A 71,142-nucleotide genomic window follows, 5' to 3' on the forward strand; every position below is an offset into this window, starting at 1 on the left:
TAGTAAAAAACAAAAAAATATATGAAAAAAAGGATAGCCCTGCCCTGCACCTAGGCTGCCCAAGTTCCGAGCGATGGGGTGTGCGTTACCTCGTTTTCCATCGCACGGGGTCCGGGATTAGGAGGTCCCGAGCTCCGGCCGCATTTGTATACGCGAGAGCTATGTCTCGCTTATAGCGAGACAAAAGCTTCTTTGCGTCTACAGTGACGGGCCGGCCCATGAGCGCACTTAAAAGAATAGAGTAGAGAGAAAAGGGATGGAATGAGATTCGATCATATGGCCTCCTGCTTATAGCGTACTGCTTTTTTTTTAGGGGTGCTTATAGCGTACTGCTGCTAGTGACTAAATAGTCGACAAGTCCATGTTATACTACTAGGACTGGAACAACTAAAGGAGAAGGCTCGGATTTCCACATGCTTTCTGTTTCTTTTAAAGAAAATCTTTTTCTTGTTTCACCGGGTTTTCTTCTTCTCTTTCTCTGTTTTTACTGAGTTTTTTCTTTTCTTTCCTATTCATTGTTTTCTTCGGTTTTCCTTGTTTCTTGCTCGAGTTTTAGTAACTTTTCTCTTTTCTTTCCTTTCTCTGTATTTTTCTTCGATATTGTTTCTTTCTTTCTCATTTCTCATCTGATTTCCTTTCGTTTCCCCTTGGATTTTCATTTTCTTATACATATTATATATAATACATTTTTCTATTACGCTTTTATCATTTTTTGTATACATGGTCAACATTTTTTATACACTTTTAACATTTATATTAATATTTAATATGGTTATGCCATGTTTAATATTTTTATGCAATGCTAAAAATATGTTCATGCAACTTTTCGAAAAATTGTACAACTAAAAAAATGTATGTGAGATTCAAAAAATGTTCACGCCCTTCAGGCAAATGTACATGAAATTTTAGAGAATGTTCCAAAAGAAACTAACCGTGTAATTGAAAAGAAACGTTTCTTACCATTCAGTTTTGTTTTTTAAAATGTTCATGCATTTCACCAAAAATGTTTGTGACATTAAAAAAATGTTTGTCCAATATAAAATATATTAACACAAACATTTATTTCAAATATATTAATCATGTATTTAGAATGTTAAATGTTTATAAAAATGTGTTAGGTGTATACGGAAAATGCACAATGTGTATGATAAAAATAGACATATAATCATCTATTTGAAAAAAATGGTTATCTTGTATTTGAAATTTATTAATCATATATAAAAAAATGTCCCAGTGTATATACGTATACAAATGTAGACATGCATTAAAAAAAGAAAAGAAAAGAAACAAAGCAAATCGAGTAGGAAAAAGAAACAAAAAAAGGGGAAGAAAGCCGAAGAAAAGACAGAAGAAAATGAAAGAAAAAAAATGAAGGTAAACTTTGCTTTGGGTCATAGTTTTAACTAATCTGTCGTTTCAGTGTGAGCACAAAAGATAGCAGATATATCAAGCAAACAAGGAAGGGGATCTTCGCCGTGTCTCATCTAATCAAGATACCTACATGTATCCGATTCATTTGCTTTCCTTTCACAGGACTATTTCACATATATTTTTGCTGTGAGTGAGCATCAAGACTTAATTTGATCAACTAATCATCCTACTGCCTTTTTGTTTTTGAAAAGTTCTGCAGTTAACCGACAACATAGTCAATGCGCCTACATATGTTTCAACTGCACAGAATTAATATCTGAAGAGACAGGTTGTTTGATATTTTCTTCTCTTACAAATTGCTTCGATGATACTCCCTCTGTTCTGAAATATATGATGTTCTAACTTTTCTATGAATTAGATGTATATAGACATGTTTTAGTATGTCTTAGTCTACATATGCAGTCCATATTGAAATATCCAAAACATCTTATAGTTTGGAACGGAGGGAGTATTACTTTGACCTATGTCCACACTTCTATGCTTACTTTTACAACTGACTTTCCACCGTGGAGCAAACCGAGCTCCTGTTTCTCTGCCATTTTGCCGTCCCTCCCAATGCAATGCACATGCATTAGCCAATAATGTGAGCAAATTTGCAAAACACAGTAAATGTATGACAAAAAATATTCAAAATAGCCATAACAATAAACCATTAATAATTCATTTATAGCAATAACTCTTGATGTGTAATCAATGTATGCCAAACATTCCACCAGGCAGAACTACAATGTCTCCGAGAGTACAGCATATTGATGAATCATGCTCACTGTTGTAATGCACTATCCAACATCTTCACCTTTTTTCCATTGCCGAAACCCGTCATTTTCAACTTTCGGTTTTGGGAAATCTGGATCCTAAGTATGTCTTTCAAGCCAAAATAAAAAGAGAGTATGTCTTGTCTCATCTTGACACTAAATCATCATACCATGCATCTCCAATTCTTCCCTGCATCAATTTCAGAAAGTTTAACGTCGGTCAAAAAGAATAAGGATCCGAAAACCACCCGAGAAGTTCCAGCAAAAACTAGAGAAAGTAGAAGTCCTATCCTGGTGCCATACATACCTTGTTCTATGTATGTGCAGTTGCTACATGTCCTAGTTTTCCCGGATTCAGGCAGAGCATACTACACTAGATCCTCGCTACAAAAGGCAACACCACAAAAAAAGGTCATGTCATGATTCACATAACAAAGATATCAAGAGGCATATATGTACAACAAAGGCAGAAGAAATTATATCCACACTCACCTGGCAAGCCTTGACGTCCTGGCATCCGCACAGGAGCATGCCGTTGAGCAGATCGGTGGCCAGGAACACGCCCCCTCCCTCACTTCTCTGAATTTAGTTCATTTCACAAAATATGCGCAAACATCACTAAATTTGTGTAACAACATAGATCATAGGTTTTACTGTTTTAGAAGTCTTCATGTTATTTTTTTGAGATTAATATCTGCAGTTGTCATCTCGTGGAACACACAAGTATTTGACCCTAAAGTTTATGTATATACATATAACTATATACCTTGTAGTAGTCGACTGCGATGAAATTAGCCCATCGATTTCCGGCTGCGCTGTAGCATGTACTAGCCATGTCAGTGAGGCCCTTGTTGTGCTGCAAACATGCAGTCAGCTTCACTGGGACAGACGGGAAGTAGTTCATGAGGACCAGTGACTTGGTCTTGTCGTTGAGCGGTGCAGACTCCGCCCGGTTCGAGCACTTGCCGGCATCCATTCCATCGTCGCCATCTTCAACACAGTGAAATCAATCAATTTCAGAGCAACAATAGTTAAGATAATTAAGAACTGCAGCAGAATGTTTCATATGGAGGAAGTAGTGTCTCACAATTGTTCTCAACCATGAAATTCCACTGGTACGCGATTCCTTCTGTGTCTTGCTTCGATCTGGCAGAGGTGAACACAAGGAGACGCTGGTTGCTTGTGACCATATCGCTAACAAGAGGCCAGTCCTGACCATTCTGCGGCATTTTCGACACCGGAAACCAGTACTTTTGCAGGCCAGAGGCATTGAACACGTTCGTCAGGCCATTTGGCGCGTTAACATAGTCTTCCAGGATCAACGTAACGATTTCAGATGGGTTGGCAGAAAGAAATGCCTCAATTTCCTTGAATGTGTCCAGTGCTGGTTCCTACAATCAAGTAATAATATTATTTACAGACACTATTCTGAAACTCTATATAGAGATGAGGGAGGAAATCATATTCAGTAGTATGTACTCACAAATGCAGTAAAATCGTTGCATTTGCCTCCACTGGAATGGCACAACCATACATCTCCTTTGAAGTCATATGTGTCGAGCATTAGCGCGCGGACACCATTCTGTAGAACATTGCAATTGTGAAGAGAATTAATGCTCGTAAGGTAGGACATGTAGAACAACAGAAGAATCTTATCAGATGACGCAGAAGCTACATTCAACTGATCAGTGACTGTATCCTCCTGGTTGTCGAAGGTGATGCGTGGAATTCCGGTGTGCGACGGTTCCCCAACAATCGCGAATGAATTGTGCGTCGTGAGATAGGCATACTTGTTGAATGGCAACGAGTTATTCTGAAGAACAAACCAGAAGCAAAGCAAATTGAGGATGAATCATTAGGACTATGAAGAGAAGCTATTTTCATCATGATTTTCTTGGGTACTGAGTCTAAACAAGTCCAATAATCCTAACTGGGTATTTTTGGGAAGTATTAAAGTTACTGGATTTTGGGAGAAAATTAGGCCATAAAGCCCTGTCATATCTTACTGAGATCTCTATGCATGTTGAGAATGTGATGCCAATATACAGCTGCCAGGGTTACATATAATAAACATAATTATGGAAGTATCCTAATAAAATCCCTCGTTTTGTCAGCACAGACTGAACAAGAGAATCTTTGCTGTCGGACGAACTACAATCTACTCATCTCATTAACCGCATTCTGTTTGTTACAGAAACAGATCTGGCCAACCAAGAATTTGTGGAAAGAGGAATACAGGAACTCAAAATTTGTTCTTGTTCCTTCTCTGACACAGGAAAGAAAAAGAAGAAGAGACAAACAACTGGAAGAATTAAGCAAGCTCTTACAACAAGTTGGAAGGGGTTGGTGGCGGCGGAGCGGACGCAGTGGGAGCCGGCGAGCTCCGGCTCGCAGTCGAAGCACCACTGCCCCGCGCCACAGTCCGCACTCGTCGAGCACTTGTCGCCTATCTGAATTCAAATCGACCCCAAAGCTCAATTTTAGCAGAAATCATGGTGACCTGATGAGGGGTAGATTAATTTCATCACAGTTCTTGCTGGAATCTTACATTGGCAGTTGCAGCACCCAAGAGGCCAGCCATGACTAGAACCAGTGCTGCTGCTGCTGCCCCCATCTGAAAGCTATAGAGAAAGCGGAGAAGAGGAACAGAAAAGGATAGCACCAACCAACCGAACAATCAATTATTGGCTAGAGAGATAGAGATATAGAGCTGGAGTTGTTGGGGGAAGAGGTGAGGGGCGGTTGTTAGCATTGTCATACTGCATATATATACTAGATCTCCTTGACCTTGCCTATTCCTCGCAGCAGCAATATATCCTGTATTTAGTACGAAGAAGGCCGTGCACGTTTGGCAAATCGAATAGGATAAGATTGCAGTATTGAACTACTTCTAAACAATGGCATTCCAAAGAAAGCAACTTATTACTCCTAGCCAAAAAAAGAAAGCAAGTGATTAAGAGACGGCATGCCATTGTTTAGCAGTATGTTATTTCTCGTTTGGGTGAGAATTTTAAATGATAAGAGAGGACCCGGAAACGGAAAAGAAATGTGCGTGGGTTGCTGGCCTGTTGTGCCAAGGAAACCGACCGTGTTGTTCTTGTGTTCTTGCTCGGAGGCCGGGCGATTTGTTCAAGTTTGAAGAAGCGAGCACCAGGGTGGGTGTTACTTCCAAGGTGGTTGGTTTGTTTCTTGGGTGGCCGTCAGGTTGTTGTTTGTACTATGATGTGATGATGCGGTCGGGACATGGGAGCCGCCGTCAGGCTAATTAACGGGTCGACGCTCATAGACAGACATTAATGAATTGTGTAGCAGCCAACAACATACTAACATGTCAAATTTGGAATATCCATGGCATATATATATACTTTTTGGTGGCCTGGAATGTGTACTACCTACCACCTTAACTCACGATAACGATGGCCAACCACGATTTTGTCACCAGTGAGAGATGATCACTAGCTAAAGTTGTGAAAACGACGGCCACAGATGTGACCACTAGCTAAAATTTTCACCTGCAAACAACTTACAGTAAGCTGTAAATAATTTACCGTTGAAGTTGAATACAAGTGCAATTTCACCACTCTGTAAAATTTACTGCCACAGATGTGATCACAAGCTAAAATTTTCACCTGCTAAACAACTTGCGTCTGGAACAGTTGCAGTTACATTATTCCCCTATCTGGAATGAAGATACAGTTCCACCGAATCGAATAATGAACTCGAAATCTAACAGAAAAGAAGGGAACAAATCAATCGAACTCAAGCACACCTGTGGCAGAGATGCAAGCTCCAGTTTCTCAAGAGCTCACAGTGTCATTCATGCAGCAGCGGCACCATGGCTGTACATGGCGCCGTCGCCGGCGACGGGCGCCGTTCCCCACACGGCCAGTCAGAGAGGAAGAGCGCGGCGGACTGCGTTCGAGCAGCAGCCAGTGTGGCCGCAGGAGATTCGAAGAAGCCTCCTTTGCTCTCGTGCTGTGGCAGTCGGCGGCGGGGAAGAAAGCAGAGCTCGCGGCCGCCGGCGTCCAGCTCCTTGCGTTTGGGCTGGCTTTGGGCTCCTCTGTGTTGCTTGCCCCGGGCACTTCGGGGCCGTCTCCTTGGAAACCCACAACAGTTTTTTTTTCTTTTGAGAAGAGGATCCACAACAGTTATGTTGGGCTGCCTCTCCCCGACCAGTATTACCACAGGCTCGTAGGTTGAAGATAGAAGAAACCAGAAATACTCCCTCCGTTTCAAATTACTCATCGCAGAAATGAATGTATCTAAAACTAAAATACATCTAGATACATCTATACCTGCAATAAGTAATTACGGAGGGAGTATTAAGGAGCACTTCTTGTAAAGTTCACTCTCACCTCTTCAGGTTACGCCACTTGGCGCAATCTGAGAGTTTTTCTTTTTCTTTCTATTTATTCAAAACGTTTTGTCTCTAAAACCGTGCGTCCAAATCTCGAACGTTTTTCATCGTTGGATTTCTCGCGTCGAGATCTTCAAAAACTAGTTGAAAAAAAAGGAAGAAGAAACCAAACTAGGAGCATGTTTTTTCCCTTTCTGAAAAATGCATGATTGTGCCTCTCGCGGAAGCAAATCCGTGCCTCCACGAAAAGTAAACCCATGCTTCTCGTGGAAGTAAAAAAAATGCGTTTTTTTCCTGGGAGGCACGGCCGCGCTCTCACGGAAGAAAAGCTGTGCCTCTAGCAAAAGGATAAAAAGAAAAGAAAACACGTTTTTCACAAGAAAAAAAATAAAAAAATTGTCCGGAAGCTAGGAAAGACAGGTGGAAAGCCAAAAAACCATATAAAAAGCAAAAACCATGTGCAGAAAAAAATCCAGAGGGAGCACCTAGAGTGCAACATATGGCAGCGGCGTCTAAGAGCGCGCCAAATAACCCTTGGGCAGGCTCTCGAACAAGCGCTCCCCAATTAATTACTCTCGAAGAAACCATCTACTTTAGAGGCAGCCGCTCTACTGGGACGGCCTTTTGCTGCAACACAGTTTTTCCGGTTTACACTGTTTTGCACAATTTTCTTAGGGTTTTCTTCGATTTCTTTTGTTTTTCTTCTATATTTTCCTTGGTTTTATTCCTTTAGTTTTCTTTTCACTCATTTTTTCTACTCGATTTTCTATGTTTCTTACTCAGTTTTTTTGTTTGTTTCTTGGGGTTTTCTTTCTTCTTTTTTAACACATATCTACATTTTATATGCATTGTACATATTTTGTATATATTAGGACATTTCATACATATTTTATAATTTACAAATGCATCATAAATATTTTTACAAATATATTTCATGCCTGTTTTTTCATACATAATGTATATTTTAAGTACACATCTAAACATTTTTAAATACATGATTAACATTTTTAAATACTTGTTTTAAACATTTTTAATACATGTTAAGAAAATTCAATGACATGCTTATTTGTTTTGTAAATTATGCAAGTATTTTTTCACATGTTATAAAATTTTAAAAAATCTCACACTTTTTTCTGAAATGTGTGAACATTTTTCAAAATGTAACATACATATTTATCGAATGGTATGAAACATTTCCTTTGGCTTACATGAACATTTGTTACACTTATAATACTTTTTTTAAAATTTCATGTACATTTATTTGCAGGGTGTGAACAGTTTTTTTTCGAATGTCACATACACATTTTTTGAATGGTACAAACATTTCTTAAAGTTGTGTGAACATTTTTTTAACACTTCATAAACATTTTTTAAACATTGCATTACCATTTTAAATAAAACTATAAGATAAAAATTTCAAGACAAACGAGTGACCTTTTTTCGAGGGGTAAAAGACACTTTATTGATTTTTTTTTGTGGGTAAATACTGTATTACTCAACTCAAAAAATTCAGACAATCAATAGTAGAAAGTTATGTAGCAACCGAAGGCCCTGATCCAATCCAAATCATGGTTCTGCCCTCTAAACGAGCAAACTTAGCTAAGCTATCACTAACCTTATTCTGGCTACAATTGATATGAGGAATACAAGATTCACGGAGAGACAAAAGATATCTAATCTCTTTAATGAGTGGCGCATAAATAGATCTATCCACCTCCTTGGCCTGGATTAATTGGAAGATTCAAAGGAATACAAATAGGGTCATGAGGATATCCTAGCCACAGGTCATGACCCTATTTAGAGAAACATAAAATTTAACCAAACTATGAGCTTTTTTATTTGCGTCCCTACCTTCGAAAATGATATCACATGCATACAAAATATGCTGATTTGCATTGATCTCTTATATTATTGTGCTTTTCTTTCCTCGTGGGCCATGATTTATATCATTGACAACATTCTTACTATCACATGAGATGTTGATCCTTCCTAGGTTCAGGCCTTGAGCAAGTGCTTGTGCTTCTCGGCAAGCTGGCGTTTCAACACAAACTGGGTCATTAACTCCTGGAAAGACCATCGCCGCGGATCCAAGTAAACACCCTTATCATCATGACATACATCAAAGGATGCACCAATGGTGCCATCTCGGGAGATCCCTCTGTCCACATTAATCTTGAAAACACCTACAGGAGGAGGAGTCCGCACCTGGTGATGCCGAACATTTGTTGTAGGAATTGGTCTGTAGGCCTGGGTGCATTCTTGATACTTTCCAATTCAGCAATGAATCATTGAACAAATAGGTGTGTAGCAAGGGGACTTTGGAAAACAGATTCATGGATGGCCTTCCTCTTTGTTGTCCATATAACCAAGAGAGTCACCGTGAGAATGACAAGCTTGTCATGTGGTAACATTTCCATCATCCCAAATAGCCATTGCTTTGCGCTCGGGTCCGTCGAGGCAATTACGTGCTTGGCTAGATCTCCATCAACTAATGCCCAGACACACCTTGACGTTGTGCATTCGAGCAAGAAATGATGCCATGAATCTATCGCTCCACACAGCTGACAACTATCAATTGGTAACATGTGTCTATGGTGTCAGACATCTTCTGTCGGAATAGGATGCTTCACAAACCTCCATAAAAAAATCACAACTTTCCAGGGACATCCATGTTCCAAAGCTGCTTCCAACCACTCTCCTCCGATGTAGAATTGGAGGAGCTCGCTTGGCCATCAAGCCAGGCCTCCCGTCGGCGCATTGTGTGAGTGAGCAGTCATATGCTAACTTGCTGTGAACATGTCATTTTTTTTAAGTTCCGACCCCATAAGTCCTCATTGCCACAACGATGATGGCAAATTGGAGTTGTAGGTCACAACAAACTATATGCAAATGCGTGGGAGCTATATCTCGCTTGATGCGAGTGCTTCTTTCATCTCGCCTGAAGATTCGTCCTTGCACTGTAGCTACTAGGCCCGCACATTTCGTCATTTTTTTCATTCGCTGGGTTTAGTTCGTGGTTTTCTTCTGTTTTGTGTGTAGGTTTCTTCTCCGGTTTTGGTATGATTGTTTTTTTTGCTTTGTTTTGTATTTTCTTTAGGTTTTTCATTTCTTTACCGGTTATTTGTTTTCTTATTCTTTTCTTTTTTTTTCGTTTTCTCCTTTTTACGCATGTTTAACATTTTTGAAATATATGATTAATATTTTCTGATACACGGCCAACATTTTTTAAAATTATGCTTTTTTTAAATAATACACGTACTACATTTTTGGTATACATCAGAAACATTTTTTTGTACATACTTAACATTTTTTAAATAGATGATTAACATTTTGTAAGAACATATACTTTTGGATGTTTACTCTTTTACATACACATTATACATTTCTGGTATACATCAGGAACAATTATTATATATACATGTTTAACATTTTTGAAATAAATGATTAAGATTTTCTGTATATATTTTTCCTATACATCGGAACATTTTCTGTATACATTTAACATTTTTTCAAATGTATGATACACGTTTGTCATAATGTATGTAAAGTATAAACAAAAGTAAAGAAAAATTTAAAACGAGGAAAAACGTGGGAAAAGAAAACGGGACTCCCCCGCGCCTGGACTGGCAGGAGGGCAGAACCCCCCCCCCCCCCCCCCCCCCCCCCGGTTCCACCTTTTTTCACTGAAAATGTGAAACCAAAGTACACTGAGACCAGCCTTCTACGGAAGGTTTTTAAACTAAAACATCACTGGGAGATCCAGCAGAAAAGCAAAAGGAAAAAGGAGCCAACAGCTCAAAAGGTGCGGCTTATTACATGCCTCAAAGTCTAGACCAAAGCTAAGGTGCCCACACCAAATCAAAAATAACGCGCTCTAGCTGAGAATTCTACGCTTCAATCAGCATATTAGTACTGCACTGGGCCTCCGCCTGTTCGCCTGGCTTGCGGTATCTTCCACTCTTGATTCTCTTGAAGGATTATATTGGGGTCAACGGCAGTTCCAGCGTGTGACGGGGCTCAGCAACGATGAGTACTTGCAGGTCTTCCCAAGGCTATTTGGAGGTGTGCAGCGGTCAATAGGCAGCATACCTGCAATCCACCCTCCCTTCCGGAGTGACATTTTGGAGAGTGAGCCTAGGCTCAGGATACCTGCAGTATCTTGCCATCGATCACCCCACAGTCAGCAGGAAGGGGGAGGTGAGAATCGATGCTATCTTTTGTGAAACTATCTTCAGCTCTTCTAAGGGAGATTCTTTGAATAAGATCATCCACTTCTTGAGAGTCAGATGTATCTGCCATCATATCTGCTTAAGGTCAGACCACAACACATTATTCAAAACCATAGGATTTCTGAACTTCTAAATGCACCACATAACACAGGCACAAACAGAGTTCAAGACCAACTTTTTCTTCTGGGCTGGCCAAAATCTAGCAATGGATAAGTAGTTGTTGCCCACATCACAAGAGAGAACATTAGATATTTCAAGCCAGATTTGTTTAGCAATGACACGGTTAAAAAACAGGTGATCCACAGATTCCTGTTCTTTGCAAAATACACATTCAGGCGGCTTTGTAATACCTCTTTTTAATAGATTATCTTTAGTCATTAACTTGTTATGAGACAAGAGCCATAAAAACACTTGCACTCTGGGAGGAACCACTATAGACCACACAAGGGGTATATATATAGGTTGTACCCCCTGAAATTAATAATATTGTATAGAGAACTAGTAGAGTAAGTCCCTTTGCTCTCATACTGCCATATTAGAGAATCTTCATCACCAGTCAGCACAGAGCTTCTGATGATCTGCTCTAGGCAATACCAATTCTCCATCATGGTTTTTGAGAAAATTATCCTAAATGTCAACTTAATATTAGTACCATCCCAGATGTCTGCAATAGTCACCCCCTGTTGGTGGCAGATTGTGCACATGGGCCAGAACTGAATTGACAGTGGGGAGGTGCCAAACCAAGTGTCCTCCCATAATTTGATTTTCTTACCATTACCTATTTTCCATCTACATCCAAACTTCAGGGCTCTAGTAGCCCACATGACCCCTTGCCAGAACTTGGAGGTGTTCTGGGGGTTGGAGGCAAAGATGTCTGGACTCTTCTTAATATATTTGGAGTCTACTATCTCTCTCCAGATTTCCCCCTCATCTTGGATATATCTCTTAACCCAGTTATCAAGTAGGCATAGGCTAACATCTTTAATATTTGGGATACCCAGCCCTCCATATTCTTTTCTCATGCAAACCAAATGCCAGTTTGCAAGATGAAGTTTCCTATTCCCCTCAAAATCATTCCAAAAACAGTGGGCAAGCTGGTTGTTGATCAGATCCAGAGCCACTTGGGGAATTTGAAGAAGGAGAGCAGGTAAATTGGAATGCTAGCAAGACAGGCCTTAATCAATACTAACCTAGCAGAGTAGGAGAATAGTTTACCTCTCCATTCAGCCATCCTTTTGAGGATCTTATCAATAAGGGGTTGGATGTCTTCCCTTCTAAGTTTGTCATAGTGAAAGGGAATACCTAGATATTTAATAGGGAAAGTACCCACAGTACACCCTAAGATAGTTTTGAAGGAATCTATTTCTCTGTCAGAGAGCCCTAGTGGAATAATCTCACTTTTGGAGTAATTAATCTTCATACCAGAAACATTCTCAAAACAGGTTAGTATATGTTTAAGATTTGTCACCTTATCTACAGAATTGTCCATGATTAGGATGGTGTCATGTGCATATTGGAGGCAGATGACACCTCGAGGGATGCTATCAGAGCATAGGCCTTTCACTAAATCATGAGATGCTGCTTTAGCCAGCATCCTATAGTCAAAACATCAATAACAAGATTAAACAATAGGGGGAGAAAGGGTCTCCATGTCTCAGGCATTTGCCAGTAGTGAAGAATTCCCCTTCTACCCTATTGATCTTCACCCCCAATAGAACCCATTTGGGTGATCTGTTTAATCCACTTTAGCCATTTTGTACCAAAACCTCTTTTTTCTAGGATTTCATAAAGGAAATCAAGGTTCACCTTGTCAAAAGCTTTTTCATAGTCTAATTTGACCACCAGGCCAGCACTGCCAGAGTGTACAGTGGAGTATAGCACCTCATGTGCTGTCACTACACTTTCTAGTATATATATGCCCTTAATGAAAGCAGATTGGTTGCTGGAGGTGAGGATATTCATCAACCTAGCTAATCTATTAGTTAAGACTTTGGTGAAAACTTTAAAGATGCAGTTAAGTAGACTAATAGGTCTAAAGTTCTTCATATTAGAAGCATATTTTTCTTTAGGGACAAGAGTAATCATAGCAAAGTTAAGTCTGAAAATGTCTAGATCTCCCTCATAGAACTCTTTGAAGAGGGCCATAATATCATTTTTCAGCACCTCCCAGAATTGTTGTAAGAAGAGAAAAGAAAGACCATCAGGGCCTGGAGCTCCATCTGAGTAAGACCAAAAAATGGCTTCCTTTACCTCTTCTTCAGTAAAAGGGGCTTGGAGGGAGATATTATCTTCTGTTTTAACTTTTCTCCTTCAGAGAAGAAGTCATCACTCAACCTAAACCCATTTCTGCTCTCTTTCTTAAAGAGATTGTTACGTCATATCTCTCTCAAGGTAGTTTTGGTGATTGATGACAACATGTTTGCGGACTAATCTTGTGCTTTGAATAATTCACAGATTCTCCCCTGGCACGAGACGCTTTCTTCCCCTCGGAGTGTATTTCAAGACGGTGTAGCTCTTTCGTTTCTTTCTCGGTGGACTAGTTGCGTAGAGGGCACCGTACTATCAAGAGGGGGTCCGCTGGGGTATTGCATGGGTGGAATCATCATGTACACATCAGCTTCTCACCCTCCGAGCGTCTCCATTCCATTGAAGAGATCTCTCCTCTCTTCCTTGTCCTGTCTGGGTCCAAGCGGTAGTACCGCGCAACCCAGCGGTAGTACCGCTGAGGAGCCACAAGCGGCAGTACCGCTCCACAGCGGTAGTACCGCCCGTGGCTCCATAGCAGTAGTACCGCTGGGGTGCCTGGCACCTCCGCCTCGTCCTCAGCATCTTTGAGAGGTTCTCTCTCTCTTTTTTGCGCCCCAGCGGTAGTACCGCACTGCCAGCGGTAGTACGGCCGAAGGGTCACAAGCGGCAGTACCGCTCCACAGCGGTAGTACCGCCCGTGACCCCGCTGCCGTAGTACCGTTGGGCAGTCTGGCTCCTACCGCCTCGATTCAAGAGGTCTTTTTCTCGTGTCGGGTTTTGCCGCACTAGTCGCGGCTGTAGAGGCGGTAGTACCGTTCTAGGAGCGATAGTACCGTCCCTACCACCATGGTAGAACCGCAGTTGGGTCCTTTCCTACTAGTCTCCTCTGCGCGGCAGTACCGTTGTCCTGGCGGTAGTACCGCCCCCTCTCAGCGGTAGTACCGCCCTGTGCGGGGCTGGTTGGTGGGGGGCAACGGTTGGATTGTTGCCCCCACTATAAAAGGGAGTCCCCTTCTTCTCTTTGACCTACCTCTTCCTCCCCCAAGCTCCATTTATTGCTTAAGCTCCATTAAATGCTCCAAGCTCCATTTTCGCCCGATCTATCTCTCTAGCCAATCAAACTTGTTGATTTGCTCGGGAATGGTTGAGAAGGCCCCGACCTACACTTCCACCAAGGGATTTTCGATTCCCCCACTCATCTCTAGCGGATCTTGTTACTCTTGGGTGTTTGAGCACCCTAGACGGTTGAGGTCACCACGGAGCCATAGTCCATTGTGGTGAAGCTTCGTGGTCTTGTTGGGAGCCTCCGATTAAGTTGTGGAGATTGCCCCAACCTTGTTTGTAAAGGTTCGGTCGCCGCCTTCAAAGGCACCAATAGTGGAATCACGACATCTCGCATTGTGTGAGGGCGTGAGGAGAATACGGTGGCCCTAGTGGCTTCTTGGGGAGCATTGTGCCTCCACACCGCTCCAACGGAGACGTACTTCCCCTCAAAAGGAAGGAACTTTGGTAACACATCCTCGTCTTCACCGGATCCACTCTTGGTTATCTCTTACCTTTACTTGTGCAAGCTCTTTAGTGTTTCTTCCCTTGCTTGCTTGTATGCTTGTTGTTATTGCATCATATAGGTTGCTCACCTAGTTGCACATCTAGACAACCTACTTTGATGCAAAGTTTAATTTGGTAAAGAAAAGTAAAAATTGGTAGTTGCCTATTCACCCCCCTCTAGTCAACCATATCGATCCTTTCAGTTGGTATCAGAGCCTCGTCTCTTTATTAAGGACTTTACCGTCCAAAGAGTATGGTTGATACCGTAGACGGTGTGGAGGAACACTCCGGTGTGAATCTGATCTCGTCTACGGGAGATGGGGGAACCTCGGTCTCTTGTGAGGAGTTCAATGTGGCCTTGGAAATATTGAAAACCTCCATGACGACCGAAGTTGAAAGCATGTTTATGAAATTTCTTGAGGGCTTAAACTATCCACCGCACCGTTGAAAGTGGGTGACCCCGCCAACAAGGTGACGGATATTATCCCCGATAAGGGGGAAGCTAGTAGTGAAAAGGCTCCTTCTTCTAGTGGTAAGAATGGCACCGGCATCTTTGCCCATGTGGAACCACCACTTGTTTATGGTGGATCGGTTCCTTCCACTCATTTGAATCATGCTGGTCCTCCCCCTAAGATTGTGAAAAATGAGGATTTTGATTCTTGGGTCTACCGCTTTAAACGTCATTTAAATCATATGAACACTAACCTTTGGAGAATCATTGAAGAAGGTTTCTATCCACATGATCCAAGCAACTTCACTCCTCGAGAAGCCGCAGACAATCAATTCAATGAGAATGCTCTCTTCATCATTCAAGATGCAATTCCACCCGAAGACCTACCTCATCTTCGTCCCTTCGCCTTGGCCAAAGATGCATGGCATTGTGTTGTCTCTCTCTACCGGGGAAGCGCAAGCATTCAGCGCTCCAACTATGAAGTGGTACAAGTGAGGCCGATGAGTTTGCAATGAAAGAAGATGAAGAACCTCGTGAGCTTTATCAGAGAGTAACCAAACTCGCGGTCTCACTAGGAGATCACGGGAGCAAGGACACGGATGACAATTGGATCAAGCGCAAATTCCTCAAGGCAATGATGCCCTATCACAAGGCCATGTCCTCCGTCATTCGTCAAAGACCGAACTTCCACACTTTGACCTCAAGCGAAGTGTTGGATGAGTTTGTGGCCATGAAAATTTTGGACAAGACCGCCGACAATGCGGTGCTCCGTTCTCAACGGGCAAAGAAGCCCAACCTTGCATTGAAGTCCAAGCTCACCGTGGAAGAAGAAGAAGAGGAAGAAGATGAGAGCAACCCCGAAGATACGAAGTATGCATATCATGAACACATGGCACTTGCTTCAAGGCAATTTTGGAGCAAGAAAAACTCGAGGCCAAACTTTAGCAAAAACAACTCGAGTGGCATGAGGGGCAAGCAACGTGTAAGGACTTGCTACAATTGCGGCAACGTGAGTCATTTCGTTGCGGAATGCCCGTATGAGAAGAGGGAAGACAATGGTGGCAAGCTCATCTGGAAGGACAAGGCCAAGTCGTTCCCCAACAAGAACAACTTCACCAAGAAGACTCCTCCCAAGGCTTTGGTGGTGCAAGAAGAGTACAATGAGGATGATGACGATGATGAAGATGATGAGTCGGTTGCCATGGCCTCCGTTGCCATTGCAACGACGTCACAGGTGTCTCTCTTCGACTCACCCAATGAGAGCATCACCGCCAAGTGCCTCATGGCTAAAGCCACCAACAAGGTAACCCCCAACATCAAAACTACCATCATTAATCATCCTTCTCCGACGGATAGCATTAATGAACTTGAGGGAGCTAATGTGGAGGCTAACGAGTTTGAGGCCTTTATGGGCAAACTCAAGGGAAAATCTAAGAAGCACTTTGTTGCTCTCTTGGAACAACTTGGTGAAGCCAATGACATGATCGAGGCTCACGAAGACACCATCACTAAGATGGAAGGACATAGTCGTGACTATGCCGATGAGATTTCGGATCTTTCCAATGCTCTTGAGGAAGAGCGTGGTCTACGTTTGGCTCTTGAGGAGTCACACAACGTTGATTATGCTAAGTTAAAGAAAGATTATGATCATGTCCTCATAGTTTCTCATGTGCTAAACTCCGAGAAGGCCGAACTTGAGGTTGATCTTGCTAGACTCAAAGAGGAGTTTGATCTACTTGACAAGGCTCACAAGGTCTTGAAGGGTGCTCATGCTAGCCTCAAAGAGTCTCATGATCAACTTCAAGTAAAGCTAACCAAGGAAAAAGCCACTTTCCCTCGTATCATGTTAATTGATAACGCAAATGCTACTAACCCGTGTTGTGAGCATGTGCATCTCGTTGAGGAGAACGCTAAGCTAAAGGGACAACTTGAGAGAGGTCTTGCAACTTGCATACAAGGCAAGAAGAACCTCAAAGATCTCTTGATCAACCAAAAGGGGGTTGTGGCCAAGGAAGGGGTTGGGTACGTGCCCGACTCCAAGAACAAGAAGAAGAATGACAAGACCAAATGACCTCCTCCTCTCATGCAAACCTTTGTGAAGGAGGGAGAGAGTGCCTCCGAGGAGAAGAAGAAGAACAATGTCAAGAAGGGCAATGTCACCCCTCCCAACAAAGCCAGTGATTTTAGTCCTTCTTATGTGTTATGCCATGCTAGTGATGGGCATGTTTATGCCAAATTTGTTGGTTATCTTCATGAGTACATTGAATGGTCTATTTGGGTTCCAAAGACCCTTGTTACTAACATCAAAGGACCCATTACAAAATGGGTACCTAAAACCAAGCATTGATCTCTTGTAGGTGTTTGCTTCCGGTGGTGGATCATGGTTGCTCGATAGCGAAGCTACAAATCATATGACCGGAAGCAAGGACTTGGTGGTGGACGTGCACAAGGTTCCATCTATGCCCACCAATGTCGAGTGGGGTGACGCCTCATCTTCTAAGGTATTGGGACTTGGCAAGGTGGTCATCTCTCATGATCTCACGATCGAGAAGGTCATGCTTGTTGAGTCCCTTGCATACAATTTACTTTCCATTCGTCAACTTGCAATCATGGGATTTGCCACTTTCTTTGATATCGATACCGTGGCCCTCTTGTGGAGCAAGACTCTTAAAGTAGCTTTTGTTGGGCATGTCGAGAACGGTCTATATGTGATTAACTTTTCGGAGCGACCCACTAAGACCGCGACATGCCTAATGGCTAAAGTTGATGTGGGATGGCTTTGGCATCGCCGTTTAGCCCATGTCAATATGAAATCTTTGCAAAGTCTCCTCAAGGGGGACCATGTCCATGGACTAACGAATGTTAGTTTTGCTAAAGATCGTTCTTGCAGTGCCTGTATCGAAGGAAAGCTACATGAGAAGGCTCACCCTCCCACGACTATCATTTATTCGAAGAGGCCTTTGGAGCTCCTTCACATGGATCTCTTTGAGTCTCCATCTTTCGATAGTCTTGGAGGTAGGAAGTATTGCTTGGTGATTGTGGATGACTACTCAAGGTACACCTGGGTGTATTTCTTCAAGAGGAAGAGCGAGACCCAACAAACCGTCATTGACTTTGCAAATGAAGCACAACGTCAACACAATGCAAAGATATTGACAATGGCACCGATTTCAAGAACTACACCTTGGATGAATTTCTTAGTGATGAGGGAATCAAGCATCAATATTCCACACCCTACACCCCTCAACAAAACGGTGTTGCGGAGAGGAAGAACTGGACGTTGATGGATGCGGCAAGGACCATGATGGCGGAGTTCAAGTCTCCGTACAACTTTTGGGCCGAAGCCATCAACACCGCGTGTCATGCATCCAATCGGCTCTACCTCCGCAAGGGCTTGAACAAGACTCCATATGAGATACTCACCGGTAACAAGCCCAATCTCAAGTACTTCCGGGTATTTGGGTGTAAGTGTTTCATTCTCAAGAAAGGTGTTCAGTTGTCTAAATTTGAGGCTAGAGCTTATGAGGGCATATTTGTTGGCTATGCTACAAACTCTCATGCTTACCGTGTCCTCAATAAATCCACGGGACTTATTGAGGAGACGTGTAACGTGGAGTTTGATGAGAATAATGGCTCCCAAGTGGAGCAAAATGGCACTTGTGATGTAGGTGATGAAATTCCTCCCCAAGCCATAAGAAGAATGGGTGTTGGCTTTATCCTACCCATCGAGGAACCCCTTGTGGCCGAAGGAGAAGGACAAAGCTCCACTCAAGTGGAGCCATCACCAACCCAAGGCCCACACGCTTCCGAAGAACAACATGAAGGCCCTCATCCTCAAGAACATGACCAAGGGCAAGATCACGCTCAAGATGGTGTTGACACATCAAGTGATGCCCAAGGTCAAGTTCTATCCTCCGAGCAAGTTCAAGAACAAGAACAAGCCCAAGACGACGCTCAAGATGATCAAGTGACCACTCCTCGTCTCACCCCCGAGGAGGAATTAGAGCGTCGTGCCGCCAAGGTTGCTTCCAAGCTCTCCACCAAGGATCATCTCATGACGAATGTGCTTGGAATCTTAAGAAAGGGGGTAAGCACTCGTAGACAATTAGCAAATTATTGTGAGCATCACGTGTTTGTCTCTTGTGTGGAACCCCACAAGGTCTATGAAGCGCTAGAAGATCCGGATTGGCTCAATGCCATGCATGAAGAACTCAACAACTTCGAGCGCAACAAAGTGTGGAGATTGGTGCCAAGACCAACCGGGAATCACAATGTCATAGGAACCAAGTGGATATTTAAGAACAAGCAAGATTCCCATGGGATTATCATTCGCAACAAGGCTCGTTTGGTAGCACAAGGCTACTCCCAAGTCGAGGGTATCGACTACGGTGAAACCTTTGCTCCCGTTGCTCGTCTTGAATCCATTCGCATGTTGATTGCATATGCTTCTCATCATAACTTTAAGTTACAACAAATGGATGTGAAGAGTGCTTTTCTTAATGGTCCTATTAATGAATTGGTTTACGTCAAGCAACCCCCCGGGTTCGAGGATCCCTACTTTCCCGATCATGTGTATCAACTCGATAAGGCACTCTATGGCCTTAAACAAGCCCCACGTGTGTGGTATGACCACCTTACCGAGTTGTTACAAGACTGTGGTTTTGAAGTTGGGCTAATCGACCCCACTCTTTTTACTAAGAAGGTCAAAGGGGAGTTGTTTGTGTGCCAATTATATGCTGATGATATTATCTTTGGTTCTCCTAACAAAGCTTTCAATGAAGAATTTGCCGCTCTCATGACCTCAAAGTTCGAGATGTCCTCCATGGGAGAGTTGAAGTTCTTTCTAGGGTTCGAAGTGAAGCAAAGAAGAGAAGGAACCTTCATCAATCAATCCAAATACACTCAAGACATGCTCAAGAGATTCAAGCTAAGTGACGTTAAGCTGGCTTCCACTCCAATGCCCACCAAGTGCCAACTTGACTTAGATCCTAATGGTAAAGTGGTGGATCAAAAGGTATATCGTTCCATGATTGGATCCTTGCTTTACCTTTGTGCATCTAGACCGAACATCATGTTGAGTGTGGGAATTTGTGCACGGTTTCAAGCCGCACCTAAGGAAAGTCACTATGTGGCGGTCAAACGAATCTTTCGATATTTGGCTAATACCCCAAACTTTGGCTTATGGTACCCAAGAGGATCAAACTTCAAGCTTGTAGGGTACTCGGATTCCGATTGGGCGGGAGACAAAGTGGATAGGAAGTCCACTTCCGAAGGGTGCCAATTCCTTGGTTGCTCTTTGGTAAGTTGGTCTTCCAAAAAGCAAAGTTATGTGTGTCTCTCGTCCACTGAGGCGGAGTATGTTGCCGCCGGTAGTTGTTGTGCACAACTCCTATGGATGAGGCAAACTTTAAAGGATTATGGTGTCACTTGTGACAAAGTGCCTCTTTGGTGTGATAATGAAAGTGCCATCAAGATCTCTCTCAACCCGGTGCAACACTTCAAGACGAAGCATATTGAGATTCGGTATCACTTCATCCGGGATCACATTAGGCGAGGAGAGATCGAGCTCAACTATGTCAACACTCATGACAACCTTGCAGATATTTTCACGAAGCCCATGGATGAAGCAAGATTTCGCGAGTTAAGGCATGAGATAAATATCATTGATTCGAGCAATGTGGCTTGAACCCTTGCACACCCTACCACGCTCATTTTGTTGTCTAGTTTAGGTGTAGGCATGGACATAGGGGGAGTGTTGTTCTCTCAATGAACTCTCCCTCCCCCCATTATGCATAAATTGATCAAGTCTTTCACTTTAGCCATTGTTGATGGTACTTGTGCTTCAAAGACGAGTTTTGGTCATGGGCCCAAGGTTAAAATCTTCGCGGCGCCATACCTTTTGACTCAAACATAGGTGGCCTCTGCCACCGCCCTCTTTTGAAGAGGTGTGTCTTGGTCATTTGCTGGTGTGCTCTTTCTCTTGCCGTTTTTGTCGTTCCATTGAGCAAAAGCCTTGTTTGTTTAGTTGCCGTGGCGTGCTGGGTGGTACTACCGCTGGTGGTGCGTGGTACTACCGCTCGTAAGCGGTACTACCGCCCCCAGCACAGTACTACCGCTGAGGGACGAGACCAGGGGGTTAAGTCGGGGCAGGGGGAGGTTTCTTCTCCCCCATACCCATTCACTTCGCCCCCTCTTTTCTCTTCCTCTCTCCAGCCTCCACTCGCCACGGGAGGGCTCTGGCGGATCTCTGTCTCCGGGGCGTCCCTCTCCATTTCCTTTGGTGGAGTCGATCCCCGCCTCGTTCTCTTGCCATGGATGTTGGTATTGCCCCCGTTCCTTCTTTCCTTTTGTCTCGTTTTCAGATCTTGTTTCTTAGGGGCAATGGTGGTTGCATCTCTAGATTTTTGGCCAAATCTAGGCTTGAGTTGGTTGGAGAAGGCAACTAGACTATCTCGATTAGAGTTTGGTAGGAATATTTTTGAATTTGGTAGGCCGGTAGTGCCGGATCTGACCACGGTAGTAGGAAACCGCTGTTTCACTGCCCCGTGCTGTAGGAAACTGCTGCTTCTCCGCCTCGAGCAGTACTACCTCTCTCATTGGAGCGGTACTACCGCTTGACCTCGAGCGGTACTACCGCTTTCTTTGGGGCGGTACTACCGCTTGGGGCGGTACTACCGCGGGCATGTCACGGTACTACCGCTGCATGCCAAATTCCATCATTTTCCTGCCTTGCCTTGATCTTTTTTGTTGAGTTTGTTGGCTTATACTCGTTCTTTCTGGTTGTTTTGCGTGTTCTTGTGTTTGGCTCTAGGTGATGACCATTTCGAGCAGCAAGGTCGCCGTATCAACCCCGGGCGTGCTACATCAAAACGCTACCGCACCTCAGAGCCAGCCGGTGGTTCCTCGAGCACCCAACCGCCTCCAGCAAGTGCATCTGCAAGTGTTCCTCCACCTCCTCAGCAATCAAAGCGATCCGCCAACAAGCCAAAGGGGAAGACTGTGAGTGAGATGACCAACAAGGAGTTTTGGGAGAAGCGTCGCCGCAACCCCTATGCGGTGGACCAAGAACCCACTTTGGTCAACCGCCCGTTCTGGAACCATTTTCAGTTTTCCATCTACTTTGATGTGATCAAGGCGAAGAAGAATCTTTTTGTTGATGTTCGCTCCATTGACACTGATGCTATGGAGAAGGACCCAGAGTACTTTGGCGAAGCCCTTCAGATGTGCACTCAGCTGAACATTCTCAGGATCATGCAATTCAACAAGGATTTCGATGCGGATTTGGTGGCTCAATTCTATGCCACCGTCCATCTTGGGACGGATGTCGACAGGACTCTGACATGGATGACCAATGGCAAGCTGCTTTCTGTCAAGTGGAAGGCTTTCATGGAGTTACTTGATGTGGTGGATTACGGGCTTGAGACTCCTGTCGGTTTCCGCCCTCACTGCAATGCTACGTCCACCCACAAGCAAGCCCTTTGGCCCTACTGCACTGTGAAAGTTCACCCAGTAACTGAGAAGAAGACCTATGAGCTGTCTCCGTATCTGGACATTCTTCATCGCATCTTCCGTGAGACTCTCTTCCCTCGGATCGGGAATCTGGATATGGTCCACTCTTACCTCGTGGACATGCTCCTTTTCTGTCAGCATGAGAAGGAAGCAAGCACTGGAGAGAGCCTGGATATTTCTCATGTCATGTGGTCTAAACTTCTCTCTGCCGTGTCTGAGCGCAAGTGCCCTATATATGGTCCATTCATCATGAGGCTCATTGAGAGGGCCTGGGCACAGACTTATCCCAGAGTGTTGCTAGAAACTGGAGACTTGGTTTCTCATGAGATCAAGCGTCTGAGGAAGAAGGACAATTGGACAACGCCTCACACAGGGGGTCCATCTGCTACTGCTGCCACAGGGGGTCCGTCTACTGCTGCTGCTGCCATGGGGGATCCGTCTGCTGCTGATGCCATGGGGACCGAGGGTGGGGCTGCTACTGATGATCGTGAGGAGGACTTTGGCCCCTCTAGTATAGAACCGTCATGGGCACAGAAGCTTAAGCGCAAGATGAAGAAGCTTTTCTGCATGGAGTCCCATGGTCAGTACATGACTCATGTGGCGGAGAAGCATGCCAGGACGCGCCACAAGGAGCTCATGCGTCAGATGGGAGCAATAGTTGCCAGTGGGTCTGAGGGTCAGATCACTGAAGAGGAGGAATGGATTCATCAGCATTGCCCTTGGACCGACTCCGATGCCGAGCAGTTTTCGACCCATGATGAAGATGCAGAGATGTGATGTTCGAGATCTTCATCTTCCCATCACCTGGAGTCGTAGCGTCACTCTTTGCCCTTTTTAGTGTCTCGCTGCCAAAGGGGGAGAGAGTGTAGGGATTTTTGTTTGTTGCCGTGCTTTGAGTCGTCTTGTGGGTTCTTGTGTGTTTTCTCGGTGTCTTTATTTGGTTTGGTTTGGTGTGAGACCTAAGTTCTAGACATATGGTGTGAGACATATACTCCCTATCGCTACCTTATAACTTATGTCTATTCAGAGTACTGTAGTTTATTATGAGATGCATGCTTGTCCTGTTTATTCTCTTCTCTCATATATCTTGTGCTTAGTATTGTTGGACTATAAAATATAGGGGGAGTGTTGATCCGAATGTGTGTGTCTTGCCATATCTAGGTGCACACATTCTCGGGGAGCCCGTCTATATTTTGTAGTTCTTAGTTTTCTTCGTTTTATTTTTTTTCCTTGCGCAAATCCCTAGTTGTCATCAATCCACCAAAAAGGGGGAGATTGTTACGGCATATCTCTCTCAAGGTAGTTTTGGTGATTGATGACAACATGTTTGCGGACTAATCTTGTGCTTTGAATAATTCACAGATTCTCCCCTGGCACGAGACGCTTTCTTCCCCTCGGAGTGTATTTCAAGACGGTGTAGCTCTTTCGTTTCTTTCTCGGTGGACTAGTTGCGTAGAGGGCACCGTACTATCAAGAGGGGGTCCGCTGGGGTATTGCATGGGTGGAATCATCACGTACACATCAGCTTCTCACTCTCCGAGCGTCTCCATTCCATTGAAGAGATCTCTCCTCTCTTCCTTGTCATGTCTGGGTCCAAGTGGTAGTACCGCGCAACCCAGCGGTAGTACCGCTGAGGAGCCACAAGCGGCAGTACCGCCCCACAGCGGTAGTACCGCCCGTGGCTCCACAGCAGTAGTACCGCTGGGGTACCTGGCACCTCCGCCTCATCCTCAGCATCTTTGAGAGATTCTCTCTCTCTCTTTTGCGCCCCAACGGTAGTACCGCACTGCCAGCGGTAGTACGGCCGAAGGGTCACAAGCGGCAGTACCGCTCCACAGCGGTAGTACCGCCCGTGACCCCGCTGCCGTAGTACCGCTGGGCAGTCTGGCTCCTACCGCCTCGATTCGAGAGGTCTTTTTCTCGTGTCGGGTTTTGCGGCACTAGTCGCGGTTGTAGAGGCGGTAGTACCGTTCTAGGAGCAGTAGTACCGTCCCTACCACCGCGGTAGTACTGCGGTTGGGTCCTTTCCTACTAGTCTCCTCTGCCCGGCAGTGCCGCTGGCTGGCGCGGCAGTACCGCTGTCCTGGCGGTAGTACCGCCCCCTCTCAGCGGTAGTACCGCCCTGTGCGGGGCTGGTTGGTGGGGGCAACGGTTGGATTGTTGCCCCCACTATAAAAGGGAGTCCCCTTCTTCTTTTTGACCTACCTCTTCCTCCCCAAGCTCCATTTATTGCTCAAGCTCCATTAAATGCTCCAAGCTCCATTTTCGCCCGATCTATCTCTCTAGCTAATCAAACTTGTTGATTTGCTCGGGAGTGGTTGAGAAGGCCCTGATCTACACTTCCACCAAGGGATTTTCGATTCCCCCACTCATCTCTAGCGGATCTTGTTACTCTTGGGTGTTTGAGCATCCTAGACGGTTGAGGTCACCATGGAGCCATAGTCCATTGTGGTGAAGCTTCGTGGTCTTGTTGGGAGCCTTCGATTAAGTTGTGGAGATTGCCCCAACCTTGTTTGTAAAGGTTCGGTCGCCGCCTTCAAAGGCACCAATAGTGGAATCACGACATCTCGCATTGTGTGAGGGCGTGAGGAGAATACGGTGGCCCTAGTGGCTTCTTGGGGAGCATTGTGCCTCCACACCGCTCCAACGGAGACGTACTTCCCCTCAAAAGGAAGGAACTTCGGTAACACATCCTCGTCTTCACCGGATCCACTCTTGGTTATCTCTTACCTTTACTTGTGCAAACTCTTTAGTGTTTCTTCCCTTACTTGCTTGTATGCTTGTTGTTATTGCATCATATAAGTTGCTCACCTAGTTGCACATCTAGACAACCTACTTTGATGCAAAGTTTAATTTGGTAAAGAAAAGTAAAAATTAGTAGTTGCCTATTCACCCCCTCTCTAGTCAACCATATCGATCCTTTCAGAGATTTTTATAGAAGCAGGTAGCAATGTCTAGCATGTCCTTAGTCTCTGTAACAATACTATTAGGGCCATCTAGAGCATGTATCTGGGTTTTCCTCCTCCTTTGGTTGGCCACAACCTGGAAGTATTTAGTATTCCTATCTCTTTCTAAAATATCTTTATCTCTAGATCTTTACTTGGCTTTAATCTCGTCTTTCAGCCAGATCTGGTGAAGCGCTTGCAGCACCACTTTCATCGTGCTGATCTTAGAGTCAGATAACTGCTCAGTTTCAACCTTAACATCAAGAGTCAGATGGCCCTATTCCCCGGCGCGACGGAAAATAAGGTAAGACACACGCACGCACGTGCACGCGCACACGCACACACATGCACACACGCACACGCACTCGCACGCGCGCGCGCGCACACACACACACACGCACGGCTACTCGGGCAGGCCCAGGTGCAGGGCGGGCCCCCTGTTTTTTTATTTCTCTTGTTGCTTTTTTCGCTACTTTTAAAAAGTTTGGGATTTAAAAAATCAAAAAATATTCAAGATTTTAGAAAGAAATAAATCCTTTTGTATTTCCTTGAACAAATTTGAATTTTTGATGAACTGTTTTTTGAATTTTCATGAACAGTTTTTTCGATTTTGATGAACATTTTCTGAATTTTGATGAACATGTTCTGAATTTGATAAACAAATTTTGAAACCAATATTTTTTTAAATGTATGATTATCTTTTAAACTGGATATATATTTATTGAATTGATGAATTTTTTCAATATGATGACATTTTCTGAAATTGATGATCATTTGTTAATATGATGTGCAATTTTTTATTACAATGGAAAAATGAACTCAATGTACATCTTTTTAATTCAATGAAAAGTTTCTAAATTTGATGAAAAAATCATGATTTTTTTTGCTAATTTGAAAATGTTAATGAAAAAGCGAAAAAGTAAATTTTAAATAAAAAAGAATAAAAAGAAAAAACGAAGAAAACATGAATAAAATGAAAAAGAAAACGAATAAAACAATAAAAATAAATAAAATAATCTAAACCTTCCTAAAAGTGGACTCTGCATTTCTTGGGCCGATCGAAATCACGTAGCGAGCGGTGCCGGTGGCCCGGGGGGGGGGGGGGGGGTGCTGGCTTGATCGTCCCGCAGGAGGTCCTATTCCCCGCGTTGCGCGGGGAAACCGAGCACCTTGGGCTGACCCAACTATAGGACCGGGGCATCCCCTGTTTTTTTCGTTTATATAAACTTTGAAAAATATTCACGAATCCCAAATTCTTCAGCCAGAAAGGCAAAGGCAATTTGCTTGAGTGTCTTACCTCAACTCCAACCTTCATTGTTCATTTTGGCGCGGCAACCAAGCTCGTGCTGAAATCACCTTTTTTCTTCAAACAAGGTCTCACTGACAACCCATTGGACGAAGATATTCCCATGGGTAAGTTTAAGAAATCTAAAGCCTTGTGTTCTCAAGATTTGTAGTACTAGCTAATAACAATATTGACTTGAAAAGTTAATTTCTTCAATGTAATTTCAGGTCATGGATCCGAATTCACTCCTGGATTTCTAAAAAGACTTAAGCAACTGGCTCGACAGCCCTAGTTGTGAAGAACAATGCAAGGAACTCTGAAATCTTGTATGTTTCTAGACATTGATTTTGTATTAGTGGTAGTAACAAGTGGGGAGGTAGTCTTTTAGCTTGCTAATTAGATTCGTTTTCAACATGTACCTATAATGCCACCCTGGGAAGCAATGTAATTTCAGGTGATGGATCAGAACAATATTGACCTGAATAACTAATTTCTTCACTGTACCTTCAGGTGATTGATCAGAATGTAATTTCAGCTGATTTCCTTACATTGTTCTTCAGAATAGTCTTCCAAATAATCACAAGGGAAATTAATTATTCTAAGTTTGGGAGACAAAAACTCAAACAGTTTGAATGAATATGTTAGTTACAGACATGGAAACTTAATCGTTACATCAATATTGAGTTTAGTTACAGGCACAAAAATTTAGCCCTTTGTTATTATATCGATGCAGAAAACCGGCAGATTACTGCATAAGGTTACTCATGGGATTCTGTAGCAGTTTATTATGAGTATATTGTTTGAGCTCATTTATCGTACCTCGAAAGTAAGATAGACCCATCTATTTGCCTGATAGCTAAGAAGTCATGGAATATGCAAGGGGTAATCTGGACTATTTTGACATGAAGAAAAAGAGCCGGAAATTTTATAATCCTGAGCAGATGCCATTGCCGTAATTCACCAAATTTATAATTCTGCAAGGGCTAAATACATGACACTGTACAAAGAACCAGTGTTTCTCTGCCATTTGCAGTCCCTCCCATGCAATGCACACACAGTAGCCAATAATGTGGGCAAATTTAGGGGCCACAGTAAATGTATGAAAGAAATAACCATAATGACAGACCATTAATAATTAACATATAACAACAGCATTTGATGTGTAAATGTATGAAATAAATAACCATAATGCCAAATATTCCACCAGGCACAACTACAACGTCTCCAAGAGTACAGCATGTTGACGAATCACGTTCACAGTTGTAATGCATTATCCAACATCTTCACCATTTTTCCGTTGCAGAAACCACTCATTTTTCAACTTTCGGTTTCGGAGAATCTGAATCCTAAGTAAATATTTCTTCTACCTAGAGAGAAAAAAGAGTACGTCTTGTCTCATCTTGAGACTAAATCATCACACCATGCATCTCCAGTTCTCCGCTGCAGCAGTTTTATAAGGGTTCAAGTCAGCCAAAAAAAGTAAGCTCCCCTGAAAATAAAGCATGAGAAGAAATCTAAATTTTTATTTGTTTGCCAGAAATTAAAAGTCCTATCCTGGTGTCATACCTTGTTCTATGTATGTGCAGTTGCTACATGTCCTAGCTCTCCCGGATTCAGGCAGAGCATACTACACTAGATCCTCGCTACAAAAGGCCACGCGACAAAAAAAGGTTAATCCATGTCATGATTCAGGCAACAAAGATATCAAGAGACATAGATGCACAACAAAGGAGGAAGAAATTATATCTTGCACACTCACCTGGCAAGCCTTGACGTCCTGACATCCACACAGGAACATGCCGTTGAGCAGATCGGTGGCTTGGAACGCACCCCCTCCCTCGCTTCTCTGAATTTAGTTCATTTCAGAAACATGCACAAACATCAATGATTTTGTGTAACAACATAGCCTTGTTGCACTCAACCGGAACTGGATATACTGGATAGTAAATATACACTCCACTTCCACTGCATCGAGATTTAATAGGTTTTAGAAGTGTTTAGATTATTTGAGATTAATATCTGCAGTTGTCATCTTGTGAAACATACAAGTACTTGACCCTCAAGTTTTATGTATATAGATATAAATATATATTGATTCCTGTGTTCAGTACCTTGTAGTAATCAACTGCGATGAAATTAGCCCATCGGTTTCCAGCTGAGCCGTAGCATGTGTTAGACATCCCAGTGAGGCCCCTGGAGTGCTGCAAACACGCAGTCGGCTTCATTGGGACAGATGGGAAGTAGTTCATGAGGACCAGTGACTTGGTCTTGTCGTTGAGCGGCGCGGACTCCGCACGGTTTGAGCATTTGCCAGCATCCATTCCATCGTCGCCATCTTCAACACAGTGAAATCAATCAGTTTCATAGCAACAATAGTTACGATAATTAGGAACTGCAGCAGAATGTTTCGTATGGAGGAAGTAGTGTCTCACAATTGTTCTCAACCATGAAATTCCACTGGTATGCGATTCCTTCTGTGACTTGCTTCGATCTGGCAGAGGTGAACACAAGGAGGCGCTGGTTGCTTTTGACCATATCGCTGACAAGAGGCCACTGCTGACCATTCTTTGGCATTTTCAACACCGGAAACCAGTACTTTTGCAGACCAGAGGCCTTGAACACGTTTGTCAGGCCATTTGGCGCATGAACATAGTCTTCCAGGATTAACGTAACAATTTCAGATGGATTGGCAGAAAGAAAGGCCTCAATTTCCTTGAACGTGTCCAATGCCGGTTCCTACAATCAAGTAATAATATTTATAGACTGTATTCTGAAAGTCTATGTGGATATGAGGGAGGAAGGCATATTCAGTATGTACTCACAAATGCAGTAAAATCGTTGCATTTGCCTCCACTGGAATGGCACAACCATACACCTCCTTTGAAGTCATATGTATCGAGCATTAGCGCGCGAACACCATTCTGTACAGCAATGCAATTGCGATGAGAAGTGATGTTCATAAGATAAGACATGTAGAACAACAGAAGAGTCTTATCAGATGACACAGAAGCTACATTTAACTGATCGGTGACTGTATCCTCCTGGTTGTCGAAGGTGATGCGTGGAATTCCGGTGTGCGACGGTTCCCCAACAATCGTGAATGAATTGTGCGTCGTGAGGTAGGCGTACTTATTGAATGGCAACGAGTTATTCTGAAGACCAAACCAGAAGCAAAACAAATTCACAATGAAACATTAGGGCCATGTAAAAAAACTGTTTTCATTATGATTTTCTTGGCTACTGAGTCCAAACAAGTCCTATACTCCTAATTGGGTATGAACATCACTTATCGGGTTTTTTGTTGGCGGGTGATCAAACTTGTTGGATTTTGGGAGAAAATTAGGCCATAACGCCCTGCCATATCTTACTGAAATCTCTATGCATGTAGAGAATGTGACCCCAATATACAAGCAACATTACATAGACATGATTATGGAAATATCCTAATAAAATCCAAATCCATCGTTTTTTCGGCACGGACTGACCAAGAGAAGCGATACAATCTGCCCATGACATAAACCGCATTCTGTTTGTTTCAGAAACAGATCTGGCCAACCAAGAATTTGTGGAAAGAGGAATAAAGGAACTCAAAATCATCAACAAACATAATCACCTGCTCTTATTCCTTCTCTGACACAGGAAAAAAAGAGAGAAGAATCAAACAACTGGAAGAATTAAGCGGACTCTTACAACGAGTTGGAAGGGGTTGGTGGCGGTGGAGCGGGCGCAGTGGGAGCCGGCGAGCTTCGGCTCGCAGTCGAAGCACCACTGCCCGGCACCGCAGCCAGCACTCGTCGAACACTGGTCGCCTACCTGAATTCAGATGCAACCCAAAGCTCAATTTTAGCAGGGAATCATTACGGGCGAATCTGATCACAGTTGTTGCTGGAATCTTACACTGGCAGCTGCAGCTCCCAAGAGGCCAGCCATGACTAGAACCACTGCTGCTGCTGCTACTGCTGCCCCCATCTGAAAGGTATAGAGAAAGAGGAGAAGATGAACAGAAAAGGATAACGCCGACCAACCGAACAATCAATTATTGGCAAGAGAGATAGAGATATAGAGCTGGAGTTGTTGGGGGGTGGTTGCAGGCTTGTAGTGCATTAATTGTCATACTATACTTACATATACTAGATCTAGTTGACCTTGTCCCATATTATTAGTATGCAAAAAAAAGCAACATTAATTAGTCCTTAATTAATTGTGTAGCAGCAACATACTAACATGGCACATTTTGTTTGTTCTTTTGGTGGCCTAATATGTGCACTACCTACCTACCATCCTTAACACAGGATAGCGATTCCCAGCCACGCTTTTGTTCACTAGTGAGATGTGAGATGTGGTCACTAGCTAAAGATGCGAAAACGACGGCCACGGATGTGATCACTAGGTACAGGTGCAATTTCTATAACAAAAATATGTCTACATACATCTATTTCTCCGACGAGTATTTCTGGACATAGTATAAATTCTACTATTCGCCTATGAATAATTGAAGATACAGTTCCTTGAGGATGAAGCTCAAAATCTCATAAACCAATCCCATCCAAGCGCACCTGTACCTGAGACTCAGGCTCCAGTTTCTCAAGACCTTACACTGGCATTCATGCAGCAGCAGCAACAGCAGGGTTGCAGGTCCCGCTCCGCCGGAGATGGGCCAGTCCAGCAGGGACAGCGCGGTCAGGCAGCGACCGGTGTGGCCGCAGGACGGCCGAGAGATTCAAAGAACCGGCGGCGGCGGCTCTCCGGTCGCGCTGTGGCAGTCGGCGGCGGGGAAGAAAGGAGCCCGCAGCGGCCGGCGGCGGCTCTCCTCGCGATTTTGGGCTGGCTTTCTGCGATCGCTAAATGGGCCGGCACAATATGGGTTTCTGAGAAGCGGTTCAGAAAGCTTCCATAATCGGTCTTAGAAGCTTTTAAGTGTTATACTAAAAAAAGCTTTTATGCGCGTTTTTTTTCTCTTTTATTATTTTCGTCTTTTGTGTTTCTTCACGGTTTTCATTGGTCTTTTATTTTTCTAACACATGTCTACTTTTTTCATTTCTTATTGTAAAAAAAATTGTATACACGTCAAACATTTTCAATACATGTTTTGAATATTTCTTAATACATGTTAAACATTCAACATGTTGTATTTTATAAAAAGTGTGCAAATTTTTTTTAATTAAGTGATGTTTTTACAATCTACATTTTTTTAATGTTACAAACTTTTTTGTAATATGGGAGCATTTTTATATTGTATAGTTGTTCTTAATAATATTGGAAAGCACACCATCATTTTTTAAATAGTACTAATGTTTTGTAAAAGTTGCACAAACAAATATTTTACACTACATTAATATATTTTTAATGCATTATGAATTTTTAAAATAGATAAATTATTTTAAAAGAATTATGTATTCAGAATATTTACAAATTTTAAAAATGAAAAGAAAAGAAAAAACAGACAAAAACCAACCAATGAAAGAAACAAAGAAAATGGGGCATGCCTAATACAGCGGTCCCTTCGAATTATGTGCTCACTGTGCTAGCCCATGTATCAATAGATAGCACACACAATACATGATGTAATATTATTGTAGATCCGGAATATAAATGTTACATACCTGCGTAGCTCAAGACTAGTTTACAAAAGAAAATACAACGAAAAAGCAAAACAAAATCTAGGCGAAGTCCGTAAACACCATCGACAAAAGTTGAGTATAGACCATAACCCTACATCACATCATTTACTCGTCGTATAAAATTTTGCAACATGATAAGCTGCAACCATAGAGGTCAATACTTTGAATGTATTGGCAAGTCACACCCAACATGTTAATGCAAACCTAACATCTATGTGCGAGGATATGATACAATGAATGACTTATGGTTTTGTTTTCAGTTAACCTCTTGCTTGCGAGTGCGGCGTTTCTGCTGCTCCTGAGCTCATCTGCACCCCCCTGACGAAAAAATCAAAACAAATACTAAACAAATAAAAAAAATCCAATTTTTTGTTTGGTAGATAAGTTTATGCGTGAGGTGCGCTTCAAGATTCAATTCATTTGGACATCTGAGCAACTCTCAGCAAAAAAGACAAATTCAGGATCTATAAAAAAGTTTACTGTTCACACATTGTTCTGAGCCGATTTTTTTTTGCTGAGAGCTGCTTAGATGTGCAAATAAGTTGATATGTGGAGCAAACCTCACACATAAAATTTAATATCACACAAACAATTGGATTTTTTTAGTATTTGTTTTGATATTTTTCCTGACCGGATGCAGATGAGCCTGGGCACCGAATTGGGTTTTTGCTTGCTTAATTGCATTACTAGATATCCCATTTTAGCCGAGGGTCCAATTACCGTTGGATATTTAAGTTCACCGTGGGATACTCTTATAACTGACGGTACACTATCGGCCATCTCCCATCAGCTATGCTTCATCGGCCATTACACTAATAACCGACGGTACCGTCATATTATATCTTTGCCCACAGTAAGAAGCCGACGGTGAGCTGTCAGATATGTAGTTTCCTACACCTGGCTCCCAGTAGGCCGAATGCGCTTATAGCTGACGCTTTACGGTCAGGTTTTTATCATCTGACGGTTATTGTTTACCGTTGGTTTTCTTAATAGCCAATGGTATATACAACCCGTCAGGGTTACATAGAACCGGGAGGAGAGCCAAACCATCGGTTAATGTGATTACCGATGGTGCATACCAGTGGCGAAGCCACACTTTACCTGTGTAGTCAATTGACTACACAGATTTTTGTCAAATACATCATATGACAAGCAAAACCCATGCATAAAAATCATAGAAATTCATACATCTGACTACACAACACCCAATTGACTACACATGATATGGTTCCTGGCACCGCCGCTGGTGCATACACCCCTTTTGGGATTCCTTTAGTTGAGAGGTTAGCCCACACCTTCAATTTAGAAAGTCGTTGACAGTCTAAAGTACTTGTATGCATATTTTGTACCCAAGATGTTTGTTGCACCATGGGCCATTAGTCAACCCTCACTGAATTAATATCACCAAGAGGTGTTGCACCACAGGGAAGTGCTATATATAGCACAATATTTCATAATATTGGTATTTCAAATATATCTCATAATTGCACAACCACACATGACCAAAAACATATATTATATCTATGATAATCTAAGTATTACAAACCTAATGAGTTGCACATGAATTACATTTACCATAACAATCCATCTAGGAAGTGTTGAGTGCAAAACAAAATAGTGACAAAGTGGTTTCTAGACATTTTTTTTTGCGAATAAAGAGGATTGTATTAATCAAAGGAGATCATTACAATCCTGTTGGCACAGTGCGCCAACTGCATCAGGTCCATGGCATGTCCAAACTACAGTACGTGGTTCAGAACGCCCCGTTTGGGCTAAAGCATGAGCAACTTTATTTTTACTCCTACAAACATGCGTTACCACATGTTGACGACCAAGTGCAAGGAGCCGCTTGATCTCTCCAACGATGGCAGCAACTGGAGACCTGTTTTGTTCAGTTTCTTTGATCATATTAGCAGCGACTAAGCTGTCCGTTTCCAGAGAGAAAGGCAGGGAGCTCCATTCGAGTGTTAAGGACACCCCTTCCATGCATGCGGCGACCTCCGCCTCAAGAGCGCTCGCGCAGCTAGTCAGCAACCTGCAGGAAGCAAATATTATGGCGCCGTTGTGGTCACGTAGGACCATGCCAGCACCACCAGTTCCATCCTCTTCCCTCCAAGCACCATCAACGTTTAGCTTTGCCCAACCAGCAGCAGGTTTAGCCCAATGTTCTGGCGGTCTTGGGCAGGCACTCGGGTTTATTGGCTTCTTCTTTTTGATCCTGTCGTGGCCGTTCACAGTCACCATCTTGCCTTTAACTACATCTTCAGTAGGATGCTGCTGGATACAACGAAGACTCTTGATGTAGCTGCACAAAAATCTGCGAGATGCTTCAATGGTCGGGGCAGGTTTATGATGAACCACTTCATTGCGGACGTGCCAGTTACGCCACAACGTCATGATCACTGGAAGCCACTGCTCTTCAGTGCATTGATTCAGGAAGTGAAGAGCCCATTCCGTTCCAGAATTGGTGACGTTCTCGAGTCTCGGCATGCATTCAGATTTCTCCATTGCTTCCCAAAGCATTCTGGCCAGAGGGCACCTACACATCGCGTGGTATGTATCCTCGGATTCCATTCCACAGAGCAAACAAATATTAGTGGTTTCTAGATTTCTCTTAGCTTTATTCTCCATAGTCGCTAGGGAATTGGTTATTAGGCGCCACGCAAAGGTGCGTACCTTCGGGGGAGCAGGGCACCCCACACTGCCTTCCAGACGGCACGAGTGCCGTCCGGTGCCCTGCTCGCTGCACCCATGTTGGTGCTTGAAGAGAAGTTGACGCCGAGGTGATACGCGCTGCGCACGGAGAAAATGCCACGGGGATCCGGCGCCCATGCCAGAAAGTGGTCCAGACATTTTACATAAGCTAAATTGCCAACAAACTTTGGGGCTTTACTTTATCATAATGCTTATCACCTAAGCTATCATCTCCCTGGTTGCCATAGATGTCATCCTCCTCATCATCATCATCATCATCATCATCAATGTCATGATCATTCTCACTCCTTAAGAAATGGCTAGACTAGAGTCTAGATGTAAGAGAGATGAAAAACAATGCAATGTAGTACTTGAAATTTAATTGAGCTACAGGGAACAAACTTTTTTTAGGGAAGCTACAAAGAACAAATTTAATTGTTCTAGAAACATTTATATGCATGGAGATATATAGCTAATCACGTCTTACGGTTGAAACTAGAAACTCAGTGTACATGGACAATTACTAGTGTCAATAGAAACGACAGAAGAAGGCAAGACACGGCCGGAGTAGGAAGAAGAGAGGTACCTCCGCACCACATGGGATGGGAACGGGATTGATGGAGCCCTACGGGATTGATGGAGTCCTCTATATAGGATCGATAAGGAGGAAAGAAATATCGAGTGCGGCGTTTCGGTGCCCAGACTCATCTGCACCCGGTCAGAGAAAGTAAAAAAAAATTCAAAACGATCCCAAAAAAATTGTATGGTAGAAAATTTATTGTCTTTTTTTGCCGAGAGCTGCTCAGATGTTCAAATAATATGCATGTGAGCAGATCTTATGCATCAAATAATCTACCACAAAAAAACAGATTTCTTTGAATTTTTCTAGTATTTGTTTTAATCTTTTTCGTCAGCACGGATGCAGCTGAGCCTCGGCTAAGAACTGGAAAATCAAGAAATATCTCTTCTCCGCTGGTGAAAGCAGTGCGGCCGGAATACACTCGAAGGTACGCGGCAACCCACAAAAAAGGGCAACCGACGTAACAAAAACGTGGCAGATGAAGAGAATCACGGTCAAAGCGGCAATAAAAAATCTCAGAAAAATAGAACCCTTACAGACCTAGAGTCTTTAGGATGTTGAAGTATGTTGACAAGCATCCAAAGAAAAGAAGATAAAAAAGGGAGTTCGAAAAGAAGACCAAGAATCATTGTCACAAGCTGCTGTGGATTTCTTCTTGTGGGTGCATGAAGATCAAATTCAAACCAACTCAAACCAAAATTCAGAAACAATCAACCGAGTACCATGCGTGACAAGTCAAACATGCTCCAGAGTATGCAAAACCATGCAAGATCATAAATCCACAAACACTACCGTAGCTAGGAATCACCAGATAGTTCAAAGAATCAACATGGGATCAGCTTAAGTAATCACAGGAATGCTCATTAAGATATTAATAAGGGCAAAGTAAATAACAAAAAAGAACTGATTGGCTGCACGTACAAGTAACTTTCACGGGCATTGATGATTTACAGCGTGGCAAAAACATCACTAACATAAGGTTTTGACAACAGGAGTAGTCACCATAACCACTAGTACATCATACATATAAGACCTATGATTATCTTCACCCTTCAAAGTAGGACTATGAAAGGTCACACATGCGACGAAGTAACCCCACTCGGCCCTTGCGATCCCGGTCCCAAATCCAGATAAGACTCTTCGGCAAACTTGGGCCAAAACAACCTGAAAAACAGAACAGTTCAGAATCCGTTAGTGCACCGGATTTTAGTAATACTTTTTAGCAGTACAGTAAACCAGTAAAAAATGTACTCCCTCTGTAAAGTAATGTAAAATCGTTTAGATCACTAAAGTAGTGATCTAACCGATCTTATATTACTTTACAAGAGGTAGTATTTCTTAAAGATTGCCCCCTTCAGGAATGAACACGCCTGCAAACACAGAAAAAATGCAGCTTCAATAAAAAAAGATAGACGCAAGAAGTAACACCAAGTAATTAATTAAATGTGGACTCTAATTGTTCAAAAAAAAGTGAACTCTAATTCAAATACCACCCCTGTTCAAGCTTCGCATGCATTCCAATGAACATTCCTGCCTGCCAATGTAGCATATCAGATCCTTGCTTATAGAGAGCCACAAAAACACACCGTACCATACCAAAAAAAATGCAAAAATGGAAGGTGATAAGACAGATTAAACACCACTTGCTACTGCTTGAATGCTAAAATGACATGTTGTCACACTAGCTGACAAGGGGGCAAGGGGTTCAATCTCCTAGTGGTGCAGACCTTTATTGGTACCTTAACACTGAACCCAAGGTAGTTGATTGTATCGTAAGTGTTATAACAGAATATTGATTAATGTTTAAATAACTGCATATATATTTTCAATAGCCACTGCACATATTAACAATTAAGAAATAAGAGAGACTCACGTTGATTGATCACACGAACATGGTTAGCTCTGGACGGCTGAAGATGTCGTTGTTTCCAAGATCGCCTAGTGCAGGATAAGAAGCCACAAGTGCATCCTGTGCGCCAATATACAGCGAGTTGTAGATCTTCCAGTATACTTCACGTACTTTCCTTGCTGGATGGAAGACGCCTTGAAGGCAATAATTCAGAACCACGGCTGCGCCTAGAGCAACTCGCATTCCCTCGATAGCTTCCATGACGGCATTTATGAGATGGGGAGATGTCTCAAATATGTTGGGCCAGACATAGTTGAGCAAATGGACAAGAGCATCCTCACAACCCAAGCCTGCAACTCCTAGAGCCATATGCTTGATAGCAGACGCAGCAGTCTGCCTGTGAACCAGATCCCTGTCCATCAGTGCATCTTCAAGCAAGGGAGCGACCGCATATATGTAATCTTTGCCCATCTCACCAATATACTCAAAGAGGAAAGAGAGAGATTTCAAAACACCATTTTGGACATTGAGCTCCGGAACCCGGTACTCATTCATGAGGGCAGGCAAAACTGTGAAAGGTGAGCAAGTTTCAGCAACAATAGCAATTGCTACAGTCGTGCAAACACGGTTCTGTCGCTCCTGCACCTTCAAGTTATTCAACAGAGTGGCCAACACATCCTGAGGCCCGATTGCCTTGGCAATATAACCAAATGTGTTCACAATGGCTCTTCTGATACCCTTCTTGTGAGCCTTCAACATTTCCAGCAGCTCAAAACAAATCCTCATCCACTCCCGAGCTGGTACGAATTCTGCTCCGCGATCAGCTATCCTACCAACTAGATCAATGCAGTTCTCTTGGACCTTCTCATGCCTATTTTTCAATATGGGGGTCAGACGAGGAAGAAGATCCTTGATTGGAGGCGTCATCTTAGTCATGCCAATTACATTCACGATAGCCTTCAACGCTCCGAGAATTGAACCCAGCACCTCAGGATACTCCTCCCCCAAGTACTCATATAGCACAACACCCAGGTGACCCATAAGCTGTTCCTCCTGGCACTGCTTCATCACAATAGCTATCCTTGAGATCAGATCAGCAACTTGCTGCCTAACTTTTGCACTCTTGTTGTTCAACCGCCACTTGATGGTACCACATATCTGCGGAAGGTAAGGCTTGACCCTCTGGCCAAGCGCATTCACAACAGCTCCAAAGCCATTAAGCATGACATTTGCATCATCACTTGTCTGCTCCTGGAAAGCATACAGGATGCCATCAATAAGCAGCTCCTACAGACGAGGATCAATATCCGAGGTACCCAAGTTGGCCACCACCTTCTCAATTGTTTCCATCACCATTCTCCTGTAAGGCTCACTTTCATCTTTCAGATCCTCAACAATCTTCCCGATGATATCAGGAACTCCCACCTTGTTTGCCATCTCTACTGTTGTTTCCACAAGTTGCTTATAGTTCCTACGATCTAGAGCCATTCTCCTAACCCAGAAGTGTTTGAAGAACGCTGAAAGGACTCTGTGACTCCGGATACAATCAGGATCTAAACACTGTGTGCTGATGACACACTGACTCCGGATATAATCAGCCTGTACACCCTCTATACTGACACACTGCTTCACAACCTTCAGGACAATCTTCTTCATCTCTTCATCCGGGGACTTGAATTCTCTGATTAAGACTGGCATCACACCCTTCGTGTAGAAACTGGCATACTCAGCATCCATAAGAGGGATGATGAAACCAATAGCCTTCAAGAAGGCAGCATGGACCTTTCCACTGTGAGATCTGGTACCCTTCCAGAGAGGCCTCAACACACTATCAAAACTTTCTATACCATAGGGCGCAGCAGCTTCAGCAAGTGCAGCAAGAGAGAGAGAGAGCAGTGATTGTCCGCACTTTCTGGTTCTCATCAGTTAGACCATGCTCAATAATCTCAACTAGGTTCTTAAGGTGAGGCAGAACAGCACAGCCCATGAGAATAGCAATCTGCTGAACAATCTTGATACCAGTGTGTCGAGCTTGCCAGGACTTCTTACTCTGACAAACAGCCTGCAAGAATGGGAGGAGGGCGGGGATACCCAAAGCAGAAGCCACCACACTGAATGCCCTAGCAGTTGTATTCCTCACATACTCGTCAATGTTATCAATATCCGGTCTCATAGCGGCAATCATAGTAGCAAGACCGGCAGCTTTGCTAAGATTTGAGATAATCTCCCTGCCCTCAGCACGAGCGTAGTAATCCTCATCAATCAAAAGTGGCTCGATAACTACAAGAATCTTGTGCACAAATGGACGGACCAGCTCATCCACTACCGGAACAGGGCTCTAAGCCGACAGCCAAATGTATGCCGACGGCCACCGTCGGCCTAATCCGAGCTATGCCGACAGCTAGATCCTGGCCGTCGGCGTACAATGGCCGTCGGGCTATCCCCGTCTACGCCGACAGCAGCCGTCGGCACATCACAGCCGTCGGCTTATCCCGGACTACGCCTACAGTTGCCGTCGGCATATATAAGCCGTCGGCATAGATGCGGGCCCGCCGACAACACTCATCACGGCCGGCTAACGATGTCAAATCTATGCCGACGGCCGTGACGGGTGGCCGTCGGCATAGATACGGGTGACACGTCACCGATCCAGAGCGCACCGACTAGGACCTATGCCGACGGCAGCCGTCGCCATAGCTGACACGTCATCGATCCGCGGCGCTGTCCATCTGCCCTGGCCGCAGCTATGCCGACGGCTTTGCCGTCGACATAGTTTTTTTTTTCTTTTTTTCTTTTTTTCCATATAGTATTATTATTATTATTATTAAGCATACAGTATGTGTTAATAAGCATACATATAGATTGTGTTAATAAGCATACATATAGTATGTGTTAATAAGCATACATACATTATTTTTCGGTTCTGTACAGACCAGTGTGACCCCCCTCACGAACGGTGCCGCCGCCAGCCGGCAACTGGAATGGGGAACAACCGCATCGGGTCTATACGAAGGGGACTTTGCTCCAAGTGTTCATATATATCGGATGACCTACCACAACCGGATGGTGTTATGCCATGTCCGAAGAGGCGGCACGCATCTCCGGGGTGTGGCCCCGTCACGGACGGCGCCGCCGCCGACACCTGGAGGAGGGGAATGGACGCGTCGGGTCTACATGGAGTGGATGTATCTGTGGGTTTGGCCCGGATGTTGCTCCCGGGTGTCTCTATGGGCGGACCTGACACAACCGGGTGGAGAGGTCCACTGGTTAAAGCCCGTCCGTGCAAAGTCAAAGGGCTAGATCCCGTGGTCAAATGCTACAGGGTTAGCCGGGACGGGGGCCCTGGGGGTAGCAATGCCACCGGAGCGTCGTACCGGGCCCTCATACATGCGGGGTGGTGTTGTGGCATGTCAGAAGAGGCGGCACACGTCTCCGGGGTGTGGCCCCCGTCACGGACGGCGCCGACGCTGGCACCTGGAGGGGGAAACGGACGCGTCGGGTCTACACGGAGAGGATCTTGCTGTGGATCTGGCCCGGATGTTGCTCCCCGGTGTCCCTTTGGGCCGACCTGACACAACCGGGTGGAGAGGTCCATTGATCAAAGCCCGTCCGTGGGAAGTCAAAGGGCTAGATCTCGTGGTCAACCGCTCCAGGGTTAGGCGGGACGGGGGCCCTGGGGGTAGCAATGCCACCGGAGCATCGTACCGCGCCTCATACATGTGGGGTGGTGTTGTGGCATGTCCGAAGAGGCCGCACGCGTCTCCGGTGCGTGGCCCCCTCACGGTCGGCGCCGCCGCCGGCACCTGGAGGGGGGAAACTACCGCATCGGGTCTACACGGAGTGGATTTAGCTGTGGGTTTGGCCCAGATGTTGCTCCCCGGTCTCCACTGGTCAAAGCCCATCCGTGCAAAGTCAAAGGGCTAGATCCCGTGGTAAAACGCTACAGGGTTAGGCGGGAGGGGGGCCTGGGGGGGGGGTAGCAATGCCACTGGAGCATCGCACCGGGCCCTCATACATGCGGGGTGGTGTGGTGAAATGTCCGAAGAGGCGGCACGCGTCTCTGGGGCGTGGCCCCCCTCACGGACGGCGCCGCCGCCGGCACCTGGAGGGGGGGAAACGGACGCGTCGGGTCTACACGGAGGGGATCTTGTTGTGGGTCTGGCCCGGATGTTGCTCCAAAGTGTTCCTATGGGCTGACCTAACAAAACCGGGTGGGAAGGTCCGCTGGTCAAAGCCCATCCGTGCAAAGTCAAAGGGCTAGATCCCGTGGTCAAACGCTACAGGGTTAGGCGGGACGGGGGACCTGGGGGGTAGCAATGGCACCGGAGCGTCGTACCGGGCCCTCATACATGTGGGGTGGTGTTGTGGCATGTCCGAAGAGGCGGCACGCGTCTCCGGGGTGTGGCCCCCGTCACGGACGGCGCCTCCCCTCCCCTCCCCTCTGTGTGGTTCCGGGAGAGGAGAGGGCTGAGCGGTTAAAAAAAAATTAAAAATCTATATGAAATAATAATACATAAAAAAGGAAAATTATAACTATAAAAAAATTTAAAAATCTATATAAAATATAAAGAATAAATATATAACTATAAGAAAACATTAAAAAATTTATATAAAATAAAAAAGGAAAATAAAACTATGCCGACGGCAAAGCCGTCGGCATAGCTTAGGCCATACGGTAGGCGTTACGCGGATCAGTGACGTGGGTAATAAAAATATATATAAAAAAAAAAGTATGCCTCGGCATAGGTGACACGTGGCCTCCTCACGTATGCCGACGGCTTAGCCGTCGGCATAGTCTGCCTTATCCACCCGCGGGGCGAACCCCCTCCACTCATTCCCCATCGCGCCCCCGACGCTGCGCTGCTCCCCGCCGCCCCCACGCTGCGCCGCCGCTCCACCCGCGCCGCTCCCCGCCGCCTGCCGCCGCCCGTGCCCCTCCCCGTCCCTCGCCCCGACCCTCTCCGCCCCTCCTCGCTGCGCCGCCGTCCACCCGACCCCGCCCCGGCCTCCCAACCCCACCCCGACCCCACAACGCCGCCGTCCACCCGGCCCGCGCCGACCCCTTCTCGCGCCGCCACCGGCCGCAGGGCTCCCCGCCCTGGCTCGGCCTCCCGGAGCCCGCAGGCCGCCCTAACGAGCACTCCTGGGCGCGGCTTCGGCCGGCCCTGCTTCGATGAGCACTCCCGCCCCAGTGAGCTCCTCCCTTCATCGTCAGACGCCGCCGTGCCCGCTCCCAGCCCCAGTGAGCTCCTCCCTCCATCGCCAGACGCCGCCGTGCCCGCTCCCAGCCCTAGTGAGCACCCGTTGTTCTCGTTGCTTGTGTTCATGGTGGCTGGATGAATAGATAGATGCTAGATAGATGGATGGATGCTAGATGAATATATAGATGGATGCTAGATGAATAGATAGATGGATGGATATTTAGATATATACTAGATAGTTTTGTGTAGTTTTATTAGGTATTTACATACATACTAGATAGTTTTTACTAAGTTTGTGAATATAGATGAATTAGATGTTGGGCAAATTTATGATAGATGGATGGATATTGGTCAAGTTAGTGTTATGGTCATGTTGATTCATATATAAGAAGCAAATCGAGGCACTTGGTTTCTAAAATACTTAATAAAGATTTTTTTTGCAATTTGACATTTTGTTTCATGTCGATTCATAATGTTGTGCCAAATGGTTAATGTGAGGTGAAGACCTAATTTTTTTCACTTGATGGAATTAACAGGATTTGTGGTGTTCCCATCTTTGTGGAGTGACCGTCGACGTTGGAGGTGTTGGTCCAGGATCGTCCCTCCTTTGATCGACTACATCCTCTACATCGGAGGGTGAGCAGCAATTCCATGACCCCGTCCACTTTTTTTCCATGTCACTAGATTAAATTTTCACATCAAGTCGCGTAACCTAGGTCTCCCGTCCGAAAGGGTTGCATCGATAAATATGCATTCAATTGCATATTTATCACCGCAGCTCTTTCGGATTGTCCAGCGCTTTCCACGGACAGCCCGAGGATGTGTAGATTGGGTACGTTGTTCATGCTCTACCCCGTTCCGAGACAGGATTTCGGCGGCGCCTCCCTGTTGTTCTCCGGATGCACATTCTCTCGGCATTTTGCCGAGACGTGTATCTGGAGAACAGCGGGGAGGTGCTGCTGAAATTTTGTCTCGGAACGGGGTAGAGCGTGGACAACGTACTCAATCTACACATTCTCGGGTGGGATTAGGACCCATCTTTACCTATTAGAGATGTAGGTGGATTAAACGCGGTAGAAACTGAAAATTTGATGTGATTAATTTAAGTGAATCCTTAATTATGTTGTGTGGGTTGCAAAAAAGCAGAGGATGGCAGATAATCAGTGGATGTACAGTGGTTTTATCCGTCGGAATCGAGTAACATCAGAGTGGATCGCGAAAACCGATGTGTATTTGAAGGAGATATTCCGTCGTCCAATGAGAATTATCCCACCATGCCCCTGTGCGAGATGTGCCAGACGTCAACGTAGAAATCAGACGGACATGAGTGAGCATCTTCGCACGCACGGATATATGCCAAACTTTGACATGCCGCCGATAAACATAGCCGAGCAGGACCGTGGTAGAGAGGAGGTGATGCGACAACGCATCGATGGATATGAGGACGACGGGGTCAGGGACATGCTAGATGATGTCATTGTTGCAGAAACGGCAAATGCGACACCTTCAGAGAATGAACCGGAGGAGCCGGAGGCAACCGCAAAGGCCTTCTTGGAGGTCTTGGCCTCGTCGAAGAAACCTCTTTATGCGGGTGCGAAAATATCTCAGCTGGATGCCATCTTGCAACTGATTGCAGTCAAGGCTGAGTACGGCTGTAGCCAGAAATGCTTCGAAGCATTCCTGGGAGTATGGGCTAACAGCCTCCCTGAGGGTCATGAACTGCCGAAAAGCATGTACGATACAAAGAAAATCATGAAGGCACTCTCTATGGATTATGAGAAAATAGATGTTTGCCCGAAGAATTGCCTTTTGTTTAGGCACGAGTATGCGGATGACAAGTACTGTAGGAAGTGCGGTTCGTCTCGATACATTGAGGTGGTCGGTGAGGATGGTGAGAAAAAGCAGCTAACCATCCCCGTTAAGGTTCTTCGATATCTTGATTTTATAAAAAGACTGCAGCACCTTTTCATCACGAAGGAGTCTGCCAAAATGATGAAGTGGCACAAGGAAGGTATAAGGTACAATCCAAAAAAAATCATACATCCATCGGGAGGGGAAGCATGGAAGTCATTCGATGAAGAATACCCCGAGGAAGCAGCCGAGGCTGGGAATGTTAGAATAGCCATATCAGGTGATGGGTTGAATCCATATGGTATGTCGTCCAATCCATACAGCTGCTGGCCTGTGTTTGTAATTCCGCTCAATCTTCCTCCCGGTGCCCTAATGCAACGGAAGACCATGTTCTTGTCACTCATCATTCCGGGGCCTGACTACCCGGGGAAGCAATTGGGTGTGTTTATGCAGCCACTTGTGGATGCTTTGCACCATTCTTGGTACTTTCCGAGGTTGACATACGACCGGGATTTGCAGAGAAATTTCTTGATGAAAGTTTGGTTGCACTATTGCATGCATGACTTTCCCGGCTATGCTCTATTCTGCGGATGATTTGGCTGAGTAAGGGTGGCAAGTATGTAGCCTTTGACCTGCATCGACAGTTCCTCCCTCCAGACCATCCAGACAGGGAAGACAAGAAGAACTTCATGAAAGGCCGGGTTGTTCATGAAGTAACCGAGATTCCAACATTTTCGGGGGCAGATGTTCTTGCTCAGCTAAAAGCTCTCAAGCCTAAAGTCAAAGGCAAAGGCAAAGCCAAAGCCAAAGGCTTCGAGGGATATGGTGAGACGCACAACTGGACGCACATTACCCCCTTCTCGCAGCTTCCCTATTTCAAGGACCTCAAACTTCCTTACAATATTGATGTGATGCACACCGAAAAGAATGTGGCAGAGTCATTTTTCCACACGATCCTCAACATTCCTGATTAGACGAAGGATAACGTAAAAGCTAGAGCCGATCAACAAAGAATTTGTGATAGACCACGCCTGAACATGAAGCCTCCCACAGGCGGTCGTAAAAACTGGTTCAAGCCAGATGCTGACTTTGTCCTTAAACCGCCAGAAAAAAAAATAAGTACTTATCTGGCTAAAACAAATTTTGAAGTTCACCGATGGTTATGCATCGAATATAAGTAAGGGAGTCAATCTTTCAACGGGTAAAGTGACCGGCCTGAAGAGTCATGACTACCATGTATGGATTGAGCGGATAATGCTGGTGATGGTTCGAGGCTATGTCCCCGAGCATGTCTGGCGAGTGCTTGCCGAGCTTAGCCATTTCTTCCGCATGCTCTGTGCTAAAGAAGTAAGTAAAGAGGTGATTGAAAAATTGCATAAGAAGGCACCGGAGTTGATAGTCAAGATAGAGAAGATCTTTCCACCAGGCTTCTTTACTCCGATGACACATCTCATTCTGCACCTCACGAACGAGGTATTGTTGGGGGGCCCTGTGCAAAATCGCTGGCAGTACGGCCCTGAGAGGCAGAACAAGCATCTCCGACGGAAATGTGGAAACAAAGCTAAGATTGAAGCTTCCATAGCTGAGGCAGTTATCCTAGAGGAGGTGTCAGACCTCAGGACATCATACTATCCAGACCATGTTCCCCATCTGCATAACAAGGTGCCTCGATACAATATAGAAGAGCCCAAGTATCAACCCAGGCTCGATCTATTCAACGCGCAAGGTGGGAGGGCTGGGGCCTCGAAATCTTATAACATGCCACGACAAGGGTGGGAGGACCTCATGTTCTATATCTTGCACAACATCAAGGAAGTTGAGGAAGTGTGGATGAGGTAATACCACTACACCATTCCTTTATGTCTTCCACATCATCATGTTTCATGTTCACTTAGTCCCGGTCTAACACCGCTTATCTTTTTTTAGTGATTTCGTTCAAGAGGAATGGACGGGAGTGAATCCTCCTACTGAGGCGGAGGCACTTACTCTTCTCCGTCATGGAAACCCTGGACGTAAAAATTTTGTTGCTTGGTTCATGGAGAAAGTAATTTTCCACAATCCCCTATTAAATACCTACTTCAACATTTATTAGTTAACCGAACTAATGCACGCAACAATTTCCATTATACTTGTAGGGAAAAGATCCGAACATATCTATGGATGATGAATTGAGATGGGTTTCCATGGGTTTTGACCCTGCCGTCATGACATGTAAAAAGTATGATGTGAATGGGTATCGCTTCCATACAGAGGAGCACCAAAACAGCCGCCCCGATCCCAAAACTATAAATACTGGAGTGTACACCCCCGGTCAAAATTCAGTAGACTACTACGGAAGGGAACAAAATATATACGAGGTTAAATTCCGCCAGGGGCGTGAGACCCTAAGTCTGCCTGTGTTCAAATGCCGATGGTTCGATCCGCAGGAGGGGGTAAAACATACGCCTTCCATTGGTTTGGTCGAAGTTAAACCATCAACCGTCTATGCCGGAGCCGATCTCTTCATTGCGGCTACCCAAGCTACACAAGTATATTATCTGCCTTACCCATGCCAGAAAGTGTATCTAAAGGGTTGGGAAGTTGTGTTCAAGGTGTCGCCACATGGTAAGCTACCAGACCCGAATGAAGATGATTACTACAACATTAACCCCATGACATACGAGGGAGTGTTCTATCAAGAGCAACCTGATGATGATGATGATGATGTGGTTAGAAACGATGACGCTAGACCATTGGGTGATGATGATGTGGACCCAAACGTCGACGATGCACGGAATGATGGTGAGACCATTGTCAATGAAAATGACATACTTATGCTAGAAAAGTTAAACGAAAACGCTGACGACGAGGAAGAGCCTCCACCTCCGTCGGACAACGAAGATGATATGATTGATAGTGATGATGAGACGGTCTGAGAAAGAGGTTACAACAGTGATGATTCATATGGGTTCTAGCAGATGTACGTTTCAAGTATTTTTTCTATAGTTTAGGAATATGCCTTTTTATGCATTTTTATTAATGTGTTTATTATCATGCCTTTTCCTTCATTTCATTAATTTACTAATTGCTTTTTCTCTTTTCAATGCAGGTTCATGGAACATGGGCAAGGGGAAGGCCGACGGCGTGGGTTTCCTACGCAAGGTCGTCGGCCTGCCTAGTCGGAGTGGTCGAGCACGTAATCCTCCCCCTCGGCTACTTGACGATGACTCCTCACAGGGAGGTCGAGGGAGAGGTGCCCCTAGAGGAGGAGGGGGCGGGGGGAGAGCCTCTAGAGGACGAGGTGCTGGGGGGAGAGCCACTACAGGGGGTCGCGGCTAGAAAGAGCGCACCCTCACCGACTTAGGGGTGTTGTCTTCGAGGTCCTCCTCTAGTGAGGCAGGCGAGGAGGAGGAGGAGGTGGAGGAGGAGGCAGGCGAGGAGGAGGAGGTTGGGGAGGGGGAGGCAGGCGAGGAGGAGGGTGGTGGCGGGGATGATGGTGGTGACGGGAAGGGGGTTGACACGAAGGGGTGGCTGCGTGGCAACGCAAAGCTACCAAAGCAGGTTCCTGCTACTGAGGAGCAGAAGTGGCTCATTGAGCCCACGAGAAAAGAGTAAGTGGTTCATTATGTTGCCTGTCACATGCTTATTCCGGTTGTTATTTATTTTTCTTGTCACATGCTAATACTTCATTCTTTTGCAGCAACTGGATATATTCTAAAGGGGTCCGTATTCCCAACGGCCTCATCACCGTCTTGCTGAAGTTATATTGGCCGGGGTTGTACTGTCCTGATCCAGTCAGGCAACCGGACCGTCGGGTTTTGGCCACGAGCTGGGACCACTGGGAAGCGGCCCGCCACGCAGACCATGAGACCCATGCCAAGGCCGTGATCACTACTTTCTGGGTGAGTTCTCTTCAGAAGCACAAGTCCATTCTAGTTTCATGAATGATTTAACTCATGGCTTCTCCCATTCTTGTTTCATGCATGATTGTAGAAATTCTATCGAGTTCTTCCGGAGCACAGGGCTAGAGCGGACCAGATCGTGCTGCGCCAATACAAGAAGAAGGCCCGCCAGATGCAGTACGAGGTGCGCTATGTGGCCATCTCCACATACTACCACGACTATCTTGGTGTGAAGATGACCAAGGAAGAAGCGCGGAGGATGGGCATTACCTTGGAGAGGCCCGAGTTCTTGGCGGTAAGTATAAAAGATTTTTCATTATGCTTTCATTATGGTTTCATTACCTTGTGGTACATTATGCTTTATGCTTTATGCTTCCATAACACCAATTTGGACACACCTACATGCCATTATGCTTTTATTATGTAGGTGTGTCCAAATTGGTGTTATGGAAAAGACGAGTCCTGGGCAGCATTGGTGGATCTATGGTGTGATGAGGCTAGAGCCTGGGCGGCTACGAGAACCAAAAATAAGGCTAACCGAGGGACGGAGGGAGTACATGCTCAGGGAAACCGAAACCACTATCTCCACAAGGCAGTTAATGTATGACTAACCCCATTAAACATTCTTCTTCTTCTATTTACCATCACTTTATTATGTATGACTAACCTCTGTTTGGTGGTGCAGGAGGAGAAACTGAAGCGGCCGCTCTCACACATGCAGGCGTGGGAGATCGCCCATACGCAGAAGGACTCCAAGCCTGGCGAGCCCAAGTACTACGGCAAGAAGACCGCGGGGAGGAAGAAGGCCTACTCCGAAGCGTATCTAAAGTTACATCCTGACACACCTGACCCCATTGCGGCGCCTCTGGAAGACAGGGCGGTGGTGAGCATGGGGCCCAAGGAGCACGGTCGGGAGGCGGTTCTCGATGCTGTGATCACTCCTGGTATCTCCTACACACAGCTTCATCGGATCGACCCGAGCCTGAGCCAGCGCACGAGCCAGCCAGTGACCAGTACACAGTACCTCTTTCAGGAGCAACAATCTGTAAGTATTTTCCCTCTTATCTTCATTTCTCACTTCATTTTCCGCATTTAGTAGTTTTATGAGTTCCATCATGTCATACCGTAGGCCTACATGGAGTACACACGCCAGGAGACCATGGCGTGGCATCAGAGGCTTTATGAACACCAAGTGCAGAGGGATAGCCAGATGCAGCAGGCTTTTCAGGATATGGCGGCTGGCAGGTGTCCTCAGTTCCCTCCAGCACAATGCCCTCCAGCACAACCAGTGCTGATGAGCTTTGAGGAGTTTGTGGCACAGAACGCTGGCCCCACGCCGGTTAGTTCATCCCCAATCTATTCACCCAAAGCATGTCATGCCTTTCAACACAGTCATATATCCCGTGCATATGTCTTTTCAACATCCAGGGAACACGTGGATCTACCGTTGGCGGCGGTCTTCGCAGCACTCCAGAGACACGGAGCCGACCACTCCGATCCACGGAGGCGGAGGCGGAGGCGGTCTTGGCGGTAGCGCTGCTGCTAGCACTGACGACGGCCGTCTTGGCGGTGACGACCTCCGCGGTGCTCGATGATCCTTGTGTGGTGATGATGCTTGAGATGACTTGTGTGTGGTGATGATCATTTAGATGACTTGCGTGCTTCTCTGTATGCTTATGTTGGTTGTGATGATGTTCATTTAGAGACTTGTGTGTGATGATGCTTATGCATATATTGTTGTGATGGTGCCGGATGATATCCCGTTGTGTTTTATATGTCTATCTCATCATATATATCTACTGATATGTGCTGCAATTTGAATTGAATTGATCTGAAAACAAACAGAAAAAAGAAAAAAAAAGCAAAAGCAAACTATGCCGACGGCTAGGCCATCGGCATAGGGCTAGCGTGAGCTCCCAGTAGCTGACACATGGGCGCCTATGCCGACGGCATAGCCGTCGGCTTAGTTTAAAACTGTGCCGACGGCTAGGCCGTCGGCATAGGCGCCCACGTGTCAGCTACTGGGAGCTCTGTATGAAGGACTATGCCGACGGCCAGGCCGTCGGCTTAGTTTCAAATTATGCCGACGGCCCGGCCGTCGGCATAGACCTGGTCCTAGAGCAGCTGCTGGTCGCCACGTGGCACCCCTATGCCGATGGTCTAGCCGTCGGCATAGGTTTTGACTAAGCCGACGGCTAGGCCGTCGGCATAGGGGTGCCACGTGGCTATCAGTCATTGGGCAGACTTGACGGCGGCCGCCGTTAGGCGTGATAGTTGCCGACGGCCGGGGCCGTCGGCATAGATGTACGGCCCCCGTCGGCGTATCATATATGCCGACGGCTTTTCTAAGCCGACGGCCTCCCTGGCTGTGCCGACGCATATGTTGCCGACGGCCCTATGCCGACGGGGGCCGTCGGCATAGGTCTACCCCGACGGGACTCAGGCCTATGCCGACGGCCCTTGCCGTCGGCATAGGGGGCGATTCCGGTAGTGATCCAGCTTATACATCACCCTGTCAATAACCTTCACCAGGAGATGCCGCTCCTGGTCCTCAAGCGTTGGCTGCATGAGCAATGGTAGGATTCCATTGAACAGTGGGCCAGCACCAAATTCACGTGCTTTATCCGTGAGCTGCCGAAGTGACGTCTTTCGCTGCGGGGGCGTGCCGTTCTTCACCTTGAGCAGGAGTTTCATGATTTTTCTCTCCTTCTGCTCCTCTGGCGTCAGCTGCTCCTCGTCATCCTCATTCAGCAACTTCCCAAAGAAGTGTATATCCTCTGGCTTCATGAGTGGCAACCCAGGACCCAAGTCCTTGGGCACATCAAATTGCTGCCCACGATTCTCCTCGGGAATAGCATACAATGGTGTGCTCACAGGTGTTGGTGTAGCAAGCAGCTTCCTTGCAGGTGTGCGTATGGGCTGGTACGAAGCTGGAGGTTCAAGAATCTTGTATCCCTGCGCCGGGAACATGGCGTCAAGCTCCTCGTCAGTGAGAGGCCTGTTTCGCTCCTCGATGTCCCGCTCCATCCGCAGGAGATGGTAATACTCCGGAGTCATCGGGACAGCAGCAAGGTGGCCAGGTGTCAGCGTGGCAAGGTTCTCTGCTCCAAATGGTGTCGCTGCCGTGCCATTGGGTGTTGCATTCCCCATACTAGCCAGAGTCTCATCCCACCTTGACCTCTGCTTCTTGGGCGTTGGCGTGGCAAGCCCATCAGGCAGCTTAGGAGTAGCATCCCATGCCCCAGAAGGGGTGGCTCCTGCTCCTAGGGTAATGCCACCAGCTGCCGGAGTTGCATCGGCATCAGCCATCCTCCCTGGAGTCGGCGTCTCATCCCACCTGTTCCTCCTCACAGAGGGCGTCGCGTCCCCCACACGCCCCGGGGTGGAATCCCAGCGCCCAATTCCAGGAGTTGCATCAGGGGCATCCCAATCTGAGGCTATCTTGGCCTTCTTCTTGGCCCCGGCAGCAGCTGCAGAATCGCCCTCCTGCAACTGATCCCACCTATTGCGCCGTTTTGTTGATGCGGCTGACGGTGGCGGAGGCGCGGCCTTCTTCTCCTTGGCTCTCTCCTCCTCCTCCCCCTTCTTCTTCCTAGCGATCTCCCGCAGCGTGCGCTCCTTCTCTTGCAGTGCGCTGGCCTCGCGCATGGCGTCGCCATAGGTACGGACGGAGGGGGCCGGGGTGGCCTCGCCCGCGGCGAACGCGTCGTGGCGGTCGGGCGAGAGGCCGCGGTCGAGGCGGCGCCGGCGGTAGTCGTCCTCGCGGTCGATGATGCGCCGGGACTTGCTAGCGGGGGCCTCGTCGTCGTCGCCGCCGCCGTCGGCCTGCCGGGGGATGTCGACGGCCACGGCGACGGCGTGGCCCGTGTAGGAGGCGAGGCGGCGCGCGGCGGGGTTGGCGGCGGGCTCGGGCGCGTCGTCGTCGTCCTCGGAGGCCGGGATGGAGGTGTCGTAGCCTTCGCTGCCGCCCCCGCCGTAGAGATCCTTGTCGAAGGTGACGGAGGAGACGGCCATGGGCACGCCGGCCGCCAGGGCCTCCTCCAGCCTCCGGCGCTCGTCCTGCGCACGCGCGAGCTCCGCGTCGATCCCGTCCATGGCCGCGGCGCGGGCTAGGGTTTCGCGGGGGAGAGCGATGGGAATTAGGCGAGATTGCGGGGGTTTGGGCTTCGGATCAGGCAAATCCCACCGCTCTTGGATTATATATGAAACGAACCGACTTGGAAACTGGGGACGCAACGAACCGACTTAAATCAAACATCAAATTTCAAATTCAAAAATAAATAATCAACACAAAAGGAATAGGTTTGGAGAATTTTATCCTATCTTGGCTCGGCTCGTTTGCAAATAGGGCCTTCAAATCCCAACGTATCCAAACCAACTCTTCTACTGGAAAGAAAGCCAAGTCCAACACAAATCTTTCTCAATTGCACTCTTGCTAGTAGAAAATACAGCCAGTCAATCTGGTGGCTGATTGTGGGTGCGACCTATTTGATGGCGAGGTTGGTGAGCAGGATCATAGTGTGAGGCCACTTGGGGCAGAGGCATGGTTGTAACACTGTCAATATGACGTTGAAAGTTGACTCTGAAGCTGCCGTGAGGGAAGAAAGAGCCGAAAGTCACCAGAGCTCTGAAAGGTCATCTTTTAACCATAAGATTCTGTAGCTTATCGTCATATTGATGGAGAGAAGCACAGTTGCAGTCGATTTGCTAAGGACGAACAAAAGAAATTCTTCGGCCTCATGATCTCGTCCCTCTCATTGTCGGAGTAATGGGCCACGGGTAGGCTAACCCGAGGCCCAGAACCTTTCAAGACATCGGGGCAGGCTTCACCCCTCAAGAACCCCAAGACGGAGGGCCGCCTCTGGGAGTCGGCAGCAGCGCTGCCGACTACCCACTCGCGGCCGAGTCCCAGGGACGACTACAAGATGAGCTGACTCCTAACTGGCGGCTTCCAGAGAAGCCGGCCATGGGGAGTCGGCCCGCGACTCCAACCACCTCATGCCCTCGTAAGGAGGGACGGGACGGGGCGTGGTCTCAGTACGGGCCACGCCCGCCCCTTACCAAGGGCAGGCATGGCCACAGTGCGCCGTACCAATGGAGATCTCCGTCCGGCGCGGCACTGTTGCCATGCCAGCCCTGACATCAGCCCCAGTGGGCGGAACCCTGTGCCCACATCGGCCTGCCTGTACAACCTAGAGATGGCGGGCCCTGCTGGTCAGCGGGGGTACAGAAGACGGCAAGAGCGCCTCAAGATGGACCCCGTGGGAGTCGGCCTCCGAGAGTCGGCCGGCTCCTCCCACGGGCCCCGCACGCCATTAACCAGACAAGATGGGGAATGACAACAGTGATCGCTCGTCAGGCGGTGGCACTGTTGCCATGACCCCATGACCAAGCCAGCGTCATTAGAAGCGTGGATACAGTAATCCGCAGACGGCGAGACTCGCCTGCGGCGGACAAGGCCTGTCGGCTCTGTACCAGACCAGTCAGCAGGGCCCACCAGTCGGCGGGCCCCAGTAGTCGGCGGAGAAGACGGCGGCCTGAGAGACAGACAGCTGGGACCCGCGCCCAGCCGGATTACCATTGTACCCCCGGGGGGTAGGCCTATATAAACCCCCCGGGGCACCCATGCAAAGGGTTCGATTCTTTTAGCACTAGACCAGAGAACATAGGAGGGAGAGAGCAAGCCTTGCCTTCTCCTACCTCCAGAAAACAGCTCGAGGAGCAACCTTGTATACACTTTGCCATAGTGATCATGCGGAGACCCCGCAGAGCAGCAGTAGGGGTGTTATCTCCTCGGAGAGCCCTGAAGCTGGGTAAGATTTGCCGGCGTGCATGTCTACGCCTCATCCCGCTTCTAGGCACTGGCGATGTTCTACTCGCCCCCACCATGATAAGCCATCCTTTGGCATATGTCGCATCCAACCCCCGACATTTGGCGCCCACCTTGGGGCCTGGTGCACCGTCGTCCGGAGACCTGCTCTGGACAGGAATCCTTTTCCTCCCTGGTGAGCGCAGCCAGCCCGGCACGCCAGATGGAGTTTGCGCCGACGCGCTGCACGGCGCTGAGATCGCCTGCGCAGCCAGCTGCCTCGCCGAACTTGTCGGCGAGGTTCGCCTCTCCGACGAGCCTGCATCCGACGCAGGCACCGGCGGCCCCGAGAGCCTTCTCGCGGGTCTCCTCGATCAACTCCACGTCGCCGGCGAGCCTGCCGTGGACCTGGAGTCCGTAGGCTCCACCGACCCGATGTTGGTCGATTCTGACGCGGCGTCGCTCGACGCATTCCCCACCAACGTGGTGGTCTACGACGAGCCACTCCCTCGCGCGGAGAGCGGCGTAAGCACCGTCACAGAAGTGCTCGTCATCGGTCATGGCGAGCAACCCGACGGCGGAGCTCATGACCCGCTCGACGCGGCACTGCAAGACCTGGATGCGCCCATTCCAGAGGACGCTGACACCGAGACGCTGGAGGCACGCCGCCTTCAGCTCGTCGAAGGCGCGAAGGAGCTGGCAAGCATGAGACGCTTGTCAGAAGCCTACCAGCGTGAGATGGATCGCGCTGTGGGCGGCTCGCCAGCCCCAACGGGGCCTAGCCTCCTAGGCGCGGTCCGGTAGCGCGGCGTGGAGATCGCCAACATGTTCGGGGCCAATCGCCCTGTGTATACCACGCCCGCGGAGAACATCTGAGTCGCCCAGGCGGCGGCGGACGAGCTGGACAACTTCGAGGGTGAGGAGCGCCGCTTGATGACAGAGCGAGTCCAGCGACTCCTCGACGCGGCTGCCACACAGAACGTGGCCGGCTACCGCACAGAGGCGCCGCAACGACAGAACGACGACCTGCCACCCCGCCGAGATCAAGGCGCGACGTCTCGGACGCCCACTGGCAGCGTCCGCGGAAGGAAAGATAAGGATCCGGCTGCCAGTCGCAGTCAGACTCACATCACCATCGAGCGCGACCAAGACGGCCGCCCAAGAGCAGTGGAGCGGCGGGACAACTATCCGCCTCCTCCACCTAGCAGAGAAAGGCGAGTCTCCCCGCCGCCCGTTGAGCATCCGACTCTCGGCGACCGCCTCAGCCGCCGAGAGGGAGTCGGAGAGAATGACGCCCGCCACCGGATTGATCGACTCCACCGATCCCTGGCGCTGGAAGAAGAAGACGAGTTGGGTCCGCCGTGTTTCGGTCCCCGCATTCGAGATGAGCCCTTTCCCAAAGGGTTCACTCTCCCCAGAGATACTCCCAAGTACACCGGCTCCGTGAAGCCAGAAGATTGGCTGGTTGACTATGCCACGGCCGTCGACATAGCAAGCGGCAACAAGCGCGTTGCCGTGAAGTACGTTCCACTCATGCTCCAGGGCACGGCCCGAACATGGTTGAACAGCCTGAAGCCCCACAGCATCAATAGCTGGGTCGACTTCACCGAAGCCTTCGTCCGCAACTTCACAAGCACGTACAAGTGACCTCCCAAGCCTCGCCAGCTCTCCTTGTGCGTGCAGGGCCCCAATGAGTCGACTCGCGACTACCTCACACGTTGGGCCGAGCTTTGGAACTCCTGCGAGGGTGTGCACGAGGTGCAGGCCATCGAGTACTTCACCGCCGGGTTCAGAGAAGGCACCCTCCTCAAGCACAAGCTCCTCTGCGATGAGCCAGAAACCCTGGACGAGCTTCTGATCATAGCGGACAAGTATGCCACAGCCAACTCTGCCATGAAGACAGAGATTCAAGTCAGTACGACTGGCAAAGTGGTCCCTCAGGCTCCCAGGACTCCGGCTGGAGACGCCAGTCGGCGACAACCGCAGAGCGATCACAAGAGCAAGGCCCCCCCAGCCGGCTTCTAGTAGCCGGTAGGTGGCGACAGTCGAAGACCAGCAGCCAGAAGGGCACCCTCCGTCCAAGTGACCGAAAGACGACAAGTCCAACTGGTTGCCGGCTTTCTCTTACGATCAGACTCTAGATGGTCCCTGCAAGTTCCACAGCGGCGCGAAGCCGTCAAACCACACCACCCGGAAGTGCCACTGGCTCACCAGGATCACCAAGGGAGACGGCCTCCTGCCTCCCCCGCCTGCTGGGCAGCCGCCTCCGCCTCCACCCCCAGCAGCCGACTGTCAGGCCAGTCGGTGCAGTATAAGACGAGTACCCAGAAGAGCACGGAGCCTACGTGGTGTTCACCAGTGTGGCTGATGATAGACGCAGCAGGCTGCAGCAGCAGCAAGAGGTGAATGCGGTAGCGTCAGAGACTCCAGAGTTCATGCACTGGTCCGAAAAGCCTATCAGTTGGAGCGGAGCTGATCACCCAGAGGTGATGCCGAATCCGGGCTCCTACGCTCTGGTTTTGGGAGCCACCTTTGCCACAGATAGGCGGGCCGCTCGCTTCTCGCGAGTGTTGATAGACGGAGGCAGCAGCATCAACATCCTGTACAAGGATACCATGGAGAAGTTAGGAATCAAGCAAAGATAGCTTCAGAGCAGCCAGACTGTATTCCATGGCATTGTCCCCGGCCTTTCCCGCTCGCCAATCGGCAAGATCCTGATAGATGTTCTCTTCGGAGACAAAGATCATTTCCGTCGAGAGCCAGTTTGGTTTGAAGTGGTGGACCTTGAAAGCCCGTACCATGCGCTGCTTTGCCGACCTGCCTTGGCCAAGTTCATGGCGGTCCCCCACTATGCCTACCTCAAGATGAAGATGCCGAGTTCCAAGGGAATTCTGACCATAGCTGGCGACTACAGAAAGTCGTCCGCTTGCGCGGCTGAGAGCAGTCGGCTGGCCGAGTCCCTGGTAATTGCAGCTGAGAAGCGGCTTCTTGATCGGGTTGTGGCAATGGCCGGCAAGCAGCCAGAGATGTTGCCCACCCCCAAGGAGTCGGAAGCTGAGGGCTTGTTCAAGCCGGCCAAAGAGATGAAGAAGATACCCTTGGACCCAGAGCACCCAGAGAGGTACGCTGTCATAGGTGCAAACCTTGACAGCAAATAGGAAGGCGAGCTCATTGATTTCCTCCGTGAGAATCGGGACATCTTCGCATGGTCCCCCAAAGACATGCCAGGTGTACCGACGGAATTCACCGAGCACAAGTTACATGTCCGATCTGATGTGAAGCCCGTCAGGCAGCCCTTGCGCCGCCTGTCAGAAGAGAAAAGAAGAGTTGTTGAGAAGAGATAGCCCGGCTCCTTGCCACCGGTTTTATTATGGAAGTATTTTTTCTAGAATGGCTAGCAAACCCGGTCTTGGTGCTGAAGAAGAACAAGCAGTGGCGGATGTGTATTGACTACACAAGCCTCAACAAAGCTTGCCCCAAGGACCCGTTTGCTCTGCTGAGAATTGATCAGGTGATAGACTCCACGGCCGGATGCGAGCTGTTGAGCTTCTTAGATGCATATTCCGGATATCACCAGATCAAGCTAAACCCGGCAGACAGACTGAAGACCGCCTTCATCACGCCGTTTGGAGCCTTCTGCTACCTGACCATGACGTTCGGCTTGAGGAATGCCGGCGCCACCTTTCAGTGTTGCATGCAGAAGTGCCTCCTCAAGCAACTTGGCAGGAACGCCCACGTCTATGTGGATGATGTGGTGGTGAAGACGGAAAAACGTGGAACACTATTTGGAAGACCTCAAGGAGACCTTTGAGAACCTGCGCCGATTCCAGATCAAGCTCAACCCTGAGAAGTGCATCTTCGGAGTACAAGCCGGCCAGCTTCTCGGCTTCCTGGTCTCCGAACGCGGCATAGAGTGCAACCCTATTGAGATCAAGGCCATCGAGAGGATGGAGGTACCCAGCCGACTGCTAGATGTGCAAAAGTTCACTGGCTGCTTGGCGTCCATCAGTCGATTCATCAGTCGGCTGGGCGAGAAAGCTCTCCCCTTGTACCAACTCATGAAGAAGACCACTTTTTTCGAGTGGAACCACAAGGCGGACGAGGCTTTTCTCTAGCTGAAGAAGATGTTGGTTACTCCCCCTGTGTTGGCGGCTCTGACTCCCAAAGAGCCCATGCTCCTGTACATTGCCGCCACCAGCCGGGTAATCAGCACAGTCATAGTAGTTGAACGCAAGGAGGAAGGCAAGGCACTACCTGTCCAGAGACCGGTATATTACCTAAGCGAAGTGCTGTCGACCTCCAAGAAGAACTACCCCCACTACCAGAAGATGTGCTACGGCGTGCACTTTGCCGCCAAGAAGCTGAAGCCTTACTTTCAAGAGCATACAATCACTGTGGTCTACACATCCCCACTAGCCGAGATCATCGGAAGCCGAGATGCGTCTGGCCGAGTGGCCAAATGGACCATAGAGTTGGCCCCCTACACGATCTACTATCAGCCCTGCACCGCCATTAAGTCGCAAGCACTGGCCGACTTCCTCGTCGACTGGGCTGAGACCCAGTACCTGCCGCCAGTGCCCGACTCCACCCATTGGCGGATGCATTTTGATGGCTCCAAGATGCGCACCGGCTTAGGAGCCGGCGTCGTCCTCACCTCTCCTAAAGGCGACAAGCTCAAGTATGCACTGCAGATCCATTTCGCCGCCTCCAACAACGTCGCCGAATACGAGGCGCTCATTCACGGGCTCCGGCTTGCCAAAGAACTTGGCATTCGCCGGATCCTGTGTTATGGCGACTCCGACTTGGTGGTCCAGCAGTCATCTGGCGACTGGGACGCCAAGGATGCAAACATGGCAAGCTACCGCTTCCTCGTGCAGCAACTCAGTGGATATTTTGAGGGGTGCGAGTTCCTCCACGTGCCAAGGAACGACAACGACCAAGCAGATACCCTGGCACGAATTGGCTCCACCCGCCAAGCAATACCATCCGGCGTAGCCCTTCAGCGCCTCCTCAAGCCTTCTATCAAGCCTTCACCAGAGTCAGACTCCATCTTTGTGCCGGCTCCCCCTGAAGAAGTCGGATCCGACTCAAGAACCCCAGCAGACGGCACAAAAACTCCTGTAGATGGATCCAAGAATGCCGCAGTCGAAGCCGGCCCGGGGACTTCAGAACTCGGCCCGGGGACTGCGGCGACCAGACCAAAGACTCCAGAACTCGGCCCGGGGACTGCATCAGTCGGCCCAGGGACTTCATCGATCCAGCAAGCGGCCGCGGACTCCAGCCCGCCGCCTCCCAGCCCAGCCGCCCTCGTCCAAGTCGCAGTTCTGGCAGTCGAAGAAATAGCAGCACCCTCATGGGCATAGCCCATCCTCAAGTTCCTAGTAAGCAAAGAGCTGCCAACTAATGAAATCTTGGCTCGGCAAGTACAACGCCGAGCGGCAACCTACACCATAGTCAGCAGAGAGCTGGTCAGGCGCAGCGTCACTGGTGTGTACCAGTGTTGCATCGAGCCAGAGCAAGGCCAGGCAATTCTCAGAGACATCCATCAAGGCGAGTGCGGCCACCATGCGGCCTCAAGAGCACTTGTCGCCAAATCTTTTCGACACGGTTTCTTCTGGCCGACTGCCCTAGAAGAGGCCAAGGAATTGGTCCAAAAGTGCAAGGGGTGCCAGAAGTTCCGCTCCAAGCCGCATCAGCCGGCTTCAGCGCTCAAGACTATCCCCATCGCCTGGCCCTTTGCAGTTTGGGGCCTGGACATGGTGGGACCATTCAAGACGGTGCGAGGCGGCCTAACTCACCTACTTGTCGCGTTGGACAAGTTCACCAAGTGGATAGAAGTAAAGCCCATCAAGAAGTTGAATGGTCCGACTGCTGTGACTTTCATCTCCGACATCACGATTCGGTACGGCATACCACACAGCATCATCACCGACAACGGCACCAACTTTGCCAAAGGCGCCTTGGCCCGTTTCTGCGTGACGCAGGGCATCTGACTGGACTTAGCGTCCGTTGCCCATCCGAAGTCAAACAGCCAGGTGGAGCAGGCAAATGGCCTCATCCTGTCTGGCACCAGGCCTCGGCTGGTCGAACCACTGGAGCATTCGGCCGGTTGTTGGCTTGACGAGTTGCCAGCCATCCTCTGGAGTCCGCGCACGACTCCAAACAGTCGACCGGCTTCACGCCCTTCTTCCTCATCTATGGTGCTGAAGCCGTCATCCCAACGGATATAGAGTTCGACTCCCCGCGAGTCACGATGTACACCGAGGAGGAAGCAGAAGAAGCTCGACAAGATGGCGTCGATTTGCTGGAGGAGGGCCGGCTGTTGGCACTCAGCCAGTCCAGCATCTACCAGCAGAGCCTACGCCAATACTACAATAGGAAGGTCAGGCCGAGATCTTTCCAAGAGGGCGACCTTGTGCTCCGATTGATCCAGCGAACAGCCGGCCAGCACAAGTTGTCGGCGCCTTGGGAAGGCCCCTTCATCATCAGCAAAGTGCTGGGCAACGACTCCTACTACCCGATCGACGCTCAGAAGCCCCGAGCACGCAAGAGGGATGACTCCGGCAAAGAGACGGACGGACATGGAATGCAAATCTTCTCCGAAGATTTCACAGTTGATGCAGTATGTACCACGCTACCCTTTTGTATCAAAAGTACCAAGACTTCAGGCCCCCCGAGACGAGCTCGGGGACTGCCCTTTTTTGTTATCTGTATGATAAGAATTATGCCTTCGAGTATGCTACTCTTTGTTATGCTGCTTGGCACCGGACTTGACTAGTCGGCCCGGGGACTCGCCGTCTTGTGCTATGAAATGCTTCCTGCAGTCGGACAAGTAGTGCGTGGTGCCTAAGCCGTCTCCTGTCAGAAGCCACAGCTCGCAGAGCGACTGTTTGGTGGGCAGGAGTAAGGAAGAATGGGCGCCCACACGAAAAATGGCCAAGGATTCAAAGCATAAACATAGTTTAAGCCGGCTTCCAGCCTTCCTTCGCAAAACCGACTCTTGAGTAGTCGGCTTGCCGCCTTCTATTCAACTTGCTAAAAAGACTCTAAAAAATGGCTAAGTACTTGCCTTCCCAAAAGTAGCCAAGCATTTGATCCAGCGGCAGTCCGCAAAGCGGCTGTCCGACTGGCAAAGACGGCAACTAAGGGAAGGCGGCAAAGGAAAAAGCCAAGAGAGCAATGAGCAAGAAATGATAGAACTCGGATAAATATCTACATAACATAGGCCCTTGGCCGAATCTTTGAACAGAAGTTCAAAATACACCCTGCGGGTGGAATTGTGCGAATTAACAAGTTCTTCGAAAGACCACTAAAGCAGATAAATAAAGACAAGGCAGCAGCCTAGGAAGCAGCAGACGGGTTTGGAGGGTCAGAGGAGACGGCGGTGTCGGGCGCTGGGGCGGCTGGCTGGGCGGTCTCGGCTTGATCATCTCCAGCGGCAGCCAGCTCGGTCGGGCGCGGCTCGTTGCTGGAGGCGCGGTCGAGCTGAGGCTGGTCCCCCGCTCCGTCTTCTGGCGCCTCCGTCTCGTCTCCGACCTCCGCCTCGCCTCCCTCCTCAGCGCTGGAGCCGATCACCTCCGCTGAATCCTCGTCATAGTCCGGGTTCATCCAAAACCACTCCGGCGGTGCCTCCTCGCCGTCGTCAGCCCGCTCAGGAATGAAGACGCTGGTATCGGCATACTCGGCGATCGCCACGGCGCGCTTGACAAGGGCGTCTTCCGCGGCTGCCAGCTCCGGCTGGGCCTCTGCCCGGAGCATGGCCAGCTGGTCCAGGTCCAGGTCCGGATACCATGCCTTGACGAATTCCAAGGCCTGGCGTGCTCCAGCCCATGCCGAGGAGCCCTTCCAAGCCTCAAGACGGCCAGCTGCGACCTCCAGCCAGTCGGCAGTCCGTCTGGGAGTGCGCAGAATTGACATGTCTGGCCACAAGGCAGCAATCGCCTGGGCGCCGACACGTTGAAGCCGGCGCAGCATCCGGTGGGCCGGCCGCAGACGAGCCTTGATGCTCAAAAGCTGCTCATCAACGGTCCGGGGGGCGTTGGCGGCAATCTCCTCACCATTTACCCTCCGCGCCTCACGATCAGCCTCGATGGCTTGAGTGGCAGCTTGCGTGTGGCCAGGGAAGAAGTTTGTCAAGACGAAAAAGAAGCAAGTCAGAAAATCAGGAGTCGGCCCGACCTGCAGTCGGTGGCTGATACGTCTCCAACGTATCTATAATTTTTGATTGCTCCATGCTATATTATCTACTGTTTTAGGCAATATTGGGCTTTATTTTCCACTTTTATATTATTTTTGGGACTAACCTATTAACCGGAGGCCCAGCCCAGATTTGCTTTTTTATGCCTATTTCAGTATTTCGAGGAAAAGGAATACCAGACGGAGTCAAAACGGAACGAAATCAACTAGAGAAGTTATTTTTGGAAGGAAACCCACCTGATGGACTTGGACCCCACGTCAGAAGATACGGGAGGTTCTCACGAGGGTGGGGGGCGCGCCCTCCCCCTGGGCGCGCCCCCTGCCTCGTGGGGCCCCCGTAGCTCCACCGACGTTCTCCTTTCACCCATATATACCGCCGTACCCTAAAACTTCCAGAACAGAAGATAGATCGGGAGTTCCGCCGCCGCAAGCCTCCAGAACCACCAAAAACCAATCGGGACCCCTTTCCGGTACCCTGCCGGAGGGGGGATCCATCACCGGTGGCCATCTTCATCATCCCGGCGCTATCCATGACGAGGAGGGAGTAGTTCACCCTCGGGGCTGAGGGTATGCACCAGTAGCTATGTGTTTGATCTCTCTCTCTCTCGTGTTCTCTCTCGTGTTCCCTCTATGGCACGATCTTGATGTATCCCAAGCTTTGCTATTGTAGTTGGATCTTATGATGTTTCTCCCCCTCTACTTTCTTGTGATGAATTGAGTTTCCCCTTTGAAGTTATCTTATCAGATTGAGTCTTTTATGAACACTTGACGTATGTCTTGGTGATCAACTTGCGGGTTTCGTGACATTGGGAACCTATGCATAGGGGTTGGCACACGTTCTTGATTCTCCGGTAGAAACTTTGGGGCATTCTTTGAAGTACTTTTATGTTGGTTGGATAAATCTGAGATTGTGTGATGCATATCGTATAATCATGCCCATGGATACTTGAGGTGACAATGGAGTATCTAGGTGACATTAGGGTTTTGGTTGATTTGTATCTTAAGGTGTTATTCTAGTACGAACTCTTTTATAGATTGATCTGAAAGAATAGCTTTGTGGTGGTTTCGTACCCGACCATAATCTCTATGTTTGTTCTCCGCTATTAGTGGCTTTGGAGTGACTCTTTGTTGCATGTTGAGGGATTGTTATATGATCTATCTATGTTATTATTGTTGAGAGAACTTACAGTAGTGAAAGTATGAACCCTAGGCCTTGTTTCCTACCATTGCAATACCGTTTATGCTCACTTTTACCGCTCGCTACCTTGCTATTTTATATTTTCAGTTTACAAAAACCCATATCTACCATCCATATTGCACTTGTATCACCATCTCTTCGCCGAACTAGTGCACCTATACAATTTGCCATTGTATTGGGTGTGTTGGGGACACAAGAGACTTTTTGTTATTTGGTTGCAGGGTTGTTTGAGAGAGACCATCTTCCTCCTACGCCTCTCGCGGATTGATAAACCTTAGGTCATCCACTTGAGGGAAATTTGCTACTGTCCTACAAACCTGTGCACTTGCAGGCCCAACAACGTCTACAAGAAGAAGGTTGTGTAGTAGACATCAAGCTCTTTTCTGGCGCCGTTGCCGGGGAGGCTAGGTAAGTGAAGGTATATCTTTAGATCTTGCAATCGAATCTTTTTGTTTCTTGTTTTAGCACTAGTCTAGTTTATAAAAGAAAACTACCAAAAAATGGAATTGAGTTTGTCTCATACGCTTCACCTTTTTAATATCTTTCGTGAGTATGATGGAAAGGAAAATTGTGCCAAAGTGCTAGAAGAAGAAATCTATAAATTGTTTGGTACTAAATCTTTGAATGATGAGCATGATTGCAATGTTGTTAGTATGAATTCCTTGAATATCCATGATGCTAATGATATTCAAAGCCACAAGCTTGGGGAAGCTATGTTTGAGGAAGATGATATATTTTGTCCCCCAAGCTTTGATGAGAAAAATTATTATGATGAAAGCATGCCTCCTATCTATGATGATTATTGTGATGACACGTATGCTATAAAGAATAATGATAACCATGAAACTTGTCATCTTGATCTTAATTTTCAATCATATGATAGTTATTTTGTTGAGTTTTCTCCCACTACTATTCATGAGAAGAAAATTGCTTATGTGGAGAGTAGTAAATTTTCTATGCAAGTAGATCATGAAAAGAATGTTTTAGGTGCTGGTTATATTGTTGAATTCATTCATGATGCTACTGAAAATTATTATGAGGGAGGAACATATGCTTGTAGGAATTGCAATAATATCAAGTTTCCTCTCTATGTGCTTAAAGTTTTGAAGTTATGCTTGTTTTACCTTCCTATGCAAGTTGATTATTGTTCCCATAAGTTGTTTGCTCAAAAAATCCCTATTCATAGGAAGTGGGTTAGGCTTAAACGTGCTAGTCATATTCTTCATGATGCTCTCTTTATGTTTCAATTCTTATCTTTTATGTGAGCATCATTGAAATCATAATGCCTAGCTAGGGGCGTTAAACGATAGCACTTGTTGGGAGGCAACCCAATTTTATTTTAGTTTCTTTCTTTTTGGTTCTGTTTAGGAATAAATAATCCATCTAGCCTCTTTTTAGATGTGGTTTTATGTTTTAATTAGTGTTTGTGCCAAGTTAAACCAATTAGATCTTCTTGGAAGATAGTTATTTGATCTTGCTGTAATTTCCAGAATCTTTGCGCTCAGTGCCCGAATTTTTAAAAATCACCAGAACGTGATAAAATAGTTATTCCAATTGCTGCTGATCAATAAACAAATTGTCCAGGTCGTCTAATTTTGGTAGAATTTTTGGAGTTCCAGAAGTTTACGTTTGATACAGATTACTTCAGACTGTTCTGTTTTTGACAGATTCTGTTTTCATTGTGTTGTTTGCTTATTTTGATGACTCTATGGCTAGTAAAATAGTTTATAAATCATAGAGAAGTTGGAATACAGTAGGTTTAACAACAATATAAATAAAGAATGAGTTCATTACAGTACCATGAAGTGGTGTTTTGTTTTCTTTCGCTAACGGAGCTCACGAGTTTTCTGTTAAGTTTTGTGTTGTGAAGTTTTCAAGTTTTGGGTAAAGATTCGATGGACTATGGAATAAGGAGTGGAAAGAGCCTAAGCTTGGGGATGCCCAAGGCACCCCAAGGTAATATTCAAGGACAACCAAGAGCCTAAGCTTGGGGATGCCCTGGAAGGCATCCCCTCTTTCGTCTTCATTCATCGGTAACTTTACTTGGAGCTATATTTTTACTCACCACATGATATGTGTTTTGCTTGGAGCGTCATTTTATTTTATTTAGCTTTGCTTGCTGTTTGAATAAAGTATCAAGATCTGAAATTATTAAATGGGAGAGTCTTCACTTGGTTGCATAATTATTCGACTACTCATTGATCTTCACTTATATCTTTCAGAGTAGTTTGTCATTTGCTCTAGTACTACACTTATATCTTTTAGAGCACGGCGGTGGTTTTATTTTGTAGAAATAGATGAACTCTCATGCTTCACTTATATTATTTTGAGAGTCTTAAGTAGCATGGTAATTTTCTTAAAATCTTAATATGCTAGGCAGATCTTCCCCGCAGCGTATCCGACGCCGCCGCATTCTATCGAGCTGAAGAGGGCAGCTCGACGGAGAGTGTGTTCTGGTCTCAGTATTCTGAGGCCGGACACCCTGTGCCCTTGAGCGACCAGCTTAAACAGCTGGTCGAGCTCCACAAGGCGGCCGAACAAGCCATGAAGGGCTTCCTAGTTCGGCTGTGGCCCGGAGAGGCCCTGCCTGGGAGCTATTTCGGGCTGGTGCAGCGGCTGGTGGAGGCCTGTCCAAGGCTCGACGCCATCAAGCGCTCTGTCTGCATCGAAGGTGCCCGGAGGGCCCTTGCCCGTGCAAAGGTGCACTGGGGTAAGCTGGACGGTGAGAAGCTTGTGAAGGATGGGCCGCCGCCGGGGAAGGAGCATCGCAAGCCCGAGAACTACTACAAGGATGTTTTTGCGGGTGCCCGCCTTGTGGCGGATGAATGTACAAAAGATGTAATTTTTCAATGAACTCGCTCATGTTTTATCCTGTGCCCTAAAAACTTGTTCATATGCGCCAAGCAATGCTTATTGAATTTAAAATATTATTTTCTGTGCGGCCGTTTATCAAAAATTGAGAGATGGCCAGTCGTCGGCTTCTGCCCCCATGCCACTAGTGCTGGGGTGTTCGGGATAAACCTGAGCGCTCTTTTTCCCATAGTTGGGTCCTTCGAGGGAGGCGCTCAGCACAACGAACCAGGCAATCGGACTATAATGCTTGAACACTCTCACTTAGCCATAGAACTTTACAATTTTAAATTTCGGCGAAGCCCCTAGTTCGGAAGACCGAGTTCGGGGCGCTATCCACGCCTTGGCCGGACAAAGCCGGCTCCTCGCTCAAAGCGGCATAAGTCTTTAGGGACTCGAAAAACCTCTCGAACAGCGACCGGTCTCTCGCCTTATCATGACAGTCAGTTTTAGCTTTCTCCACTGAGGTGCTTAACCCAGCTAAACCGGGGCACAATCGCAGTGGTTCTCCTAGTGCTACCTTAGCCGATATAGCGGAACGTAAGGCACCAAAACATAGGAGCCGGGCAAACCCAACTATTGACCCAAATCATGATTCGGAGCCGATGCATATAGTGCTATAAGTTTGGGGTGCCGCACTTGGGAAAGTGTACGGACTTTTCATACCAGATTGAAGGGTACTGAAGCCCCTGGCGTGTTTGCCGTACCATGGCGTACGGGTGCGATCATGTTATTGAATAGACATATATATGAAAAGGGGATAATGCAAAAAATAGACGAAAAGCTATGCATTGTTTATAAAGAGGCTATTGATTAAAGCCGAACGATACAAGTAGTGCGATAAGCAAAAAGATATTGGACTATTTAACATGTCCTGACCAGGGGCAGGCCGCGGAATTGTATTCAAAACAGGTATACTGCTCGTAACAGAGACCACCTGGGAGTTCCATAATGCGGCATGGCCTGTCTACCTCCTTGGATCTTGCATCGTTTGTGTGGCAGTCGAATTGCCGAACAGGTCGTCCGAAGTATGGAGTCCTGAAAGTAAGAGAAAGAAAAAGGAATCCGGCAGCCCCTAGTACGTTTTAAGCCATATTTTGGGCGTGCCGTTATTGTGCCCCTTCCCCTGTGCCCATGGAATTTCGAGGGCGTAGTTATGTACGCGAGGCACTGATTTCGCTATGTCGCGAGGGCTGGGGTTGGGGCCGCGTTGCTATGCCTGATTAGAACGTGCCAGGCGGTCATGTTGTAGGTTACTCCGGGCGCGCTTGGCAGTGTCTGGCTTTTGAACGGCCGGACTGGAGAATTGCCTAAGAAGGCTGCTTTGTACTTCCGCTGCGAGAGCTGCCGTGTGCTCCTCCGTACGGAGGGAGCGTTCGGTGTTTCCGTTGACCGTGATTACTCCTCGAGGGCCTGGCATCTTGAGCTTGAGATATGCGTAGTGCGGCACCGCATTGAACTTTGCGAATGCGGTTCATCCGAGCAGGGCGTGATAGCCACTGCAAAACGGGACTATATCAAAGATTAACTCTTCGCTTTGGAAGTTATCCGGAGATCCGAAGACCACATCAAGTGTTACGGAGCCTGTACAATTGGCCTCTACACCTGGTATAACGCCTTTGAAGGTCGTTTTTGTGGGCTTAATCCTTGAGGGATCTATGCCCATTTTCTGCACTGTATCCTGGTAAAGCAGGTTCAGGCTACTGCTGCCGTCCATGAGGACTCTTGTGAGATGAAATCCGTCGATGATTGGGTTGAGAACCAATGCGGCGAAGCCGCCATGACGGATGCTAGTGGGGTGGTCCCTTCGATCGAAAGTGATCGGGCAGGAGGACCATGGGTTGAACTTTGGGGCGACTGGCTCCATCGCGTATACGTCCCGTAGCGCGCGCTTCCGCTCCCTTTTGGGAATGTGGGTTGCGTATATCATGTTCACCGTCTGCACTTGTGGGGGAAACCCCTTCTGTCCATTGTTGTTCGGCGGCCTGGGCTCCTCCTCGTCGTCGCTATGCAACCCCTTGTCTTTGTTTTCGGCTCTTAACTTGCCTGCCTGCTTGAACACCCAACAATCCCTGTTGGTGTGATTGGCTGGCCTTTCGGGGGTGCCATGGATCTGGCACAAGCGGTCGAGTATTCGGTCCAAACTGGACGGGCCCTGAGTATTCTTTTTAAATGGCTTTTTCCGCTGACCGGATTTATAGCCTCTGAATCCGGCGTTAACTGCCGTATCTTCATTGTTGTCGCTGCTAACGCGGCGCTTTTGCTTATTTCGACGTGTCCTGCCACTTTTGTCCTTGGTATCCAAATTACCAGGGTTCTTTGATAAGTTGTTGCTGTGAGCTAGCCATCTATCTTCACCTGCGCAAAAGCGGGTCATGAGTGTCGTGAGGGCTGCCATAGATTTCGGCTTTTCCTGTCCCAGGTGCCGGGCAAGCCACTCGTCGTGGATGTTATGCTTGAAGGCTGCTAGGGCCTCTGCGTCCGGACAGTCGACTATCTGGTTTTTCTTTGTTATGAACCGTGTCCAGAATTGCCTGGCCGATTCCTCTGGCTGCTGAATTATGTGGCTTAGGTCATCGGCATCCGGTGGTCGGACATAAGTGCCCTGGAAGTTGTCGAGGAATGCGGCTTCTAGGTCCTCCCAAGAACCGATTGAGTCCGCTGGCAGGCTGTTAAGCCAGTGCCGGGCCAGTCCTTTGAGTTTGAGCGGGAGGTATTTGATGGCATGTAGATCATCGCCACGTGCCATGTGGATGTGAAGGAGATAATCCTCGATCCATACCGCTGGATCTGTCGTGCCATCATATGATTCGATATTTACGGGTTTGAAACCCTCTGGGATTTTATGATCCATTACTTCATCTGTGAAGCATAGTGGGTGTGCGGCGCCCCTGTATTGGGCTATATCACGACGCAGCTCAGAAGAGCTATGTCTGTTGTGTTCGGCCCTGCCGGATTTGTTGTATCCGGAGTGAAGATCATTGTCACGTGTCGTAGGGCGCCTGCGCGATCCGTAGATCGATCTTGTTTGTCTTGCCTTATTCTCCAGTACATCTCGCAGGTCTGGCGCATTTTCCCGTGCCTTGGTTGAGCGGCGTCGGGGCATGGCGTGAGTGGAGGGCCGAGCGGCTTCTCTATCGCGGCCACAAGGTGGCCGGTCTGCCATGTCATGCACTGCTGACGTAGGCGCTTCCTCCTCTGATTGGGGTAGCGGCTTGCGCTTTGGGTAGCTCTTGGAGGGGCGTTTGAGTTCATACTCTTCAGTCGCAAGGACTTCAGTCCATCTATCAGCTAGCAGATCTTGATCAGCTCTAAGCTGTTGCTGCTTTTTCTTGAGGCTGTTTGCCGTGGCTAAAAGCCTGCGTTTGAAACGCTCTTGTTCGGCGGGGTCTGATGGTACGATGAATTCGTCGTCATCGAGGCTTGCCTCGTCTTCGGAGGGAGACATATAGTTATCATCCTCAACCTCTCGGTCTGCCGCTCTCTCATGAGGGCTGGCTTCTCCATCTTCCTGCGCCGAATCTTGCTGGGGAGGGTGTTCTTCGGCGCTATCCGGGGTACTATTATCTCCGGTGCCGGAATCACCGTTTTTGCTATGGCGGGATTTAGAGCGGCGCCGCTGACGCCGGCGCTTTGGCTGTTTCTTGGAGGTGTCATCCCCCGCTGTTCCATCGCCATCTCCATCTTTTGGAGTATCCACCATATATATGTCATTTGACGAGGTGGCCGTCCAGCGCCCTACGGGCGCTGGTTCCTGTTCTTCTCCTACCTCGTCGTCCATACCATCAAAGTCTTCGGAGCCGAAGTCAAGCATGTCGGTTAAATCATCGACAGTGGCTACCAGGTGGGTGGTGGGTGGGCTTTGAATTTCTTCATCGTCCGTATCCCATCCTCGCTGAACGTAATCCGGCCAGGGCTCTCCTGATAAAGAGAGAGACTTGAGAGAATTCAGGATGTCGCCAAAAGGCGAGTGCTGAAAGATGTCCGCGGCGGTGAACTCCATTATCGGCGCCCAATCGGGTTCGACTGGCAGGGGCGCGAGGGGTTCGGAGTCCGGGGAGGAGTCCGGACCCTCGGGGTGACGGGTCACGCGGAGTGCGGGGCTGGCGTTCGGCTTGATCGCCTTTGAAATCGCAGCCCCCGAGGTGACGTCCAACCGTTCATCCTCGCTTGGCGCAATAGGCTCCGAGTTAAGGGTCGGAACCGGTGTGTATGCGGCTTCCAGGACACTGTTCGGAGGCAGAGCTAGATCATGCCCCTCGAGGTAGTGCGGCGCGCTTGGCTGTGGCTCGAACCCATCGAAGATCAAGTCTCCGCGGATATCAGCCGTGTAGTTTAAGCTTCCAAACCTGACTTGATGGCCAGGGGCGTAGCTTTCGATCTGCTCCAGATGACCAAGTGAATTGGCCCACAGAGCGAAGCCGCCGAAGACGAAGATCTGTCCGGGGAGAAAAGTCTCACCCTGGACCTCATCGTTGTTGATGATCAGAGGAGCCATCGGGCCTAAAGGCGACGACACAGAGGAACTCTCAATGAAAGCACCAATGTCGGTGTCAAAACCGGCGGATCTCGGGTAGGGGGTCCCGAACTGCGCGTTAAGGCCGGATGGTAACAGGAGACAAGGGACACGATGTTTTTACCCAGGTTCAGGCCCT

The 71,142-nt window shown here is 47.6% G+C and overlaps 3 protein-coding genes and 2 pseudogenes across 3 annotated transcripts; all 5 read right to left on the minus strand.

Moving 5' to 3' along the window:
* Window positions 1–2,057: 2,057 nt before the first annotated feature.
* LOC125507079 (PI-PLC X domain-containing protein At5g67130) lies at window positions 2,058–6,277 on the minus strand. Its single transcript, XM_087525331.1, has 9 exons — window positions 4,735–6,277; window positions 4,514–4,636; window positions 3,862–3,999; window positions 3,670–3,768; window positions 3,274–3,577; window positions 2,953–3,176; window positions 2,679–2,765; window positions 2,494–2,570; window positions 2,058–2,376 (listed from the first exon to the last, which is right to left on the minus strand). The coding sequence occupies exons 1-8, from the start codon at window positions 4,798–4,800 to the stop codon at window positions 2,541–2,543; spliced, it is 1,071 nt and encodes a 356-aa protein (XP_087381457.1). The 5' UTR covers window positions 4,801–6,277; the 3' UTR covers window positions 2,058–2,376; window positions 2,494–2,540.
* Window positions 6,278–27,857: 21,580 nt separating this feature from the next.
* On the minus strand, window positions 27,858–30,901 carry LOC125507083 (PI-PLC X domain-containing protein At5g67130). The gene is made up of 10 exons (XM_048671777.2): window positions 30,883–30,901; window positions 30,655–30,726; window positions 30,448–30,570; window positions 29,772–29,909; window positions 29,580–29,678; window positions 29,190–29,493; window positions 28,869–29,092; window positions 28,517–28,603; window positions 28,324–28,400; window positions 27,858–28,197 (listed from the first exon to the last, which is right to left on the minus strand). The coding sequence occupies exons 2-9, from the start codon at window positions 30,724–30,726 to the stop codon at window positions 28,371–28,373; spliced, it is 1,077 nt and encodes a 358-aa protein (XP_048527734.2). The 5' UTR covers window positions 30,883–30,901; the 3' UTR covers window positions 27,858–28,197; window positions 28,324–28,370.
* A 6,633-nt stretch (window positions 30,902–37,534) lies between these two features.
* On the minus strand, window positions 37,535–37,936 carry LOC147967608 (uncharacterized; annotated as a pseudogene).
* Window positions 37,937–38,052: 116 nt separating this feature from the next.
* On the minus strand, window positions 38,053–39,674 carry LOC147967609 (uncharacterized). The gene is made up of 4 exons (XM_087523189.1): window positions 39,411–39,674; window positions 38,834–39,307; window positions 38,114–38,752; window positions 38,053–38,070 (listed from the first exon to the last, which is right to left on the minus strand). Exons 1-4 carry the CDS (start codon window positions 39,672–39,674, stop codon window positions 38,053–38,055), a joined length of 1,395 nt encoding a protein of 464 aa, XP_087379315.1.
* An 11,205-nt stretch (window positions 39,675–50,879) lies between these two features.
* Window positions 50,880–52,529, minus strand: LOC147967610 (uncharacterized; annotated as a pseudogene).
* Between the last annotated feature and the right edge of the window lie 18,613 nt (window positions 52,530–71,142).

Source organism: Triticum urartu, chromosome 5A (assembly GCF_056163025.1).
Source record: "Triticum urartu cultivar PI428250 chromosome 5A, HENAU_Tu73, whole genome shotgun sequence".
NCBI classification, from domain to species: Eukaryota; Viridiplantae; Streptophyta; class Magnoliopsida; order Poales; family Poaceae; genus Triticum; species Triticum urartu.

Coding starts and splice junctions, on each gene's coding strand:
- LOC147967609 (XM_087523189.1), bottom strand. CDS start 39,674: ATGAGACCGGATATTGATAACATTGACGAGTATGTGAGGAATACAACT. Junction 39,308..39,410: donor TAACTGATGAGAACCAGAAA/GTGCGGACAATC, acceptor CCTCTCTGGAAG/GGTACCAGATCTCACAGTGG. Junction 38,753..38,833: donor TGATGGAAACAATTGAGAAG/GTGGTGGCCAAC, acceptor TATGCTTTCCAG/GAGCAGACAAGTGATGATGC.
- LOC125507079 (XM_087525331.1), bottom strand. CDS start 4,800: ATGGGGGCAGCAGCAGCAGCACTGGTTCTAGTCATGGCTGGCCTCTTG. Junction 2,766..2,952: donor TCGCAGTCGACTACTACAAG/GTATATAGTTAT, acceptor AACTAAATTCAG/AGAAGTGAGGGAGGGGGCGT. Junction 2,571..2,678: donor AGGACGTCAAGGCTTGCCAG/GTGAGTGTGGAT, acceptor TGCCTTTTGTAG/CGAGGATCTAGTGTAGTATG.
- LOC125507083 (XM_048671777.2), bottom strand. CDS start 30,726: ATGGGGGCAGCAGTAGCAGCAGCAGCAGTGGTTCTAGTCATGGCTGGC. Junction 29,910..30,447: donor CCAACCCCTTCCAACTCGTT/GTAAGAGTCCGC, acceptor TTTGGTCTTCAG/AATAACTCGTTGCCATTCAA. Junction 28,604..28,868: donor TCGCAGTTGATTACTACAAG/GTACTGAACACA, acceptor AACTAAATTCAG/AGAAGCGAGGGAGGGGGTGC.